General features: G+C 40.6%; 1 protein-coding gene across 3 annotated transcripts; it reads left to right on the top strand.

The window, feature by feature from the left end:
• Positions 1–16,171: 16,171 nt before the first annotated feature.
• LOC137941257 (uncharacterized) lies at positions 16,172–70,470 on the top strand. 3 transcript variants are annotated; one of them, XM_068786583.1, is made up of 18 exons: positions 16,176–16,588; positions 17,686–17,877; positions 18,126–18,281; positions 20,220–20,513; positions 20,845–21,062; positions 21,179–21,253; positions 29,082–29,148; positions 29,348–29,676; positions 30,170–30,403; positions 59,158–59,345; positions 67,197–67,338; positions 68,427–68,535; positions 68,665–68,767; positions 68,870–69,053; positions 69,175–69,273; positions 69,530–69,588; positions 69,709–69,814; positions 69,979–70,470. In XM_068786583.1, exons 1-18 carry the CDS (start codon positions 16,351–16,353, stop codon positions 70,141–70,143), a joined length of 2,958 nt encoding a protein of 985 aa, XP_068642684.1. In that variant the 5' UTR covers positions 16,176–16,350; the 3' UTR covers positions 70,144–70,470. The 3 variants fall into 3 exon arrangements, with proteins under 3 accessions (XP_068642685.1, XP_068642686.1, XP_068642684.1); XM_068786584.1 differs by lacking the exons at positions 69,530–69,588; positions 69,709–69,814; positions 69,979–70,470 and adding an exon at positions 69,383–69,461 and having other exon boundaries at positions 16,172–16,588; XM_068786585.1 differs by lacking the exons at positions 68,427–68,535; positions 68,665–68,767; positions 68,870–69,053 and having other exon boundaries at positions 16,175–16,588.
• Positions 70,471–72,089: the final 1,619 nt, after the last annotated feature.

The raw sequence follows: 72,089 nt of genomic DNA, 5'->3' as shown, positions 1-72,089 counted from the left end.
ATATTTACCAATATCATTATCTTCTCCAGAACTTACACATAATTCAATATCTTCAAGAAGGTCTAAGACATACTTCCTCTGAGATAATATTATTTCATACTTGAATTAAAGAACCTCTGTTACAATGTGGAACCCACCATGGTTGCATGAGCTGGTGGGATCCACCACCGGGACGTGAGAGGCCAAGATGAGTCAACACACAAGCTAGCATGAGTTGGACGATGAGCTCGAATAAGTTGGCAAAATTAAGATTTAGTGGGACCCACAAAGATACCACGAGTTGGCATCTTTGTTCCATGAGCTGGAAGATCTAATGGGACCCACAAGAATATAGCATGAGTTGGCATCCTCAGCCTAGCCAGCTTGTGAAGAAGGAATTGGGAAAGTTAGTTTTGGCTTAGTTAGAATTTGAGTAAGTTCTAAATTGAGTTGAATTATAGTTGAAAAGTGTGCATAAATTATATCACTCATCCACTATAAATAGAGGAGCTTGTATTCAAGAAAAATTAATCATAAACAAGGAGTTCTCTCCTCCTCCTCCTCCTCCTCCTCCTCCTCCTCCTCTCTCTCTCTCTCTCTCTCTCTCTCTCTCTCTCTCTCTCTCTCTCTCTCTCTCTCTCTCTCTCTCTCTCTCTCTCTCTCTCTCTCTCTCTCTCTCTCGTGTAGAAGTTCCTCTTCTTTCTCCTTCTTTTTTCTTCTTCTCCCCTCTCTACCCGAAAGTCCTCTCTCTCCTTCTTGGTTTTCTTCTCTCTCTCTCACCTTGCTCGAGATAGTATTAACGGGGTCCTAAATTCAACAACCTCAATGCCCAGAAAATACTTAAGAAGTCAATCTTTGGTTTTAAATTCATGAGATATTATGTTTTTTACTTATTGTATGTTATTCGCATAATTTCTAGTTAAGACAATATCATCAACATACACAACCAATAATACATTTCCTTTTGAGGTATCTTTAATAAATACTGAATGATCTACAGAGCACCAAGGAAATCCAAACCATAGTAGTGTTTGGTAAAATTTATCAAACCACGCTCGAGGAGACTGTTTAAGCCCATATAAGGACTTTTTAAGTGGCATACGGACTCCCCCTCAACCACATATCCAGGTGGTTGAATCATATAAATTTCCTCGTGTATATCACCATTCAAGAAAACATTTTTTACATCGAGTTGATAGACGGCCCATGAAAAGTTAGCGGTAATTGATAGCAAGATACGTATTGAATTTAACTTGGTAATAGGAGAAAAGGTCTCCTCATAAACCACTCCTTAACATTGATTGTACCCTTTAGCAATGAGGTGGGCCTTAAGGTGAGCAACAAACCCATCCAGATTATGTTTGATGGTAAAAACCCATTACCCACGGGTTTCTTACCTATCGGAAGAGGTGCTAAGGTCCATATCTGGTTTCATATAAGGCTTGCATTTCCTCATCTATATTCACCTTCCATCCTGAATGTTTTTGGGCCTCCTGGTAGGACTGTGGAATAGAAACGGAAGAAAGAGATGCAAGAAAATGATAACATGTAGAACACAACTAATAGTGAGACATAAAGTTGGAGATAGGGTGACAAGTAGTGTAAGTGCGAGGTTATTTTCTTAGAGCAATGGGCCGAGTATAAAACTATGGACCAAATGGAATAAGGGAAGAAGGACTTACCTTGGTAGTGTTATATCGGTCGATGCTTTGGGGGGTTAAGTAATATCGATATTAAAGGGCACAAATAAACGAAGAATGGCCAGAGGGAATAAAAGACCGAGAGGAGCATCATTCAAGGAATAGAATGAGGTGTCCTTAAAAAAAGTCACATCCATAGACCCAAGTAGCCATTGAAGAGTAGAATTGTAACAAATATAACCTTTATGGGTTCGAGGTACCCCAAGAAAATGCACTTCATAGAGTGAGGAGAAAGTTTACTTTTCTGAGGAGATGTGAGATGGACAAAATAAGTACACCCAAATTCCTTCATGGAAAGAGAAAATGGGTCTTCACTAGGAAATAATACGGAATAAGGATTCTTATGACCAAGTACAAATGAAGGTAACCTATTTATAAGAAAGCAAGCCATAAATATGGTATGACGCCAATACAAATAGGGTACCTTCATGGATTAGAGGAAGCCTCGAGCAACCTCAAGGAGATGGTGATTCTTTCTTTCGATAACACCATTCTGTTGAGGCATCTAGGAACATGATGTTTGATGCATAAGGTCATTATCTTGACAAAAGGACTGGAATTCACTAGAAAGGTACTCTTTAGCATAATAAGACCTAAGTACTTGAATTTTTTTCCAAACTGGGTTAATACCATAGCATGAAAGGCCTTGAATATAGAAAAAAATTCAGATCTATGAAGTCGTGGAGCCTAATTGGGGGGGGCCTCACTATTAAGGTTTTATGATCTTAATCCGAGGAGCATCTCGAGTTGCAGCCCGAGAGGTTATAGAGAAACACATGTAAGTGTGTGATTTCTCTTGTAAACTATTTCATCTTCATAGTGGATTACTGCAGCGGTGGAATACAGGACATAATCTCACCTTGAGGCAAAACTATATAAATCTTGTTGTGTTTTTTTGTGCTAGTTTTTTCATTCTTCTATGTTTATTATTATTGCTCTCAATAGTTTGGAATAAGGGCATCTAATTCCTAACAAGATCATTCTTTAAACAAATATAACCAAGTAACCCGAGTAAAATCATCAACAAATGTAACAAGATATTTAACTTGCGAAATGTTCGAGACACTCAAAGGTCCCCAAACATCAAAGTGTACTAACGAAAAGGGAACAACACTTTTATTGGTAGTGCGAGGAGAATATTTACTCCTCTGGTATTTCCTTAACTGACAAACTTCACAATTTAAAGTAGACAATGACTTTAAAGATGGAAATAAATGTCGAAGAGAAGATGTAGAAGGATGGCCAAGCCAGTTGTGCCATAATTGTGCCTCGGATGGAGAGGATGAAATTGTAGCTAAAGGAGGCAGGTCCAAGTAATACAAACCCCCTTGTTCACGGCCTCCACCAATCACTCACTTCGTTGTTAGATCCAAAAATACACAAGAAGAAGGTGAGATGGTGATAGAGCAATTGAGATTTTTCGTGAGCTAACTTACCCATAGTAAGTTTAAAGAGAATTGAGGAACAAATAGAACATCTTGAAGTGGGATAGAAGGTGTAAAAGAAGATGATCATTTTCCAAGTACTTTGGTTTGGGACCATTAGCTATCCTAACAAATTTATCAAGAATACATGGAGATAAATAACGTAACACATGTTTGTTACCTATGAGATGTTCGGATGCCCCAAAGTCTATTATCCAAGATGAAGAGGAGGAAGTGGAAGAAAACTTATCTGAAGCAATAGTGGTAGCAGTCGTAGGTGAAGATGTAAGGGAAGACCCCATTAATGATTTTATTTTTTGAAACATTTCATAATCTTTATGAATGAGAGTCATCCCCGGTTTGTGGTTCAACCTTTTCTTCCCATTTATCATCAGTAATAGAGGTTGGAGTAGTCGTGGCCCATTAAGGTTTGTCATGGAGCTTCCAACAAGTTTTCACAAGGTGGTTTTGACCACCACAATAAGTGCATACTCAAGGCTTTGTGCTAGAGGAACTAGAACTGGTTCTACCACCTCTTGTTTGGCCTCCTCTATAATTTCTACCACGACCTCGGTTGGAGGGTGATGTACTTCTATTACCTGAATACATAGCAGATGAAGTATCATTATTTGAGTTAGGAGAAGTATCGGGAATTTACACCAATGTGGTACTTATATCATCAAAGGATGGAAGTGCGGATGAGCAAAGAACTTGAGTCTTAGCAACTTCAAGGAATGGCTTGATATTTTTCAATCAAATAGTTGTGGAATTTTTTGCTATTGCCTTTCTTGAAGCCAAATATCGATGGAGTATGGTTGAGTGATCTTCCATTCTTGAATTAAACCTCGAAATCGAACAAAAAATTCATAAAGATTGTCTCCTTGCTTAGTATTGAGCATGTTTTGCAATACATCAAATAACTTTTGTAAAATCTCCATACTAGAATATAACTTTATACAAGTGTCCCAAATATGTTTGGCTGTTTCTAAGTGAACAACATTGTTGGCTACATATTCTTCTATACTATTTATAAGCCAACTAATTACCAAATTTTCATCCTTAATCCACTTTAAATAGGATTGACTTTCTTCACCAATCAGTGGAGAAGGCTGTTAAGTGACTGAGAAGGTTTTGAGTAATAACAAACCTTCTAACCGATTAAGACCAACTAAGATAATTGGACAAACCTCTTAAGGGAATAGTAGAATTTTGGAGTGTGTGACTTTTACTACTTATATTTCCTTTAGCCATCTTAAAACAAATGCTTAGCAAAGCACAAACAAAGAGACGATTTGATGAGGAATCAAACTGAAAATCCAATTAAACTTGGCACAATTTCTATAATCCAATATTGAAGAACTTATTTAGACTGAAGTAAGATCATTTTGTCAAGTTTGAGAAACAATTAAATCAATGGTATGCTGTCCAAAAAAAAGGGTAACCCAAGTGAGGTAACTTTCCTCACAATCCAAGCTTTAGCTAATGAAAGAACTTAATGAATTCAAAAACAATCTGAGCTTGAATTCAAAACTAAAAATCTGAACTCGGAAGGCTCATGCTTGCTGAAAACAGCCATAATTCAAATTTTAAAAAAATAATCCACTTAATCAAATTTGAACAACTTTCTCATCCAACAAGCCACTTTCAAATAAAGGTAACTCCTTATCTACCAAATCATCCACTAAATCAACTCCAAAGAAGCAAAAAGTCATGTCTTAAGTGAATCAGTTATCCCCTCATTCAATTCCAATTCAAAACCTTTTATAAATTTTCAAAAAAAAAAAAAACCTCAAGAACTAGTGGCTAAATCTTAAGCAAAATCGTGGCTTAATTTTCCTTTACAAGAGGTGTCAACTAATCACTTAAAAAGACACTTTTTCCTTACTTCCAAAAATCCTTTAGGCAATAGAATTGCTCATAAGTCTTAAAGGATTGGAGAAAGGATTAGCAACTTCAAAATATTCATACATCACCAAAACAAAACTGTTGTTTGAGCTCGGCTTATTGAGCTTTTTATTTTAAAATTTTGTCATTACTAGGCACAGTTGGTCTAAACCCACATAGAGATTTTTAGCACTACCTACTATTGATTTTTAGAACTCCATGGATTTAGCTCATGGAGAAAAAAAGAGACACCCATTGGGAGAAAACAGGAGGAAGAAGAGGGTATGGACTTATTGTCCTAACCCTCCCCCTAAAGCTCAATTTATAGATTAATGATCTTAAAATATTACAATAATGTCCCTGAAACTTTAACCTATTTACATCAATGTCATATCTATGAGATGACTATTTATTTACCATCCTACCATCATAGTATGGGCATGTGGGCCTTCTCCTTGGCCTATGGGCCTTGAGCCCATCTTCCACATCTCTTTGATGTGTGGGCCTTCTTTGGTCTTATGGGTTTGGGCCTATTTTTGTTGGAAGATGGGCTCAAGCCCGCGAGCTCAAGACAACAAGCCCACACGTCAAAGGAGTGGCATATGTGTAAAATATGGTACTTTCCATAAAGATGGCATAGAAGTGTAAATATGTGTTCCTTTTATGTCTTTTGTTTTATCAAGTTGTAGCCCTAAAGGCATTGTAAAACTATAAATAAAGGCATTGGCTAAGAAGTAGGGCATTGAAGCACTCTCCTCTCTTTCCACAAATTCGTCCAACCCTCATTTTTCTTTTTGATGCAACCCTCTTCTACCTTAATCCGAACTCTCTCCTTCCACGTTCTTCTTATTCTCTTCTCCTTCTCTCTTCTTCTTCTTCTTCTTCTTCTTCTTTCTTGTTGATCTAAAGTTCCTTTCATGAGATCCTAAATTCTACATGGTTTTAGAGCAAGGAGTTTAGGATCTCTTCATTGAGTTATTATGAAATTTATTCAAGAAGTTGTAAAAGGAGTTCAGTCATGAAGAAATAAGTTCATGCTCTTCTTATTTACGTTTTTTTTTGTTTCTTTTTCTTATTTACATACTCTTTTTTACTATTTTTCTTTACTTCTTGAATTTTGAGTCACATCAAGTCAAGATAAATTTTTATATGTTGTAATGATTTATTTTTATGACTAAATTGATGTTATAATCTTGACTCCTTGTAAATCAATTACAAGAGTGATCAAAATTATTTGTTATTTGCATCTTATTAAGATTGATGGGTGAAATTCAATTACCTTTATATAATTTGGATCCATCTCATTTGAGGTAGAATTCAAGCACATGTTGCTGTATCTTCTCCTACTTAAGGTTGCTCTTGGGTTTGTGTTATGTTATTGGATGCCCATTATATGTTTGATGAAATTCCAGTAGTCATTTACCCTTTGTAGTTCCGTTTTATTTAACTTCAACAATTGAATTTTTTTTTGCGTTGAAGTCTCCCAAGAGTTGAAGATAAATCTCTTCCAAGTGTCTTGGTTTGTCATTAAATCTTCTCTAATTTTTTGTCCATTACTCATTTGTGTTGGAGTTTGGATTAAGGCCTAATCGGTTGCATCTACTTTTTTCTCTTTGTTCTTATGAATACAAGAAAAGTTGAGTGATGGCTGGATGTTATTATTACTTTCTAAAAGCACAAATTTTTTGATAATTTGGTGCTTGCCCTTGTGAAAGAAATTGGTTCTTGTTCTCTTTTTTTGGTGATTGATTTGGTCTACGAGTTCTTCAAATTACATTGAGTAATTGTTCTTTGAAGAAGGCCTTTTCCCTTGACCTCCATATTTTACTTGCCTCATCATGGAGATTGGATACAATAGTAATAAGAGTGATATACTCCGTATTACTACAATTCCACTTAGAGGTCTCTCCAATTACATGAGCTGGTCACAATCGGTTCGAAGGGTTCTTATTACTTGTGACCTCTTGAGCCACGTTGTTAACTTTCCTCTTCCGATTGATGAAGAAGATGTGTCCTACCACAAGTGGGTGAAGGATGATAACATGATGATAAGTTGGTTCGTTAATAGCATCGAAGAACAGGTGGCCAACAATGTGTTCCACTTGGAAACCGCCAAGAACATATGGGACACTTGTGCCAAACTTTACTCAAGCACTGCTTCATTACCAAAAATATATGATGTCTTACAAAACATGTTGCATATGAAACATGGAGATAATATTCACGAATTTTTGGCACGATTTCGAGGTCTTTTTAAAGAATGGAAACTAGCTCAGCCATATTCCACTGATATTGTCATTCAAGAATGACAAAGAGAAGCTTTGGCAGCAACCATTTGCTTATCGATTATTAAACCATACCTTGAGGTGGCCAAAACTCAACTTCTAAGTTCTTCTGCTCTTCCATCATTCGATGATATTAGTGTTACATTACTTCGGATACCGGATCCATCCCCTCCTTCTCCTATTGATGCTCCATCGGTGATGTTCTTTGGCAATCGGGGAACATCTTCCTCATCTTAAGGACGGGGCAGAAATATGAAAGGGGGTTGAACTATGAGAGGGGCTGAAAATAAAGGTGGTAGAATGGGTCAGAATTCTTTCCGTACTGAGCCTCAACTTTGCACTTATTGTGGCCGTCAGAACCACCTTGTGGCATCATGCTGGAAACTTCATGGCAAACCTGATTAGGCCATAGCTAACCCAATCTCAGTTAACGTTGAGAAAAATGATGATAAGGCTAAATCATTATCCAGAAATATGACTCTTACGGCTGAGGACTATGCTGCATTTCAGAAAATGAAGTCCTTCATGGAATCATCTATTCCCTCATCATCTACTATTGTCACTACTATTGCCTCAGGTATGCTTTCTTCCTCTTCTTCCTCTTCCTCTTGGATCATCGACTCCGGGGCCTCCGAACATCTATCAGGTAACAAACACTTGTTGCAGTCCTTATCTCCTTGTTATCCTCATAAATTCATTACTATTGCTGATGGTACCCAAACCAAGGTCCTTGGCAAAGGTTCCTGCTCTCTTACTTCATCTATGATGTTTTGTATGTTCCTCAATTTCCTTTAAATATGCTATCGGTTAGCCAATTGACCAAACAATTAAATTGCTCTATCACCTTCTCACCGTCTTCTTGTGTGTTTTAGGTTTGCACTACGAAGCGGGTGATTGGTGGCGGCCATGAAAAGGGGGGTTTGTACTACTTCACTCTTCCACCATTAGCTGCATTATCGTCCACTACATCTGAGGCCCAACTTTGGCACAACCGACTTGGTCATTTGTCTACCCCTTCACTTCATTATTTGGTTCCATCTTTAAAAGGACTTTCTAATTTCAGTTGTGAGGTTTGTCAATTAAGTAAACATATCAGAAGTACATATTCTCCTCGTCTTACAACTACAGGTACTGCTCCATTTGAGCTAATACATTCTGATGTAATGAGCCCTTTATGTGTCTCAAATATTTCCCAAGTTAAATATTTTGTCATTTTTGTTTATGATTTTATTCGAGTGACTTAGTTATATCTATTTAAAGAGTGTTCCGAAATTCTTCCTTTGTTTAAAAATTTTCATGCTATGGTCTTGACACAATTTGGGAAGAAAATTCAAACCCTTAGATCTGATAATGCTAAGGAATACATGTCTCATGACTTGAAATCATTTTGTGAGAGTAATGGGCTTATTCATCAAACATCATGTGCATATACTCCTCAACAAAATGGTGTTGCTGAAAGAAATAATCGTCATCTTCTTGAAGTTGCTCGGGGCCTCCTCTACTCCATGAAGGTACCCTATTTCTATAGGCCTCATGCTATACTTACAACATGTTTTCTCATTAATAGGTTACCTTCATCAGTCATTCATCATAAAACTCCTTACTCTATGTTATTTAATGGTGAAGATCATTTTTCTCTTCATTTGAAAGTGTTTGGATGTACATGTTTTGTTCATGTTACATCTCCACATAAAAATAAACTTGATCATCGGTCTATGAAGTGCATTTTTTTGGGATACTCTCACACCCAAAAAGGTTATGTCTGTTACAATCCTACCCTTCGGAGGATGTTTATCTCTAGGGATGTGACTTTCTTTGAGGACACTCTCCTCTCCTCCTCCCATGATGCTCCTCCAGGATGGACTTGTCTTTCTACTACTCCTTGTTCGCTTGTGCCGTTCAATCTTGAAGTGGATCCAATCCCAAATGCACCGGCCGTACCTTCACTTGTGGAGTTGTCGGATCCACTTGAGGTAAGTCCTTCTCCTCCTATGTATGGGCCTAAATTTGATGTTTGGCCTATTGCTTTAAGAAAAGAACGTCGCTCTTGTACTACTTCGCATCCTACCTCAAATTTTATGTCTCACCATCGCTTGTCTTCCGAGTGTTTTTAGTTTCTTGCGTCCCTTTCTTCTACTTCCATTCCGCGGTCGTATCAGGAGGCCCTGAGACATCCAGGATGGAAAGCGGCTATGGACGATGCACGCCTTATACGAAAACCAAACCTGGTACTTAACATCACTCCCGAAAGGTAAAAGACTGGTTGGTTATCGATGGGTTTTTTCGGTGAAACATAATCCGAATGGATCGGTTGCTCGTCTTAAAGCTTGATTGGTTGCAAAGGGCTATACGCAATGTTATGGGATAGATTATGAGGAAACCTTCTCTCCTGCTGCAAAATTGAATTCGGTACGCATCATCTTATCTATTGCTGCTAACTCCTCATGGCCCGTCTATAAGTTGGATGTTAAAAATGTTTTTTTAAGTGGTGATATTAGTGAGGAAATTTATATGGTTCAACCACCTGGTTATGTGGTTGTGGGGGAGTCAGTATGCCAGTTAAAAAAATCTTTATATGGGTTTAAGCAGTCCCCTCGGGCTTGGTTTGATAAATTTAGTCAAACACTCCTATGGTTTGGTTTTCATCGATGCTCAGTTTATCATTCTATATATTATAAAGATACGGTCAAAGGGAAAATATTATTGGTCGTATACGTGGATGATATTATCTTAACCGGTGATGATGCTTTGAGCATACAAGAGGTGAAGCAGATGATATGTCAGGAATTCAAGACTAAAGACCTTGGTATGCTTAAATATTTTTTGGGTATAGAAGTTCTTCAATCCAAACATGGGATAATATTGTCTCAAAGGAAATAAGTCTTGGATCTCCTTGAAGAAACAGGAATGAAGGGATGTAGACCAGTTGACACACCTATGGATACAAATGTAAAATTATGTGCCACAAATGAAGAAGATATTGATATTGGCAAATATCAAAGACTCGTGGGAAAACTGATTTATCTCACGGTAACTAGGCTAGACATATCATATGTTGTAAGTGTGGTGAGTCAATTCATGCACAAACCACAAATTACCCACTGGCAGGCTTTAGAGAGAATATTACATTATCTAAAAGGAGCTCCAGGAAGAGGATTGCTGTATAATAAAACATAGGCACTTCAACATAGAAGGCTTCTCAGATGCAGATTAGGCAGGATCTCCTGATGATAGAAATTCTACATTAGGATATTGTACTCTGGTTGGGGGAAACTTGGTTACATGAAAAAGTAAGAAACAAAATGTGGTTGTAAGATCTAGCACCAAAGCAGAATATAGAGCTTTGGCCCATACCGTTAGTGAACTTTTATGGATCAGGACCCCTCTTACCGAACTAAGTTTTTATAAAAAGGGGTCCATGAATCTACATTGTGATAATCAAGCAGCCATTCATATCACTTCAAATCCAGTTTTTCATGAATGAACTAAACATATTGAGGCGGATTGTCATTTTATACGAGAGAAGTTTCAAGCAGGAATAATCTCTCTCAAACATGTGTCATCTCAAGAGCAAGTAGCTGATATTCTCACTAAACCCGTTACATCTAAAATCCTATCGTTTATATGTGGCAAGCTGGGTATTTATGATGTCTTTTCTCCTCCAGCTTGAGGGGGAGTGTTGGAAGATGGACTCAAGCCCACGAGCTCAAGATAAGAAGCCCACACGTCAAAAGAGTGGCATATGTGTAAAATATGGTACTTTCCATAAAGATGGCATAGAAGTGTAAATATATGTTCCTTTTATGTCTTTTATTTTATCAAGTTGTAGCCCTAAGGGCATTGTAAAACTATAAATAAAGGCATTGGCTAAGAGGTAGGGCATTGAAACACTCTTCTCTCTTTCCAAAAATTCGTCCAACCCTCATTTTTCTTTTTGACGCAACCCTCTTCTCCCTTAATCCAAACTCTCTCCTTCCACGTTCTTCTTCTTCTCTTCTCCTTCTCTCTTCTTCTTATTCTTCTTCTTTCTTGTTGATCTAAAGTTCCTTTCATGAGATCTTAAATTCTACAATTTTCTAACACTCCCCCTCAAACTGGGGGTGGGAGAACATCATGAACTCCCAACTTGCTGCAAATGGTGTATAGGATCTTCTCGTATAAAATAGCAGTCCTCCATATCTTACAACACCCCCCCTCACGCTGGTGGTCTCTTCCATGAGACCCAACTAGCATAAGATAAGTGAGAGTTAAATCACTGTAAGCCATTTAACATTACTCCATACTCTAGTCATAACTCATGTTGGATGTAGGGCACACTCCTATCTTCTGTAGGTAGTGGATCTATATGTAGTGCTCATAAGTGTAATAAAACACCTCCATCACCGTGTCCCTTCACAAGACTCCGAATCTCAAATGGTAGAAGCAATAAATAGCAATTAAGGGGAGTAACAGATAATTATCAAGAAGATAATACTCAGGGGCCACCTTGGCTTTCTAAGTCATCAAAATAGCCAATGCTAATAAAAATCAGTAATTGAGAAGTCCTTCTTCAATAATAATGTCTCATCCAAATAGACACAATAGCAATAGCTAAAATGGGCTTGGGCCCAATAATACGTACCAAATAATAAAAATCCTTATAAAAAGACCCATAAAATAATCCGATGTGAGTATCTGCACCAAGGAATATGTTGTCAATACTTGAAAATAATAATCTAGCCAAAGACAGAGAATCTAGTCGAGTCGAGTCAAATATCACCAATATAGTCGAGTCGCGGAAGAAATATGTATAGAAATCGAGACCTGAACCCATATAACTAATGCATAAAAAAATGGGCCGAGTTAGTTGACCCAAATTGAGTTGACTCAGTCCGAGTTGGCTCGCATATTGCTTAGTTCGAGTCGCTTGGATCCTTGGGTTGATTCGGCAAAGCAACGCCTAGTGATTAAAATCAAGTTTCCTAACTTGGTGAAATATTAATTTTGGCAAGTCGTCTTCCCCACTTTCGAACAGAGCGAGACCAGTTGGCGATGAAGATGAGTCAAAGAGTTTCCAAAAACCAGCAGAGGAGATATCTCCCGGAGAATCAAAATTAAATCTTCCCGACGAGCAGAAAATAGAAACACTGCAGATTTGTTGTCCTCTGAAACTGGCAATGAACTCATTATGGAAAGGCCAACAAAGAACAACGGTAATTCGGCGTCATCATCCTCCCGCAAAAACCATGCAGCATAAATTTTCTCTGAGTCTTAGGCTGGATGACAACGGTTTAGCCTAGTAACTTAAATAAATATTCATCACTTTGGTAATGTCACTCGGAGGATTAAATCAATAGAGAACAATCGTCTTCAACCCCTAGAAACGGAAACAAATCTGGCACAACACTGACTTCCAACAGAGCAACAATGTCTGTAACGTGGATAGATAACTCGAAAACCAGCATAGAAATTTTTTTAAATAAGAAATAGCACCAAAAATCAGCAATGTCGACAACTGGATAAACAAAAGAGTTCGTCCTCTTCCAGAAACAGAACCAGAGTCATCTTCTTCGGCGACGCAGATGGTGTGTCTTCTGTTGATCCAGTCGGAGGTTCTCCCTGCAACCAGAAACGCTTGATGGAGAAAAACACCCGCTTGCCAAATGATCTTGCGGGTTTCTTAACTAGCACTTCGTCATTCGAATTCCCGAAGGTTTGCCTCTCATGTCTTTAAACAGTGGCAACTCAAGTCCCTTGTTTTCTTCCTTCAGAACAATCACCGTCAAATTAATGGGTTCACTAGATTCTTCAGGAGATTGTTGTTTTTTTTGCCACCATCCTTGTTAGGGGAGTGCTTCATCTCGACAGATAAGATGAAGGAATGCAGACAGAGATTGCCCAGATAACATGATGTGAGGTTCCACTTTCGAATATAGGACTCAGTGGAAACACTTGAGATGGGTCAGACTTGATAATCTGATATGGGAAGGTCGGTACTGTGAGGGAGGCTCGACAACAGCAAAAGAGCAAGGGAAACTGGTGATGGACAGCCAAAAGTGCAGTTGGTATGATGTGTTCACCCGAGTTAACTCAGCTCAACTCGGATATAGGAAGAAGAAAAAAATAGCAGGAGAAAAATACCAAGAAAATAAAATAAAAATGAATTCAGCAACTATAAAAAAACATCAATATGATGAAAGAAAAATAATGGCTTTCTAGAATCCTGAAAACCATACTATGAGTCTTGAAAATCAATACTCTGATACCATGTTGATTTTCAAGACTCTATAGATTTAGCTCATGGAGAAAAAGAGAGAGACACCCATAGGGAGAAAACAAGAGGAAGAAGAGGTTATAGACTTTTTGTCCTAACCCTCCCCCTAAAGCCCAATTTATAGATTAATGATCCTAAAATATTATAATAATACCCCTAGAACTTTAACCTAATTATATTAATGCCATCTTTATGAGATGACTATTTATTTACCATCTTGCCATCATTGTATGGGCTTTTGGGCCTTCTCCTTGGTCTATGGGTCTTGAACCCATCTTTCACATCTTTTGGATGTGTGGGCTTTCCTTGGTCTTATGGGCTTGGGCCCATCTTCCAACAACTACCTACTCAAGGATTAAGGCACATGTAATAATAGCAATGCTTCTCAGCTTTTATCCTCAAGAATGCGACAACCAACTAAGCAATAGCTTAGATCAACAAGAGGATTTTATAGTAGTTAATTTTCAACATACATGCTTATTTCTTAATAAACGAGATGAGGGACAGTCTCACCTATACAAGGCATGACCTATGCTTGCAAGGTTTACTTGATTTTCAATACAACTATTTGCAAATGTCATTCAAATTGGCAGATTTCACAATTCAAGCACAATCAGAGAGGTACACTAATCCTAAGTGCACGAACCCTTTACACATGCATTGGTTAAGTTAAGACATCCACCCCAATCAAAGGGTATGGAAAAAGGCACCTTGTGCTAGTTTTGAGCCATGGAAACCTTATTTTTGAGACCAATAGATACCGCCCCTTTTATTACATAGACAAGTAATTAGTATGGGGGGGGGGGGGGGGGGGGGGGGGGGGGGGGGGGGGGGGGTGTTTAGTCAACAATGAAGTGGAATGAATCCCCCCCGCATTACATAGTTCATAAAAAAAATGACATTAGTGTAGAAAAAATTGAATTCAAGTGAGATTACACCATTTCATTCGCTCAGGCAAAAACAAGGAAAAGTTGATTCCTACCTATTTTGCAAATCATCAACTTTCCTCGTGCAACGCGTGTTGCTTCTTCCCCCCCAAAGGAAAAATTTCTCCTCATTCTCCTCTCCCTCTCCCTCGACCTTCGTCTCCCGACAATTTTTTTCGCCCCATCTTCTTCCTCCACCCCGACCTCCGTCACAGAGCACGGGAGGCCGAGCCTCTCGACCTCCCAACTTCTCTTCTCTCTCAGTCTCCCTCTCTTCCCCCCCATCGGCCTTCCTCCCTCCTCTCGGCCTCCCTCTCCTCTCCCTCTTGACCTCCGTCGCAGAGCATGGGAGGGCAACCTCTGTTGCAGAGCCTCTCAGCCTCTTAGCTTCTCTTCTCTCTCGGCCTCCCTTTTTTCTCCCTCTCTGTGTACCGTCAGAGTGTCGCCTTTGTTGCCGTTGCCCGCTGGCCCGTCGTTGAGGAAGACTACAAGCGGGAAGATGATGTTTAATTTTTTCTAAGTTAGGAAAAATTAAACCATCGTCATAATTGGTTTAATTATCTAATTAATTAAACCATTAGTTTTTTTTAAAAATATTATTAATTAATAATATGTAAAAAATATATTATGTTATTGATAAATTAATATTTATTTTTTATTTTTTTATTTTGTATTAAAATAATGAGTTTTAATTTTAAACTATATCTTATGTTATTAAAAAATAATTTATTTTTTATTATATTCACTTATGTTATTTTTAACTTTTTTATTTATTTTAAATTTATAATAATTTATAATAAACTGTAATCATTAATTGGTTTAATTATCCAATTTCTATAATTAAACCATTAGGTTTATTTATTATATTCTCTTATGTTATTTTTAAATTTTTTTATTAATTTTGTATAATTTATTCTAGTCACACATAATTATTGTTTTAATTTATAATAAACTATAATCATTAAGTAATATAATATAGTTTTTTTATTAATTAAGATATTAATATATTCTAATACTACACGTTAAATCACTTATAAGTGTAGTAACCATATTTATTTTAGTTTATTATATGTTTTGGTATATGTTCTATTTAAGTATATTATAAAAGGTTACTCATTCTCTTCTTTATATCATATTTTTCATTTGGGGGTACTGACACTGGAATCTGTTTTCGAGCCACTTGAACTCGTCTACACTAAGACCCAAATATAAGTTAAAGTTAAATCAATTCATTTCACTTCACTTCAATTCAAGTTCATTGTGGACTAACCCCCCCTATTAATTAAGTGGTATTGAAGCTTTAGAGATATAGTGTTTGAGAAATATCTCTGGGTTCAATATTTCCAAAACATTCTACAAATTGGGGAGGGATTTAATGCTTTGCAGCAACAATTTTTGAAAAATGAATTATGATCCTCATATTTCTAGTTTCCCTCGAATGAGATCTAATGGGCATTCTACCTGATGGATTCTAGTTGAGTTTGGATATATTGTTCCATGGAATGATAAAGGATAGTCACCTTCGAATAGAGCCTTGAATGAGACTTTTTCACATTAAGTAGGGATACTATCTAAAGTACTCATCAGATAGGCTAACTGTTTTTAACCAAAGATGAATAAGATCCACCATAAACATAATATCCTTATGTGATTGAAAGAAGCTGAACCTAGGATAGCAAATCCATAAACATTCGCATGTCCTCACCCACAGTCGGAAGTAAACCAGATTTCCATTATTAATGTTTGAAAAGCAGTCATAAACCTAGTTTTAACTCCAATCAACACTAGAAACATTTACAAGCAGCGCACAGCCCAAACTGAAGGGACTGCAGTGAATTCTGTAGCCTCTCAAAAATTTAAAACCAACGGCGCTGCGTTCGATTCTCTGTTCCGCCAACTATGCGAGGAGATGGGATCTTGGACAGCCTGCACGGCGACCAAATTAACGCCGCCGGCACCCACAAAAGAGACCGGTTGAAGAGTCGCGAACGGTGGCTTGTTGTTCTGGGTGTTGTTTTACACTCGGTCTACTTGCTGAGCATCTTTGACATCTACTTCAAGACGCCAATCGTGCACGGCATGGAGCCTGTGAAGCCTCGATTCGTTGCCCCTGCCAAACGTCTTGTTCTTCTCGTCGGTATGTAGAAATAGTTATTTGCACTTCGTTGCCATTATGTGGATTTTGATAACTGTCTACTTGAGTTGGTTCTATGATTTTCCAGTTCTCTTTTTTATTTCTTTTTGTTACTTGAGTTATGGAAGCAATGTGCGTGGGACCCAAATCTTCATAGGTGCATTTTGGCTTTTTTTTGGTGCTATAATATCTTAATCTCTAGCGTCGAGTTATTCGCATTTGTTGCTTGAATACGAGCTGTTACTTGATCCAGTATATGTACAACATGTTTACATAATATCTCATAATTCAGCTATTTGGCCACCTTCATGGCTGTTCAAGTCGACAAGAAAATTCTGTTGGTTGGCAGCTAATTAACAATGCTTACTTCCGCTCGTAAGTAGTTTTTCCTTGTTCAAGACAACTGCTCTTTGGAGCTGATTCGAAGTATCTGCTATTTTTCAGCATTTCTAAGTAATGGATCTGGCTCACTCAGGGCTATTGAGGTTTTTCTTAAAATGAATTTAAATAGTGACCGCTTCCCTTTTGGCCCATTGAATCATATAAGTAAATAACCATCAGTTATCTCACTGTTCCTATGAAAGTGTGTAGTGAATCTGAACGGAAAAACTCTTAAAACCTGGAGCAATGATCGAAAAGAATTGCAATACCTCTTTATCTAGTAAGCTTCGTCTGAGACTAAACTTATTAAATAATTTTTTTTATTTATGAACTATAGGAAGACATATTTTCTTTTTTGCAATGAACTCCATGTCCACTTTATTCACAAAAGTTTTCTTTCTCTATTTTCTATTTTATGCATATAGATTTTTATAAGATCTTCTTCATCATTATTCTCTTAAAAGTTCTTCACTTCAAATTTGTCTTCTTTTTTAATTTATTATTAATATTTATCTTTTGTATGATCATTGGGGCTTGCCATCTTTTAAGGATCAGGACAATTACACTGCCACTTCCTCTAGTTTCACAATTTTATGGAACATAGAATAGTTATGCCAATTCTACTGTCGCTGTAGATTCTGGCACAAGGTGGGATCAATATGCATTCACAAGTTTTACTCTTCAATTTTGTTAATATGTTGATTAAAAAATGATTTCAGCTGATGGGTTACGTGCGGACAAATTCTTTGAGCCGGATCTACAAGGGAAGTTCAGAGCACCTTTTCTCAGAAGCATAATGAAAACAAAAGGTCGTTGGGGAGTATCTCATGCTCGTCCTCCGACTGAATCAAGACCTGGTCATGTTTCTATAATTGCAGGCTTCTATGAGGATCCTAGTGCAGTTACTAAAGGTGATTCTTCTCTTCCTTCAGTATTTATCTCTTTCCTGAGGAACAGACTATTTCCATTTTGCTCTAGTCCTTGAAATAGTTGAAGAGAAAGTGATGGATTCATGATTATGGAAATAGGAAGCACTTTACTTGGTCATTCTTGGAACATTTCATACATTATATTGGTTCACCTTGTTGCAATATCTTGCTTTCTATTTGTAATATTGTATTTTTTCCCCTTTCCCATCATGAGAACTGTATAATTGCAGGGTGGAAAGCAAATCCTGTTGAATTTGATACAGTTTTCAACAGAAGCCAGCATACAATTTCGTTTGGTAGTCCAGATATTGTTCCAATCTTCTGCAGTGCTTTATCTCACAGTACCTGGAATACGTACCCACATGAATTTGAGGACTTTGCATCTGGTAGGCTATACATTTTCAGGATCTTTCTTTTCTCTTTTTCCTTTTTCTTCAGCAGTAGTTCTTAAAATGAACAACTATTAAACTTAAAAAAACATTGAACAACTCAAGAAATCATCAACTGGATGCACTAATGTCCAATCAAAAAACCCTCTTGAAGAAGAAATTAGTAAAGATGGAATGTCAAACCATCATTGATGCTCTGGATTCCACGAAGTGTCTATGGAAAGACATGTTTATCAATTGATCGGATAAGTGATCCTATATCTTACTAATCTTTACATAGGTAAAACATTAGCTTATCCTTTCTTCTAAGAATAGAAAAAGCATATTACTCAAATTTGATTTGCTCACAGGTTAAACTGCATGATTGTATCTGGTATGACTGGTATCCAAGTCCTGCATGGTTATTTTTGTCATCATATACTTTTTGCACTAGTTGCATTTGTTGAACTCTTTGACAACTTATGAAATTGAAAAATTATTGTCTTTACCTGAAACATCTTAGTTGGATTGGGACGATATTTTTCTCCCAATCTTTATCTGACGATTTCCAGCCTTTAGCTGTCACAAAAAGTCTGATATTTATAGCATGTTTTCTGACTTCTAAGATGGACGATTGGCCATGTTCTTCTATGTTATGAATGGGATCATTTTAATCTTCTTTTTTTTCTGCTTTTCTTTCTATTTCCTTCTAAAATAAAACAACTGTTCTCTGCAGTGATTTGGTAACACCTTGACTTTTTTTCTTTTTGACCTCACGCTAGAAACCAGCCATCGAGCCAGATACACAATCCAGCTTCAGATTTAATTTATATATTGCCATCAATCATCTTATCACTGTATCCTTTTCCTTACAACAATGGGGTGTTCTTCATTGATCGTCCTCTTCTTGATTTTCATCATTTCTACACCATTGCTAGTTGTCTTTTTGAAGTCTTTCCTCACGATCTGTATCTAAGTCAAAGTAGTGCCAGTCTCTCAATGTCATTTTGGAAAATCTTAGTTGTGCTGCACTGGTTGGCATCTTACCCTTTCGGATGATTTTCTTATATTTTTCCATCTATTTGATGCTACTCCTAAAGGTTCTGTAATCTGTTCATTTCCAATCTTGCTTCCTTGTTTTGCAGTATTTCTAATCTCTGTCATCCTGATCATCTGTATCAGTGTTTCTGCACTATCCTACACTCAGTTTCGTAAGCCAGGGGCTGGCCTAAGGCTGTCTTGATGATTTGCCATTCGACCTTTTCAGGATACGACTATCTTGTGTCCTCGATGCTAATAATCTCTCTCAGTCATGTAGCATTTATTCCATGTTTCTATCTTCTCAATGTCCTCTGATGTATCATCATTCTGGACTATAAGAGTTTATTTGGGTACAACTTCACCCTCAAAATACACTGGAGACACGTTCTCTTTGATTTGTCCACTATAACTGCAGCTGATATATTTAGTCTTGAATCAGGTAATTGTGAAACCCTTGGCCTTTAAGACCTGCCTCCTATTTCTAAGTTTGATTGCTAACTTTTAATTGATGAGTGAGTGTTTTTCCTTTTAAAACTTCTTGTTGATAGTCTCACTTGAAGCAAATGAAAATGTCATTTACCCAAAACTGCTGCATTCTCTTTTGTGTAGTACAATGGCTACTGCTGCTTTATTTGTTATGAGTCTACTTTTAACACCAGTAGATCATTGTAACAGTTTCATGTTGCTATAATGCTATAATCATTGTCTTAAGAAGATACCATGTAAGTTGGGGCAAAAACTTGATAAGAAACTTAACAAAAACTAAGTCGCTTTGTCGTTTTTCACTAGATACCTCTTATCCTTCTAGATTAATTTTCAATCATGTGTAATACTAATATCAAACCGATCACCATTGTGTGTAGGATATTTCTTTCTTCTTGCTTGTGTTGAATGCTTTATGGATTCCCAATGCAGATGCATCTTTCCTGGATCACTGGTCCTTTGATCAATTTCAAAGCCTTTTAAACAAATCCCACGAAGATCCCAGGTTGAAGGAGCTGCTTCTACAAGATAATCTGGTTGTCTTTTTACACTTGCTTGGTTGTGATACAAATGGTCATGCACACAAGCCATACTCCTCCATATATCTTAACAATGTTAAGGTTGTGGACCATATCACAAAAAGTGTGTATGATCTTGTTGAAGGTTACTTCAAGGATAACCGTACAGCTTATATTTTCACAGCTGACCATGGAATGAGTGACAAAGGTTTGTGAAATTCTGGATCCATCTTTTGATTAGAAGAGAGATTTGATTGGCGATTGTCCAAATCGCTCGATGGTGCAGGTGCTGGGTATGAACCCTAGTGTCATACTGGGTCCAATGAGTGATCTAATGGGCTAAGCATGCATGGAATCATGTTTTCCTGCATGCAGAGAGCCAATCCATGATATTACTTAAAAAAGTCTTAGTGCATTGGATTATGTTGAATCCTCTCATTTGGCGATATTTGCAGCTTGGCTTCTCTTGCTTAGTTGTTTGCATTTTCTAGGGTATCACTCCTTTTAAGTATCTGAAGTATTATCTATTTTACTGTTAGGAAGTCATGGAGATGGACATCCTACAAACACTGATACTCCACTTGTTGCATGGGGAGCTGGTATTCGCAATCCTAATTGGTTGTCTCATGCAAGCCAAGTTGATGATGGCTTCCGTTTTGTTGATGACCATGTGCATGACATGCCAACACCTGTACAGTGGGGGCTTGGTGGTTTAGAGAGGATTGATGTTAACCAGGCTGATATTGCACCCCTGATGGTTGTTGCACTTTATTTTGTCTCAAAAGAGCTTTTTTTTTTTCTACTTAGTTTGGTCTATTAGATTTTAGGGAGCTGACTTTATCTTTATTTTCATGGATGGCTTCAATCATGTAGGCAGCTGTTCTTGGTTTGCCTTGCCCTGTTAACTCGGTGGGAAGCTTACCTCTAGGCTACATTAATTTGAACAAGGTCAGTTTTCATAAGCATTTTGTTACCCAGGTCTCCCTCTCATTAAGAGGGTATGGTACCCTTGTTTCAACTTTTTCCAATGTCATACTTTGATTTGTGGCATTGATATGGTGGAGAAATACTTTCAGGGTTATTAGCTCTAACCCCCTGAAAATTGTAAATTTACACTTAACTTCCCCCTGGGAATATCAGTAATTACTCTTACCTAATTCATTCTGAAATTCCAATATACATCCTTTTTTCTTCTGGTTATAAAAAGACAAAATTAACTTGCATCATGTCCTATTTTCTCATGGTTTCATTAAAAGTTAATTTTTCAAAGACGGGTTGGGGGGAGGCAGGGATGGAAAGCAAGGAGCCCCTCCCTCTCTCTATTCTTCTTTCTGGTGTAAACCCAAATTAACCCCCAAAGAATCAAGAGAAGAAGGAAAGAAGAAAAAAAGAAGAAAAGAAGAAGAAAAAATAGAAAGTGATGCCACCAAGAAAATTAGAAAGTGGAGGTGGCATAGGGCATGAGGGCAAAAAAGTAAAATGCCCTCAAGGACCTGGTTAAAGACAAGTCATACTTGCTTCTTTTTGAAAAGATAGGATTTTTATTAAATTAGAAAAAATCTCTCTATAATTGATGTGATCTTTCAATTCCTAGAATCTCTCCTCGATTTTAGGGAATCCTAATTGATTGAGGAGTTTCCCAATTAATGCAATAGAAAATGTATAAATTTGGCTGAAGGCAGAAGTCAATCAAGCCTTTTCCAAATCCTCTTGCCTTACTCTCCCTCTCTCTCCCTCTCTCTCCCTTTTTCTCTCTCTCTTTCTCCTTTTGCCCCTTTAGGCTCTCTTACTTCCTTCCTCCAAGTTTCCCCATGCTGACTCCTTTTCCCCAAGAATCCCTTGAGTACTTACTAAATCCTTCCATTATTCTATCAAGCCTCTTCCACCAAAAACATCCTTCAAGCATATTTCAATTTTCACACCTCCAAATTTCAGCGTACTCCATAGCCATACAACCATAGTTTTCTTTCTTATAAGTTGAAAAAGATAAGAACTTGAACGGGTTTCTCTCACTTTCTGCATGAGAAAGGTGAATCAAGTGGTGAAGCTGATCCTCCCCATGATCTTCTTTCTTTATTGGCAAGGAAATGAAGGGGCTCTCTGATGAGCCCTTGATTCTCAAACACATTTTCAAATAATAAGAGTAAGGTTATAGCTAAAGGTTTTTTTTGTTTAGAAAAATGAAAGTTTGTGTGTTAAATGAAATTTCAAAATAAGGGGTTGAGTGTAATTCTAGATATTCTAGAGAATATAAGATAATTTCTCAAATTTTCAATGGATGAATGATATAAAATTTCCTCAATTTCTCTTAAGTGAGTAATTTTTTTTTTTTTTTTATGAAGTCTTAAGAGAGTAATAGTTTTTGAAATGTGCAAAAGCGTGCTCGTGCACGTCTGCGAGAGACCGAGTGCGAAGGGGAGGCCCCGGTAGACCCCCCCTTTAATTTTCCCACTCCCACAAGCTTTTCTGAGCCAGCACTCAATCCCTCTACCGAGCTTCCAAAAACCATCTGCCTACCCCCCAAACCTTCTTTGTGACGGGCGTCTTGAGCTGGCGCGCTCAATCATCATTCATACCACCTTTGAAATCGACAAATCCAGCATCCTCCAATGGTTGACTACTGAACTGAACCTCACATATACACCCGAAATTTCCTTGCTAGCCTCCCAAACCTGGCTCGTACATTTCTGCACTCAGTCAGAGACAATGGCGGCCCTCGCCCTCTCACCCCACCCCCCATCAGGCATCATGGGGATCTGGCTTCCCTCAACGCCATCCAGCCAGTTCGGGCAATGGGCGACTATAACTGGCTTACCAATGGAGTTATGGCAATCTTTGGTCTTCTCGAGCATCATTGACGAGTTCCGGTCCATCATTTCTTTGGACCCACTCACTGAGCATTGGCATCGACTCGATGAGGCCCGAATCCTCATCAACTCACTCCGCCCCTGTGAAGGGCTGCATTTCAGATGCATTATGGTAGACAACGCCCGGTTTTGGATCCGAATTGACATTGGTACTATGGCAGATTTCCGACATGTGGTGTATCCCGTTGTTGATGAGCCATTTGGAGATGCCCCCCCATAGCCTGGCAGCGCATTGAGAGTAGCACATTTTGACTCCACTCCTCCCCAAGAAGTGCGGTCCTTCCCTTGCAGCCCTGTAACGAGTTGTGTTGCTGCCCCCCCAGGCCCCAAGCATGCTTGTCCCCCTGCTCGTCATGCTCACCTCACTTATCCCCCACCCACAGGTAGCAAAAAACCCCTCGAAATTAACTCTGATTCCCAACAGATTCTTGTCAGCCCCCAGCTACCACCCACCGACCCTCACCCCGTCTTTACTTTGGAAAAAGCCACACTCCCACCATCCCCACATTTGGAGGCTGCCGCATGTCCCTTGGATAAACTACCACTCTAACTTTGAATTAGGGACAAGTGAGTAAGTGCCTCAAGGCCGCCGCCAGAACTACTCTCCACCCCCCATAGCCACTTACCAGCTAAGGAATAGAGGTTAGCCTCGACAATTGCTTCAGGGGGAGCCCTGTGCTCAAACCCGCTTCCCCCGAGATCTACAGGCGGGCCTATTCGTTTTCCGGAACTGGGTGAAAGATCCCAGCGTTTTGTGCAGGCGCTTTAGTCCAAGCAGCATAAGTTTGACCTGAAAACCTAGGATTGTGGAATTAGCCAAAGTGATGGGCATTGTCTTCACGGGGCCTCTTCCGGGTGACAATTATCCCTCTAAAAAGTCAAAGAAAAAAAGAAATGATCAATGATTGTGCTCTCGTGGAATTTTCGTGGAATTGGCTCGATGCGTCGTCGTGCGTCTATTTGAAGCCTCCTTGTCTCTACTAAATCAATCATTGCTGTGCTTCAAGAGACTAAGGTGGTTTCTTTGCCCCTTGGGTTTGTTCATGATATTTGGCCTCTAAAAGAGGCCGACTGGATCACTGTGGACACTGTTGGCTCGCCGAGATGCATTCTTCTTATCTGGGACACTGGCACTATTGAGGTGATTGATAGCTTTCGGGGAAGCTACTCTCTTGGAGTTAAGTTGCGGGACAAGTGGTTGGGAAACATTTGGTGTCTTGTGGGGGTCTATGGGCCTACTAGACATAGTGCGAGGCACCTCTTTTGGGACGACTTCCTATCAGTCTGTTAGAGATGGTATGATCCTTTGTTTCTTATTGGGGACTTCAATGTGACTCGGTTTTGCCATAAGAAGTCTCTGCCATCTAAGAGGATCACTACCTCCATGAGGCTCTTTGTCGACTTCATTTTTTTTTTATGAAATTTTGATGAAATTGCTTTATCCAACGGTAGGCAACCCACTGTTATGTCGAAGCTTGACAGATCCTTCGCCAACGAGGACTGGTTGCGGCTCTATAACAATGCAACCGACAAAGTCCTTGGCTGTGCAGTTTTAGATCACTGGCCGATCATGGTGGATACTCACTTCGGCAGTTGGGCCCCCCCGCCATTCCGATTTAACAATGCTTGGATTAATGACCTCGCTTTTGATTCTTCTGTCTAGTCCTTTTGGAAGAAGATTGTTTCTATCGGTCCGACTGGGTGGTCCCTCCCGGTGAAACTCAAGCTGCTCAAGCCCCTTTTGTGCTCTTGGGCCCTACAGTGCCAGTCCACCCATTCGGTGGAGAAAGCCTCTGCCCTTGCTCTGGTGGTTACCATTGACATTGATGAGGAGTCTAGAAGCCTGACCTCAACTGAAATGGCTCAGCTCTATGCCCTCCAAGGGCAATTGCAAGCCTTCGTTCATTGTGATTTTGTGCATTGGAAGCAGCGGGCTCGGTTCAAGTGGCTTTAAGAGGGAGATGCAAACACTAAATTTTTTCATGCCGTTGCCACTGCCAAGAGAAGGGCCAACCGTATTACCTCGCTTTGTGTCAATGGCGAGGTGACCTCGGACATATCCCTTATTTCTAACACTTTGGTGAGCTTTTTTGCATGTCTTTACATAGAATGCCAGTCAAATCGACCTTTCTTTCAAAGGGTCAATCTTATGGCTATCCCTACTGCAACCGCCAATCTTATTGAGCTCCCCTTCTCCAGTCGAGAAATATAGAAAGCCGCTATGGGGCTCCCTTTGGACAGAGCTCCAGGCCTGGACGACTTCAATGGAAAATTTTACCGTCACTGTTGGCCCTTCATTGGTGAAGACATAGCCCATATGGCGCACTCGTTCTACCATCGTGGCATAGCTTACAAGAGTATAGGGGCTTCTTTCATCGCCCTTATCCCCAAAAAAAAAGGTGGTGGAGCTTCCTTCGGGCTTTCGGCCTATTAGCCTCACCACCAGTACTTATAAGATGATTGCCCGTCTCCTTGCCAACCGTCTCCGACCGGTGCTTCCGGTTGCCATCCATCAGGGGCAGAGTGCTTTCATTGAAGGGTGGAATATTCTGGATTCAGCTATGGCTTTTCATGAGCTCCTTCACCACTTCAAGACTTTGAAGCTCCCCAGGTTTATTATCAGACTAGATTTTGAGCAGGCATTTGACAGAGTTAATCGGAAGCTTTTAGATATTCTTCTGGAAAGAATGTGATTTGGTGTCAAATGGAGGTTCTGGATTCAAAGTTGCATCTCCTTTGCCAGTTATTCGGTGCTTCTTAATGTAACAGTATGTGGCTATTTTAAAAGAACTCGGGGCATCCATCAGGGGGACCCCTATCCCCTTTACTTTTCAACGTGGTGGCGGAATATCTCTCCTCCTTGATTTATTCGGCCAAGGGTTTAGGGTGGCTCCTCCCCATGACGGATTTTGAGGCATTTGATATTCCGATTCTTCAGTTTGCGGATGACACTATTTGCTTCAGTGTGGGCACCATGGACCAGATCAAGAAGCTGAGAGTTGTTCTTGGTCTATTTCAATTGGCTTCGGGTCAGAATATAAACTGGAGGAAAACCACTCTTTTGGAATACTAAATTGATGGTGCAGTGCTTAGAGATAAGGTTGATTTCTTGGGGTGCACTTTGGAGAACACGCTAGCTACATACTTGGGCCTTCCTCTTTTTGATTCTCAGCCCACAACTGCACTTTGGTCCCCCCTTATTGAGAAGTTTGAGAAGAGACTTGCCACTTGGCGGGGCAAACTCCTATCCACAGTGGGTCAACTTACCCTATTAAAGTCATGCTTGGTTGGGTTGCCCAATTACTTCCTGTCTTTTATTCAGTGTCCGACCTCAGTTTGCTCAAAGATTGATGCTATCCGCCGTCGCTTTTATGGAGTGGTTTAGAAGACACATTCAAATATCACTTGGACATGAACATTGCCCTCCTTCTTAAGTGGATTTGGAATCTCATTGCTAATCATAACAATTTGTGGAGGAATATGGTGAGATAGTATCTTTAGATCCCTGGCCACTACCTATCCCCGATTTGGAAATTCGTTTACAAGCTGCTTCCAACCTTCAAAGCCGTGACCTCCTTCTATCTTGGGAATGGGAGGACTCCTCTTCTGGGTCGATGAGTGGTGCGGTTCTTGATCCCTTTTTGAGGAGTACCTGGGGCTTTCCATAATGGAGTAATCAATCTTGGAGTCTTCTCTTCCGTCAGGGTTTGAATGATAATGAAGCTATAGCCTTCTGCTGGCTTCTATCTAGTCTCAGTAGTACCACCATTCAGGATTGAGTGCAAGATAAATTGATTTGGAAGCCTTTTTTTTATTTTATAAAGATGTATTTATATTAACAAGAGAAATTACAAAAGAGAAGGGAGCAGATCCCTGACAACAAGCTATTGTAGGGTATCTCCTTGCTTGGCAAGCGAATTTGTTGTCGAATTTGCGGATCTCGGAATGTGAGACCAAATACAAGATAAAATTGATTTAGAAACTTAACATCAATGGTATCTTCTCTGTAGCCTCAGCCTATTCCCACATTAGGGAGGATGACCCCAGCCTGCCTGAGCACAAGGCGAATCTCGCCTAGAGACTCTTTGTGCCTAGCAAGATAAGATTCTTCATATGGATAGCCATCAGGGAGCAAATCCTCATTGCAGACACCTCCACATGTAGATTCTTTTGGAGAGTTTGGATGGCAATCTTCCAGTAAGTTGGAATTTAAGTGGGCCTCCATCAGGATCTATTCGGCACTTCCAAATGGTGTCTGTGACTCATTTGCCTAGAATTGGCAAGCTTCTTCTCTCTGTATGCCTTGCTCACATTCCGTAGTGTCTTTGGTTCGAGCGCAACAACCAAAGATTCAATTCCAAATTCAGCAACCTAGAAAGTACGGTCTCTTGCGTCGTGGTTATGATCTCTAGCTGGTTCCACACCAGGAAAGAATTTGCCCCCTAGGTTGGTATTTTCATTCGCCGGAATTGGTGTCTTCTGGCCCATATGGCGGGCCCTCAGAAGATTCCATCCATGGCAGAGTGGGAGCCTCCCCCTAGTGATTACATCTAGTTGAACTTCGACGTGAGTGCTTTGGGATGCACCGGGCCGGGGGGTGCAGGGGGACTCTTCAGGAATCATTGAGGCAAGACTGTTCTTTCCTATGCGGAGCCGGTTGGTATGCTGACTCCAACACTGCTGAGGTGACTACCCTTCATCTTGGGCTGAAGATTTTCAAGGACTGTCTTCACAGGAAGCTACTGATTGAAGAAGACTCCAAAGTTGTTATTAGTTGGTGCTCTAGTTCTACCTCCCCTCCTAGGTGGCATTGGCCAATTATTTCCTCTATTGGAGATATTGTAACATTAATTTCTTGTATATGGAATCATATTCCTAGATCAACCAATTCTTTGGCTGATAGGTTGGAACATTCCAGCAATCTCTCATTATTTGAGACAGTTCTCCCTCCTTGTAATCTTGCTCTTTTGAGTTTTTTAATATAACTCAGCATTATTCCTAAAAAAGAAAATTCTCAATTTCTCTTTTTATTCTCTATTAATTAATTATTTCATTAAAAAAAAAAACTGAGTGGTACTTGTTTGGGTTAACTAATTGTACAACTAAGAAAGCAATAAAACAAAAATAAATTAGGACTTCAGGACATGCGTTCCCCCTTGCCCATTCTTCTCTATTCAGGGATGCTAATTTAAATAATTTGAATAAAAGATAAACTCAATATCTGAGCCTAATGAAACTGGGATCTCTCTAAACGAGGAAACTATTAGGACTAATCAAACTAGGAAACTATTATGAAGCTACATGGAGAGCAACTTCCTACTTCAAAGAAACCTCCTACAACTAAGGAACTCATACTCTTCCTATTTTACCCTTCAAGTTTGACTAACATTAAAAATATATCCAAAGCTGAAGCTCCCTTTCTATTTTTCCTAATATACCATTCTACTTATAAAATTAATTATAATTATGCCCTTAATACTAGTGTGGTATCAGATAATCCTATAGTTATGTAGTCAACATATTGTCCTTATAATTGGGGGCTTTCTTCCCCTTGGTGTTTGAGTCTCTCTCCCCCCCTATCCCTGTTTAATGAATTATCTGCCATTTAAAAAAAAAAGATCACTAGGACCCTTCCACTAATATACATGTAGGAGATGTTGCTCAAAGTGTGATTAGTACCACTCTTAAGCGATATTTGTCAAACCATCTTAAATGATGTCATTGCCTAATCAGAACAAAGGCACGCACCCCATCTTCCCTTTTTGCTAATTTCTTGGTCTTGCCGAGTTTGTTTGCTGAGGGTATTGTGACTGCCTAATAAATTCAATACTGTTGGGTTCTTTCGAATTTCAGTTGTTTTTAAGATTGGACACTGACAGCTTAACAGGACTACGTCTTCTTTCTTTTAGGCTGAAGAAGTTGAAGCTGTGCTCGCTAATACGAAGCAGGTGCTCAACCAGTTTCTTCGGAAGTCACGTATCCTTTTCTCATATCTTTAACACTGTTATAGGACATTTTCTATCTCATGTTCAGTTGAATCTCTGTCTTGGTAATCGATCAATTACTGAATAGTATTAAATTATGAAAGTATTTTTTTTTGTCAAATATGCCTTTTCTTAATGCATTATCTATTTGTTTCTTAGAATCTGTGGTTTAGCCTTGACATATTCTGCAGAACTAAAACAGTCAAATTCATTACAATTTAAGCCTTTTAAACCACTGGCAAACTATTCATATATTCTAGTTCAAATTGAAGATCTTATGGCAAGTGGCAACTTTCAGCCTGCAATGGACCTCTCCCTGAATCTCAGAAGATTAGCCTTGGAGGGCCTTCACTACTTCCAAACTTATGATTGGTTAATGTTGATGACCACAGTTACTCTTGGATACATTGGATGGATGTTCAATCTTGTTCTCCATGTACTGAAATTTTATACTTCTCTGATAGACAATGCTCATAAAACAAGGAATACAGTGGTTTATTCGGGTCGCAGTACAAGAAAAGTAAGTCCTAAATTCTTCATTTTCTAAACATTAGGCCATCAACACTCAGTCATTTAAAATGCAGTAGTACTGGTTTCAAGTATATATATACTGATGGCCATCAGTATTTACAGTGCATGTTACAGTTTGATTATAATTTTAACAGTTAAAAAATGTAAGAGCATTCTTCTATGCTACAATTTATATCTTGTGGGAGAAATCTTAAGGATTTTGTAAGTGAAGTTGGTAGAATTATGGTTCCTAGCCTGTGATCTAGTAAATATGAACCCTGAGATGTCCTGAGACAGTCTCAGTAGGAGATGACTGTCAAGGCCATCATCTGTCTCATGCTGGGACACATCTCAGGAAACCCTGAGTGAAAGTGCGTCACTAACTGTGCTATTGCATCCTGATTTAAACTGCTAAAAGTCCAGTTATAATTGTCAGTATTTATGTTTCTTCTCTATTGGTTTTAACTCCTGAATTCTTCTTACTTATTTTCCTGTTTCTGTAGGTTGATCTATGTGGTTTTCTTGTGATGGGAATGCTCTCTGGTGTCCTGTTTTTTCAGAACTCTCCTTTTCTCTATCACATTTATGTTGCAATGACAGTATTCCTTTGGACACAAATATTGAAAGATACTGAGATCCTGAAAGTTATTTGGAGATACTTGTCCAGTTGCAAGTTTAGTTCCCATGTGAAGCTGTTTGCTATTTGCGTTTCAACAATTTTAATTCTTGAGTTCCTGGTAACTGATATATTTTTTTGTTCACTTTCTCATTGCTTTATGTATTATAATTGGTCTCATGATTTTTAAATGGATTACTTGTTTGTAGCTCGAAGAGTAGTTGTTGTTTGTTGGATTTAGGATTCCATGATAATAAAGTAACCGTGCAGTAGAATAGAGGTGGAAATTGAGGGGGAGAAAGAGAGAGAAAGGAGAAGAGTAGAAAGAGAGAGACGAGAGTTTGTAGAGAGTTTGAGAGAAAGAGAGGGAAGGAGGATTAGGGTTAAGTGTTGTACCTAATCCTCCCCTTCAATATGTATATATAACAATAAGTATCTCAATAATTACATAAATACCCTTCACCCTAAGAGGGGAGGAAAAGGGACAAAAATCAAAGATAATTTACATCATGCCACTACACTTCGAGCTTATCTTCCAACAGTCCCCCTCAAGGTGGGGGAGAGAAAACATCGTAGATACCTAGCTTGCCGCATATAGTGGTCTGGATCTTGGATGTGACTAGTCTTGTAAGTATATTTGCCACCTGTCCTTGAGATGAAAAATGTGTGAGAGATATAATATCGGTTTGAAATTTTCCTCGTATGAAGTGGCAATCTACCTCAATATGTTTTGTTCTCTCGTGGAAGACTGGAATTGAAGTAATATGGATGACTGTCTGGTTGTCACAATATAATTCCATAAGAGCTTCTTTGTGGAACCCTAATTCAGTAGAGAGGGATTTGATCCATAGAAGCTCACTGACTCCATGGGCCATAGCTCTGTATTCTGTTTTGGCACTAGATCTCACAACAACGTTCCGCTTTTTATTACTCCATGTAATCATGTTTCCTTCAACTAAATTACAATACCTGGAAGTGGACTTTCTGTCATCAGGTGATTTAGTCCAATCTGCATCCGTAAATCCTTCAATGTTGATGTGACCATAATTTTTATATAGAACTCCCTTCCATGGAGCTCTTTTTAAATACCTAAGGATCCTCTCCAGAGTTTGCCAATGGGTAAGTTGTGGTTTATCCATATATTGACTAACCACACTTGCATATGATATATCTGGTTTAATCACTGTGAGGTAAATAATTTTTCCCACAAGTCTCTGATATTTACCTATATCAACATCTTCACTAGAGCTTGCACAAAACTTTGTGTTAGCATTCATAGGAGTATCTGCTGGTTGACATCCCATCATCCATGTGTCCTCAAGTAAATAAAAAACATACTCCCTTTGAGATAAGACGATCCCATTTTTTGACTGGAAGACCTCAATACCCAAGAAATATTTTAGGAGTCCAAGATCTTTCATTTTGAATTCCTTGCATATCTTCTCTTTGATTTTTTTTATACTATCTACATAACTGCTAGTCAAGACAATATCATCCACATAAACTACCAGTAATACACTTCCCTTTAAGGTATTCTTGACAAAGACGGAACGATCCATTGAGCACCTGATGAATCCAAACCGCAACATTGCTTTGCTAAATTTGTCAAACCAAGTTCAAGGAGACTGTTGTAAGCCATATAAAGATTTCCTCAATTTGCATATCGACTCCCCCTCAACCACAAAGCCAGGTGGTTGATTCATATACATTTCTTCCTTAATATCACCATTTAAGAATGCATTCTTCACATCCAGTTGATATACTGGCCAAGAGGAATTTGTAGCGAGAGATAATAAGATTCTTACCTAATTTAACTTGGCCACCGGGGAAAATGTTTCTTTATAATCAACTCCATAGCACTGAGTATACCCCTTTGCAACTAGGCGGGCCTTGAGACGTGCCATGCAACCATCTGGATTGTGCTTAATAGTAAAAAACCCATTTACAACCCATGGGTTTCTTTCCGGGAGGAAGTGGAACCAAGGCCTGTGTCTAATTCTCATATAAAGTGTTGAATTTATGGAAAAGAGAAATACTTCATTGACTTATTATAATCAGAGAACATGCACGTTTATTTACAATAGAGTAGATTTCATGAGAAAGGAATTAAGCGAAGCTTTTCCAGATTCTTGCACTCATGTTTGCCCCTTCCAAGCCTCCAGTGATGAGAATGCGGCGACCCACCACCGGCGACAACGAAGACGACTTGGGCGGTGCCGCCGGTATTGAAGGAGCTTCTGCCGACGATCGGAAAAACCCTCAATTGAGGAGAAGACGATGAAGATGGAGAATGGTGCACAGCAAGAGGTCGGAAATTCGGGAAAAAAGGCACGAGAATGGAAGCAGAAGCAGTGTGGGTACGCGGAAACTCGAAAATCTCTTTGGTGCTCAAAGAAGGGAGATTCGGAAAGATGATTCGAATCACAGTGGAAAACGACAATAGACGTTCGTTTCTTTTCCGGTAGCCGCAGCTGTGGATTTCACTAACTGTTTTGTCGACGAGGAAGAGTCGAATGCCCCTCGTTTGCGGGAGATTAGAGTCGGAGAACTCTCCTTCTCTGTCTCGGCATTCCGAAAGAAAGGAATGAGAGAGTTGAAGATCGTCCAGTGCAGAGGATTGTTGATAATGGCTCGAATCTACATTCCGGAAAAAATTGGGGATTCATTTTGTTGGAAAGATTTGAGGGGAAAACTCCTAAATTTCACTCCACTGATCCCGTCCATAATTCCCCCACCCATTCCTCCCATCCCCCCCAAAAAAAGACGGTCTCAATCCCCCCCCCCCCCCCCTCCTTGCATCTCAAATCCCCAACCCATCCCTGTTGATACCTTTCGTCCAGGAACCTCCCCATCACAAAGTCCAAAATATTTCCATACATCTCCCCTCGGATCTGTTCTTGAATGGAAGCAAAGCTCTGCAATCGGCTTTGACGGTGATGACCAAATCTGATAACTAGACAAGCGAAAGCCTTGCTCACTAGTTTCGGAAGAAACTCCAAGCCGATCACCTTCCAAAAATCTCCCGTTTGAGTCCTTGGAAATGGCTAGTCTATTTCAATTCAAGGGAGGAGGCGAAGGCAGTTCTCACCGACAGCTTATGGGAGCTCGAAAATGAAATTTTAGTGTCGGAATGGGAGGAGACCACCAGAAATCTCCCCCTCGGACAGTGGATTATCGTAAAGGGACTTCCAATCGAACTATGGTCAGAGGAGGTCCTGCAACTTATTTTCTGCTCCTTCGGACGCATTATTCGTTGGGATGAAGACACATCCGGAAGACTGAAAATGGATGATGCAAGGGCGTTCGTCACCCCAAACTCGCGTTGGCCGGCAACATTATTCATGGAGCTAATTTTCGGCGAGGATTTCGTATGGATTGAGGTGGTTTTCGGCGCCATGGAGACTCTGAGGTCACCGGAGCTCTGTCGGACTCAAAAGGGACGATCGGAATCCATCTCTACCTCTAACCGAGTCAACTCGGTTTACAACCCGTCGGACTCAAGTGAATCAACTTCTCTGCCGAGTTCTGGATTTGACTCGGGTTCAAATTCAAACTCTTGGGGAAGTACCTCGAGACAAGACCCCGTCAGTACCCTGAATAATTTCAGGTCCTGGCGTACCACGCTACCAAAAGAAATTCAGATTCCCGAGGACTCCAACTTATCTAAGCCAAGTGACGAAGCTGGGTCTGGTCGTAAATATGCATCAAATGAGGGTCAGTCCTGAAAACTCTTACACGAGTACTCCAAATTTTAAAATTAGTGATACGTTGCCCGAGAGAGGTCTCCCCGAGGGTTCTGGCACGAGCACCCAGCTGCCGAAGCTAGTTCCAAATTTCGACCCAGCACCGGCTCAGCTTCACGAAGCCTCTTCAAAAGCTAAGGATAATGGGGTTCAATCGAAAAATTTTCGGCAGTTGTCTGGCTCAAAGCTTCGAGGAGAAAATGTTCGGCGTATGTCTGGCTCAAAGCTTCGAGAAGAAAATCCCTGAGCTGCTCCAACGTTACATCCAGGTACGATTCCCGAAAACCTAAGGACTATTTCGATTTCAAATGGGTATTCTACAAGCGATGTTGTCAGACCAAATACAACCTCGGTTTCAAATGACACCTTGATCAGCGGCGTAGGCAAAGAGTACACAGAAACAGAGACGGAAGACGGGTGCTCGCCAATATCAAGGCTGTCTTCAAACTTTTCATCAGAAAATTCAGAAAAAATCTCCGGAAACCCCCTCTTCTACTTTCCCAAATCCCCAAAACTCTACCTCTTACCAACATGCTTCTATCCCTCCAAACCCAGAAATAACGCAACCTCTTCTGTCCTCCTATTCGGCTACCTCCTTAGCTAACGTTTCAAACTCCCAGATCAATCACTCTCCAACTGGCGCAACCTCCCCTCCTCATAAACGTCCGCCTGATATCCCTTTCTCCACTTCCAACTGTCTCTGGAGTCCACTTTCTCGGGAATAGCAACAGCATAAGACTTATCTCGAGCTTGTAGTCATAAATTTTCAAACTAGCCCATCTTGTCACTTAATCACCCCAGAACCTCAAACAAAACTGTGCCAAACGGTACCTCCCAATCAAGGCCCATCTATGAGTACTGATAAAATTTCTGGCATCCCGGATTCCCACTGTTCAAGAATTTTTGAATCTTCTAATTTGCCCCCTCAACCTCCATGGTACCACAAAATTCTCACCATGAGCCTATTCCAACTAATGCACCACAATTTAATGCCCAAAATCAGGACAATCCAGAAAACTCCCAAACTCCCCTCTCCTGGTAGACCTGGCAAGGTGGTCAAGGCACTCCAAGTAGAAAGGCACAAATATGATGAAGAAACATGGCAACATATGATGGATTTGGCCCATCTTATGGGAGCAATTTTCAGAGGCCCGTTGCCTGGAGACAGGAATGCATCTGGAGTCATCAAGTACGGTACTAAATGATCGTCCTCTTCTGGAACGTTCGAGGAATTGGGGTTTTTCGGAAGAGGGGGTTGATTTCAAATTTCTTATCTCAATTCAAGCCATCCATTGTGAGTTTCCAAGAAACAAAGTGTCAAGAGATGTCCGAAGCTATTGTCAACGAGCTTTGGTCTAACTCTTCAATTAAGTGGGTGACTGTTAATGCTGAGGGTCTCTCGGGTGGTATTCTAGTCACTTGGGACTCGACTCTTTTGGATTCCTTGCAAGTGGCTGAAGGTCGCTTCTCTGTGGGTCTGCAGTTTAGAGACCTCTCCTCGGGCAAAATCTGGTGTATTGGGGGAATATATGGTCCGACCAAATATCGTGAGCGTGGACTTTTTTGGGAAGAGCTCAGCAATCTCTTTCAGTCTTGGAGTTTCCCATGGCTTTTCGCTGGTGATTTCAATGCAATTCGCTATTGCAGTGAGAAGAAACCGACGACAAATCACATTTCGGCTTCTATGCGCGGTTTCTCTGATTTTATTGGCGGATGCGGTCTGGATGAGGTCCCCCTCTCGGGGAAGAATTATACTTGGTCGAATAACCAACATCAGCCGATTTTATCCAAATTGGATCGGTTTTTGGCCTGCACTGAATGGCTGCAACTGTTTGGGAATGTCTCTGGTCGGGTCCTAAACAAGGTGGGATCAGATCACTGGCCAATCATGTTGACCACCTCTTTCGAGAAATGGGGCCCTTCTCCTTTCCGGTTCGAGAATTCATGGTTATCTGTCAAAAATTTTGAAGTTCGTGTAGACGAATGGTGGGCTGAGGGTCCATCTTTGGGCAGGCGAGAGTGGGCCTTTCCCCTAAAGCTTCGGTTCCTAAAACAGAAAATTAAGGAGTGGGCCACAGTGTATCGCACTTCTTTAGCTGTTGAGAAGTCTTCCATTATCTCCCAAATTGCGGACCTTGACTTGGCAGAGGAGCAAAGGTATTTATCTCCAGCGGAGTTCTCTACCCGTATTTCTCTAAACTCAAATCTAAATTTAATCCTCCATCAAGAGAAGGTCCGTTGGAAACAACGTGCCAGATTTAAATGGCTCAAGGAGGGAGACGCCAACACAAAATTTTTACACACAATGGCTTCGGCTAAGCGAAGGACCAACCGTATTACCTCATTATGTATCAATAATGAGGTAACATCGTGTAGGACTTCGATCACTAATGTGTTGCTCAAGTTTTTCACAGATTTATATACGGAGGAATGCCATTACAGACCAAAAATTCAAAATATTCATTTCTCTAGCCTCTCTCCAGCAGCTGCTTCATTTCTAGAGTTGCCATTTTCACTGGGAGAAGTCGAACGCGCTGTATTAGGCATGGATAGTGATAGGGCGCCAGACCCTGATGGCTTCAATGGGGATTTCCTTAAAAGATTTTGGCCGCGTCTCAAGGGGGATATCATAGCCATGGTTAATGGTTTTTTCAACAAAGGGATCACGTTCCATAGTATCGGTGCGTCCTTTATCACTTTGGTTCCGAAGAAAATCAGTGTGGAGAAACCATAGGATTTCAGGCCCATCAGCCTCGTTTCTAGTGCATACAAGATCATAGCCAGAATTTTGGCTCATCGTCTCAAAACTCTCCTCCCTACAGTAATTCACAAAGGGCAAGGCGCTTTCTTGAAAGGTAGAGAGATCCTAGATTCTACTATGGCTGCCCATGAACTAATTGAACATTTTCAGCGCAATAAGGACCCAAGAATTGCCCTAAAGTTGGACCTTGAAAAGGCTTTTGACAAGGTCAATTGCATTCTATTGGATGAGATCATGGAAAAGATGGGTTTTGGCAACAAATGGAGATTCTGGATCAGAAGTTGTGTGGGTTCAGCATCGTACTCCCTCCTCCTCAACGGCTCAGTATGTGGTTATTTTAAAGGAAGCAGAGGAATTAGACAGAGACACCCTCTCTCCCCGCTTCTATTCAATATGATTGGGGAATTTCTATCTGCAATGTTCTACTCGGCAGGAAATCTTGGTTGGCTCCCTCCCTACTAGTTCTAGTCCAGCTTTTAATACTCCCCTACTTCAGTATGCAGATGATACCATCATTTTTGGAGTCGGAGACATTGATTGTGCAATAAAGATTAAAGCTGTGTTGGGGCTTTTTGAGTTAGCCTCTGGTCAAAAAGTAAACTGGGAAAAGACCTCCCTAATGGGCTTCAATGTTAATCCTGAGGTTCTCACTGAGATGACAAGTATATTTGGATGCACATTAAGTCAATTACCCGTAACATATCTTGGTTTACCTCTCTTCAATGGGCGTATATGCAGGAGGCTATGGAATCCGGTGGTAGAAAAAATGGAATCCCGATTATCATCATGGAAGGGGCGTCTTCTTAGTAAAGCGGGGAGACTCCTTCTCCTAAAGTCATGCATAGCAGGTATCCCAAATTATGCTTTGTTTTTCTTGCCTTGCCCTATTGCTATTTGCAAGATCATGGATAAGTTGAAAAGAAGATTCTTATGGAGGGGATCGAGTGATGCTTTTAAGTACCACCTGGTTAGTTGGGATGATGTTTGCAAGCCAAAGAATATGGGGGGCCTGGGAATCCAGAAATCTAGAGACATGAATCAGGCTTTATTGTTAAAATGGCTATGGAAGTTTAACACTCACTCTTCAAATCTTTGGAAGGAAATGGTTCTCACAAAGCTGGGTAGTGAACCTCATTGGTGGATGTCTAGGGGGAACCGTAGAACCCTATCTCCTATATGGTGAGCGCTTTATCTTCTGCTCCCAAAATTTCAATCTGCAAGTAGATTCTATGCTGGAAATGGTAGATCGCTCAAGTTTTGGGACGACTTGTGGATAGGGCCGGAAACTCTGCAGACTGCTTTCAGAAGTCTTTTCCTTCTCACCACCCGCAGAGAAATATTAGTAGCTGAAGCTTTTGAGGGGGGAGGGATGAGCCTCCATCCTAGAAGGGGTCTCTCGGATAGTGAGGCATTGGAAGCTAGCCGATTACTGGATTTAGTCGCTTCGTTCAAAATTCGTCCTCGGGAGGCTGACAAGATCATTTGGTGGCCGGACAAAAAGGGGTTTTTCACGGTCTCATCGGCATACGGATTTTTAAACGGAAGTAATTCGGCATGGAGGGAGAATGGGATCAATTTCGTATGGCGTTTATGTGCCCCTCCAAAGGTAAAATTCTTCATGTGGAGTGCCTGTCAAGGTAAAATCCTCTCGGCTGATGTATTGCGAAGAAGAGGTCATCCCTCTGTTGATCCCTTATGTCCATTTTGTAACTCTGAGAACAAAACTATCAGACACATTCTCCTACACTGCATTTTCTCTTGGAAGGTGTGGATAAGCATCCTTGGTAAGTTTGGGCTTCAATTCTGCATGGCGGAGGACCTCCTCACTTTTAGTAACTCACTCTTGGGTACATCTATGCCGCGTCTTGGAAAGATGATGCTCTCTGCCTGTTCTAGTTTCATCCCGTGGGGGCTTTGGAACGAGCGGAATAAAAGACTATTTGATGCTAAAAGTGAATCTGTAGACCGGGTTGCGGACAGAGTGGTGGGTCACATATCTACTTGGCTTTTAACAAAAAAAGATTTTCTCCCTATCTGGGTTCCTCCATTCGTGAAAATTGGAGAAACTTGGCTTTGATACACATTGGAAAAAAACCTCCGGTCATGCAAGAATGGACTCCTCCAGCTCCTGGTTATCTCAAGCTAAATTTTGATGGTTCATCTCTTGGCAACCCTGGTATTTCCGGTTATGGTGGAATAATTTCAGATCACTCCGGTAATCAGCTCTTCACGTATGCGGGCCCCCTTGGAATTTCTGATTCTACGAATGCAGAGTTACAGGCTCTCCTCTCCGGTCTTCGTGTTTTCAAAGAAAGATGTAGTGGACCCCTCCAAGTTGAAGGGGATTCTAAAGTGGTGATTGGATGGTGTGAGAGAGTGTCTTCTCCTCCGTGGAGACATTGGGATACATTCAACAAAATTTTAGATATTACCTCGATTGTTTCTTGTTGTTGGACCCACATTCCGAGGTCCGCAAATTCAGCGGCAGATGTACTTGCTAGGGAGGGAGCTACCCTACAATCTCTGGTTGTAAGGGAAATGCTCCCTCAAACTTTGTAATTTTCTTCTGTTTTATTAATACATCCTTTTCAAAAAAAAAAAAAAAATTATAATAGAGTAAAGTTGTAGAGTCCAATTACAATTAAACTACCTTTGTCCTAATTACACCCAAATTCTAACACTTAAAGATAAGTCCTAGCATAATTAATAAATAGAAGGCTAACATGACTGAAACACCTTTAAACTGAAACTCTTTTGTGAGACCTCCTTCCATAATAATTGTGGCCCTGTAAGACTTCTTATTGTGTAAGACTCATAATGCCACCTCACGTGATCATGGTGGGTCCCACCAGCTTGTGATCATGGTGGGTATCTTATGGGCTTGGGCCCATCTTCCAACACACTTGGATATGTGGGCCTTCTTTGGTCGTGTTGGCTTGGGCCTATCTTCCAACATAAAACATTCATTTCCTCTTCCATTGTCGCCTTCCATCCTGGATGTCTCAGAGCCTCCCGATACGACTATAGGATAGATATAGTAGAGATAGATGCAAGGAATTAATAGCAAGAAGAAGACAAATGAAGGTGAGAAATAAAATTTGATATAAGATGAGAAGTAGAGGGGCCTAGTACAAGTCTTAGGTTCCTTTTGAAGAGCTAAGTGCATAGTATCAAATGGTGGACCAAATACAAGAGGGAAGATGGGCTTACCTCGGAAGGATCTGTCAACTCCACAAGTGTGATATCGGCCGATGCTTCAGGGGGCGGAATAGAGAGATCTGCATCAAGGGGCATAACAGGCTTCAGAGCCGCATGAACAGATGAAACACCCGGAGGAACATCCTTTAAGGAATAAAAGGACTTATCTTAAAAAAAGGTTATATCCCTGAAGACAATTAACTTCTATAAATTCTCGATGCTATAGTACAATTTGGCACAGGTGTCCCATATCTAGTTTGCGGTCTTAAGGTGGACAACATTGTTCGCCACATACTCCTTCATGTTGTTTTTTTAACCAACTAATGACCAAATTGTCATTCTTGAGCCATTTAATATAGGAACTATCTTCCTCATCAACTGGTGGAGTTGGTTTGGTTAAATGTTCTAAGAGGTCTCGAGTGATGAGAAACTTCTTAACCGATTGGGACCAGGTCAGATAGTTAGACAACCCCTCAGGGGTATAGTGGTAATCGTAAGAAGGTCACTTTTACTTCTCATGTAGTCTTCAGCCATCAAGTACCAAATAAACAATATACTTATATGCAATATATAAGTAGAGGGAGAGAATCTTCACCAACCGAGATTTAAGAGAATAAAAACCGAGGCTAAACAAACCTCAATCATGTACTAAATCAAGGAGTTAGGCCCACATCATTTAAATAAATCTTATATCTTTCTTAATCAAGAAAGCAAATCAAATAATGTTCAAAATCTTGCTTAAAATTAGCCTCTTTCAATAAAAGTAATCTTTCCTTTTGGATATAGGTGCCACTTATACAAAGTAATCACAATCTTTGACTTCCCTTCTTACCTTAATTATTTAAGGTAGGGAATATACAATAAAGTAAGTGAGATTATACCAAAATCTCAAGAGTTTTCAATCAACTTAGAGAATCTTCTAAAGAAGGAACTTTCTTTCTATAACCTTGGCGCCAACTACCATTCAATTCTAGCCTTTACTTTCCTTTTTCTTTCTTGAATCTCTAGGTAAGTAAATCTAGAAATCAATCTCAACGTGGAATACTTCCAATGTGAGAGAAAAACCAGCATGTATCTTCTTCAACAAAGATTTTTCTTGCGGCAATTCAAGGTGTCTTCATGAGTTCAAAAAATTGAACCATGACATCGGCAACAACAACATGAAGTCTACTTCAATCTTAAGGACTTTCAACGCATGCAAGTCTAGTTTTTTTTCCTTTTTGATTATAAAACCATGAAACCAGTAATGAAATAGCTCGGCCTCATCATTTCAAACAATAACCTATAACCAGAATTCCACAAGCAGCATCAATATGAACCTCTTGGCAATCAAATCTAATTTCCCACGAGCTCTTTAGAGAGCAAAAAAAAGAGCAGCATGCAACAGTCTTCAACAAACTCAAACTGATAGAATGATGAGCTTTAGATCATGATAATCAACCAATAATACAGCAAAGATGATAGAGCTCAATCTAGATATAGTTTATAAGCAAGGAAATCGAGTTTATATGCAAAGGGACTGCTGCTTAATTGATCTTGCATGAGATAGTTTAAACTGAAAATAACAATCCACTTCAAGGTATAAACAATCTTGCATGAGATGTAACACTTATTTTCTATCCAGAATGGATGAGAATAATCAACCAGTAAACATCTTGCCGAGATTAAAACATCATAAAAAACATCTCATGAAAGGTACATAAACAAAAAACTTATCTTTGCATTGCCGAACCTTTGCTTCACCAACAAGACCACGTGAAGCTTGATAAAACTTACTTAATCACTACATTAATGTTGGTATCTTAAATGCATCACTCTGATACCGTGTTGGATTTAGGATCCCATGATAAGAAAGTGTTGGAAGATATGATGTAATTAGGGTGACATTAATGTAATTAGTTTAAGTTTCTTGCCTCTTCTTTACTCTTATTAGGGTGAAGGGTATACTTGTAATATTGGTATTTCGGGAATCTATAAATAAAGCTTATGGGGGAGGGTGTGCAAAGAACTACCCTAATTATTCCTCCTTTTTTCTCAACGTGCTCTCTCTCTCTCTCTCCTTGGTCGTCTCTTTTCTTTTTCCCTTTACTTCTCTTTCTTTCTATCCGTTGCATAACAATGTGATCTATGGAATCCTGAAAATCAACATAAAGTAATCGTGTAGTAGAATAGAAGTGGAAACCGAGAAGGAGAAAAAGAGAAGAAGAATGAGAGAGAAAGGAGAAAGGAGAAAGAGAGAGACGAAGGCTTGGAAAGAGTTTGAGAGAAAGAGAGGGAAGGAGGATTAGGGTTAAGTGTCATACCTAATCCTCCCCCTCAATATGTATTTATAACAATAAGTATCTCAATAATTACATCAATACCCTTTACGCTAAGAAGGGAGGAAAAGGGACAAAAATCAAATATAATTTATATCATGCCACTACACTTTGAGCTTATCTTCCAACATTGTTGTGTCATCATCATCATTGTTGTTGTTATTGCTGCTGTTGTTGTTCTTGTTATTACTACTGTTATTGTTATTAATATGCATGGTTTGAACAAGATTAGGAATAGGAGTATCACTGCCTTCTTTTTTCAAATTGTAGCACTTATTAAATGTCAGGGGTTGTGGTGTTAGGTACCCAGATTCATGCAAGTGGACTGGGCCTTTGATTAGAGGGAGTGGACCTTTTAGATGTGTTGCATGTGGGTGATGCAAGGATTTTTACATGAGTTGGAGGTTGGGAATGGTTGATGCCTAATGTAGGAGTCAATTTAGAGGGCTCGGCTAGAGGAATGTGTGACAGAGAGAGACGAGAGAGGTTTGGTTTAGGAGGGGTAGATGGTAAGGCTAAGTGATGGTTACCTTGGGGAAGGCTGGCATGGAACAGGGAAGTGGGAGGATTCGAGAGTAGTCAGGGAAAAGGAGTTGCCTAGGTGCGGGTTCTCTAGATAGGAAAGTGAGAAGAGAGGGTTCTGGGAGAAACGAGCTAGAGTCCAAGTGAACTAGGGTGCATGTGTGAGAGGGAAAAGAGAGTCCTAAATGAATTAGAATAGTGTTGTCTTGAGATGTAAGATGGAGGGGAGAGACATAGGGCAGCTAGGGCTGTGTTGGGGAATATCTAAGGTGGAATAGCAGAGTTGGAGTGGAAGAATGACTTGGCGTCCTAATGGAACTAGTTCATTCTAGGAGCAAGTGGAAGAGTTCTAGGAGAGTTAGGATTCCAAGATAGTGGGTAGAGGTAGTTATAGAGATGGCATTCAGCTGAGCTGGCTTGTGAACCATTAGAGCTTGGCTGGAATCAGTTTTTTATTGAGTTCGAGCCGAGCTTGTTGGCCAGAACAAGTCAAGCTTGGCTCTTTAGACTTACTCTTCATTTGCACAGCCAATTAAGAATGAGAGAACTCACCAACATGTCTTGAACACAATTAGGTAATCTTAATTGAATAAGTAATAGGCAAGTTGGTGTTAAACTGTAGGCATTTTAGAAATTAAGAAACTAGGAGATTCGAGAGGTGCCAATAATTGTTTAAATTTCAGGTGCGTGTACCAAGAATAATAAATACTCTGTGACAAACCATGAATACTTTGATTCCAGTACATATCTATTTATTATTTACAAACTATAAATACTTGATTCCAGTACATCTCTATTTATTAATTTTTATCTATGCATAGACAGCAGTAGAGTATGCAAAACAGATTCTACTAAGAGTTGTCTCCTCTTGAATATCTGATGGAAGAGCATACGAGACAGATTATACTAAGAGTTGTCTCCTCTCAAATATCTGATGGAAGAGCATGCGAGACAGATTATACTAAGAGTTGTCTGCTCTAGAATATCTGATGGATGTTCAACTGAGAATTTTTTTTGTTTTTCCTTCTTGTTTTTCTTTATTGTAATCAGTTTCTTTAGTGCAATAAAGCTTTCACGACATTCAAAACAAAAAGGACACCATCGACAAAGGGTACATCATTTGTTGCCCTTGACGCGGGCCTGCGATGCCTTCCTCCTCTTACCTCAGTATACTAATTCATGCTGTTTGCCTCAGAATACTATCTTCTTTCTCCTTGCTTCCATTATCTAATCTCCTTGGTTTATTCTATACTGGTTTCATTCAGTCATTCATTCTTTTTCTAGGCGAGTTCATTAGCCACCCCTCAGTACTACTGTTTTGGATACCCTTCTACAAACTCCTTCACCTAAGGATCACCAGTGAGGATGCTGAGACTGTCATTTCAGTCATTCTAAAGCTGTTCCTTCTTATTTGGTGGAACCCTAGACTTGGAGACAGCTATTGTGCTGCATCTATTGGCCAAAAGGCTCTCTAGATCATGCTAACACCAGGTGCACTCTTCTTCTTTGTTTTTCTTTCAACTTTCCTTCTTCATCTATTTTTCATTTTCTTCTTTCTAGGCAGCACCAGATATCTTTCCCTGTCGAGCCAAGCTTGAGCTACAAGAATATTACTTGAATCGAGCTCATGTGTAGGCTTGAGTCACGTTTGAGCTCTAGTGGTTGTAGTTCAAGCCAAGCTTGAGGCTACTCGAGTTCAAACTCGGCTCATTGCCTCCCCTAGGGAGATATATGGGTTAAGTTGAGGAGTGTCCTAGTTAGAATAGGACTAGAGGATGTCTAAGGGAAGAGTACCCTAATGGAAATAGGAGACTGGTTGTAAGGGTTGTTGTGGTGAGAAGACGAAAATTCTTGGTGATCGTTGAACTTGTAGGAACATGGCAGGGGGCCTCTTAGAGGAAATTGGATTCTTGGGATGCCTACGAGATAGATGAGTTATGGCTGTGCAGCTCATGAGATGAAGGAAGGCGGAGTCTTTTTGAGGGAGGTAAAAAGTGGTGAACTTGTGAGGTGGATAGAGTAGCATGTGGAAGCAAAGAAAGTTTGTGGGAAGATGTTGGTAGAAAGAAGGTGGTTAGCTGCTTCTTGACCAATCATCAATGGTTAGTTGCTTCAGATGGCCTAAGCTTGAAATGTATTTCATTGAACTTTATGCAAAGGGCTTTGAGAGCTTATAATTGGTAAAACTAGCTAGCAAACTCTTATTAGGACTCCTTGATGGATGTCCTCCATTAGACTCCAAGGACTAATGAACTTCTACTCTAAACTCTGATATGATACCATGTCAAACGTGTTGTTAGAGAGTGCAGCAAAGATCACCACCAATGGCTGATGGAACAGCCATTCTAAGAGTCTCGTTCTTGGCTGTTCCATCAGTCATTGGTGGTGATCTTTGCTGCACTCTCTATCAACACATTTGACATGATAGACCCGTGATAACTCAGGTTTATACAAGAAGGGGTAAGATGGGAATCAATGGCCCAAAAAAGATCATGGGAAAGGCCTCAGGTCCCACAAATGGGGGACCACTGGACTCCAGCACCACTGTCCTTCCAAGGACAGTTCGTTCAGTATGGTAGCAGCAGCAACAGAATAAGGAGAGGGGGAGGAAAGGAAGAGGAGACAAGAGAATTCTGGAATTGGGAGGACCTAGACCCTCAAAGTCTAGCAGGTGCGTTTCTTCTCTCAGTTGGGTTCCATCATCTGGTATTAGAGCTGGTCGAACCCGTGCAAGGTGAAGTTGAAAATGGATGGGAGAATGGAATTGGTGGAGAAGGAGGTCTTGGGACTAAAAAATGGGATGGAAGAGGTGAAATCAGATATTGGAGCCATACGGGAGTTCCTATTAGAATTCCGAACGGAGAAGATGGGGAATGAGAAAGGGAAGTTGCCGATTGGAGAATTGTTAGCCAACAGAGTTGTTGACGACATTTGGGCTGAAGCTCCGAGGTTGGAAAATGCAGAAAGAAGAATCAGGAAACTGGTCTTATTGGTGTTCACTTGAGAAGATCCATACGGTTGCCTTCATCGGGCAGAGTGGTACTTTTTCGTCAACAACGTCAGAGAGGAGGAGCGGATCTTGGTGGCGGTCATCTGCTTGGAGGGTCGAGCCCTAAACTAGTTCTAAATGATGGAACACACAACTCCCATGGCAAGCTGGGAGTAGTTCAAGACGGCCGTCCTCCACCGGTTCAAGTTGCCGCAGTCGGGGACGTTGTATGAGTCCCTTTTGGAGCTCCGAAAAGAAGGAATGATGGCAGAGCTCCGAGAGCGCTTCGAGCTACTCTCGGCGTCGCTAGTGGAAGCCTTCGACAAGGTATGGAGGGAAGCATTTGTTACAGGCTTAAGAGCTGAAAATCGAGTTGAGTTGCAAGTCAACCCACTGAGTTTGCTCGTTGAGCTCATGAAGCTGGCGCAACGGATTGATGAGCGCAACTCGGGCAAGAGAGGGTAAGTGGGGTGGGCCCAAGTGGGTGGGGTTGGGTTGCAACATCGAGATGATCATCCCAGTGTCGTACCGTATCATCCCTATGGGCGAAAGAGGAAGGACCTTGCTTGCTACGGCAATCGTGACAACACCTCTACAGCTAGTTCAGCCACCGACCTTCACTCTGCCACCTCCACCGTGACAATCTCCTGCCCTTCGCCGGCTCTCAGAGGCAAAAGCGCAGGAGAGGCGCGATTGTGACCTCTACTTCAGGTGTGTTAAGAAGTTTCACCCAAGCCATCAGTGTCGACTGTGCCAGCTGAACGTGATGCTGGTTGCTGGAGAAGGTGACAACGACAACACGATGGAAGAATCAGAGGGGCTAGTTGAGAGTGAAGAAAACCTAACTGATCAGCGACTTGTCACCCTGTCCCTACATCCCCTCAAGGGCGGCGTGACCTTCAGCATCACATTGAAGCTGTGCAGAATGATCGGCGACAGGGAGGTGGTGGTCTTTATTGATAGTGGCGCCTCTCACAACTTCGTCAGCACTACCCTAGTTCAAGAGTTGGGGTTGCTGGTGATCTAGGGCTGTCCGTACCTTTGTTGTGACTGTGGCGGATGACTACAGTATTAGTGGTGACGACATTTGTCCTGACCTCAAATAGAACATCCAAGGAGTGAGGATCTGACAACATTTCTACCTCTTCACCTTGGAAGGTGCCGAGGTCGTCTAAGGCATGGCATGGTTCCAGCTGCTGGGAGATGTTTGTTTAAATTGGTGAAATCTCTTTATGAAGAGGTTAATAGCCACAAGGTAAAATTGCAAGGGTAGCCATCATTGTCCACGGTCGAAGTCTCTCTGAAGGTAATGACCAAAATCATAGTCCAAGAAGGGCAAGGTTGTTTGCTGGAGTATAGCGGCGGCCCTCAGCTGGATATGAATCTGGCCACCGACACGCCAGCAACACTATCAGACCTCGCGGAGTTTCCCCAGGTCTTCCGACCCCCCATGCGGTTGCCACTAGCTCGACCATGTGACCACTCGATTCCTCTGCAACAGCACAAGCAGCCCACGTGCATCCGATCTTACAAGTATCCATTCTATAAAAAAACTGAAATAGAGCGGATTGTGAAAGAGATGCTTGCAACCGGAATCATACAGCCAAGCACCAGCCCGTATATCAGTCCAGTCTTTCTGTTTAAAAAAAAGATAGGGGATGACGCTTTTGTGTTGACTACCAGGCTCTCAACAAAATCAATATTCCCAACAAGTTCCCCATCCCCACCATTAAATAACTGCTGAATGAGTTGGGAGGAGCCAAAGTATTTACCAAGTTGGATCTTAGTCAGGATACCATCAAATTAGGGTATGGATGGAGGATATTCCCAAAACGGCATTTTGGACACATGAAGGACATTATGAATTCCTCGTGATGCCATTTGGACTCACCAATGCACCTTCAACCTTCCAAGCCCTAATGAATCAAATCTTCCAGCTGTATCTCCGTAAGTTCATCCTTGTCTTCTTCGATGATATTCTTGTCTATAGTATGGACCTTGTTGATCACGTAGTCCATTTGAGGAAGACTCTCCAGGTATTAGTGGACAATCACATAATACCCAACCACAAGAAGTGCTCCTTCAGCAAGCCACAACTGGATTAATTGGGACATTGGATTTCGGGCAACAGAGTGTCAGTTGACCCTTCTAAGGTGGAGGGGATGCTCCAGAGGGAAGTACCTCTAGATTTGAAGAGTTTACGGGGATTCCTCGGTCTCATAGGATATTACTGCAGATTTGTGATGGACTACGGGAAAATTGCAGCAACCCTCACTCGTCTACTCAAGGACTCCTTCTCATGGGATTAAGAAGCACAGTCAAGAACTCCTTCTCATGGGATCAAGAAGCACAGTCCGCCTTTGAACAATTAAAAACCACCATGACTGTGGTGTCCGTGCTTGCCATGCCAAATTTCTCCAAGACATTTGTCCTCGATATCAACACCTCAGGAAAGGGAGTTGGGGCAGTTCTCATGCAAGAAGGGCAGCCCTACCTCATGGGACGATGTTTTATAATCCAGACTGATCAGAGCAGCCTTCGTTTCTTATGGGACATGTGGGTGGTGTTTGGAGAGCAACAGAAGTGGGTTGCCAAACTCATGGGTTTGAGTCGCTGATGCCTTGTCCGGAAAGAATGAGTCCTTCACACTAGCAGCTATCTCAATTGCATGCTTCACTGGATTTGAGGACTTAGAGCATGAATATATGGTCATTCCCCCCCCAGTCACCCCTATATGGCCAACAAGTTGCTGCCCTTTTCGCCAAGGAGGTTATTTGTTTACATGGTTTTCCACTATCCATAGTGTCCGACAAAGATAATGTCTTCACCAGCCATTTTTGGAAGGAACTCGTTTCTCTCTCTAGCACGGAACTCCGTATGAGCTTGGCATACCACCCACAGATGGATGGCCAAACAGAGGTGGTCAACCAATGCTTAGAAAATTTCCTTCGATGTTTTGTGGGAGATCAACCGAAGTCTTGACCCAAACGGGTCCCATGGGCAAAATCCTGGTATAATACCACATACATTCGGGCTGCCGGGATGATACCTTTTAAGGCCCTCTACGGGAGGGATTCCCCATCCCTTCTCAAGCTCCCATCCACTTCCTCACCAGCAGCTGTATGAATGTGATGCCATTCTACAGGAACTTAAAGACAACCTCTCCAAGGCTCAAAACAGAACGAAATTGGATGCGGACCGTCCGTCTTGAGATCCACTTTCAGGAAGGCAATTTCGTTTACCTGAAATTACCGTCGTATCACCTCAAATCCTTGGCATCTAAGCCCAATGAGAAGCTCTGTCCACGTTACTATGGTCCCTACCAGGTGTTGGAAAAAGTAGGTCCTGTTGCCTACAAATTAGACCTCCCCACCCATGCCAAAATCCACCCGGTGTTCCATGTCAGCCAACTCAAGAAATCCACCCTCCTCTCACATAAATCTCAGCTGTTACATCTGCCTCACTGATGATCTCACCCTTTCAGTCCACCTAGCCAAGGTACTCGACACCCACCATCTTCCTGGGTATCCACCCGAGGTGCTGATCTTATGGCAAGACCTCCCCAAACCTTGAGGACATGGTGGCTCTCAAGGGGGGGGTGTGGGGGTAGGGGGGACGAGAATTCTGGAATTGGAAGGACCTAGACCCTCGAAGTCTAGCAGGTGCATTTCTTCTCTTGGTTGGGTTCCATCAAACTCCTACTGCAACTCTACTTGAGCTAAGCCTATGCCTGGGCAAACTACCTAAGTATGCCCATGTGTGGGGAAATCTCCAAGTCAGCTACCCATCGCACGTGGCCAACATGGCCTGACCCTGGACACAATCTTACAAAGTAATCATGGATATTATCACTTTGCTTTGTCATATACATCTACTGAAAAGTATCATAAATCTTTTGAAGACTGTCAGGAGTGGAATACAATTTAAAACAGGACTCCCAAATAACCCCGGTTGTATCTAGTTGCAAAAATTTATTTGCAACTAATTCTTCCATACTGTTTATCAACCAACTCATAACGAAAGTGTCTTCCTTCAGACTCTTGTAATAGGAAGAGTTATCTTCAGTAATAGGTGACTGAGTTAACTGTTCAACCGAGTCTCTTGTAATCAGAAAGTGTTAAACTGATTGTGACCAAGATGAATAATTGCTCAGGCCTTTGAGTGGAATAGTAGTAATTCTCAAAGGATCATGTTTGCTGCAGCATATGATGAGGAATATAAAGATGTATTTGAACTTTCAGCCATCTTAAGCTGACAAAGAAAGACTACTTTTTAATACTTGAGACAATGTTGAATAAAAAACCAACTTATGAAGACAAGGAGCAAGGATCAGCACTAGATTAATAGCTAGTAATCAAGTACTGAAAAATTACTCTTGTAGATAACTTATACAACCAGTTTTTTTCATAACCAAGCATGAATTAGGGTGGATTAACAAGAGACTTAATAGCAGTTGAATAGAGTAGATATAGCTGGAAAATCCAAGAAAATAATGACTTGAATAAGGGTTGAAAAACAACTTAAAACAAGGAACTTTGCTTCAACAATTTTCAGCAACCCTAACTTAGGGTTTTATGAACTTTAAGAGTCAATTAAACTTTCAAATAAAAGATTCTTGATCCAGCACTCTAGAGGAGTTATGAATTTCATTTGAGGGAATTTTTGGCATCAATTTAAGGGCTTAATGAAAGAGATTTCAATAACCCCTAAATTAGATAAATATCCAGCCCCTTTTTTTTTTACAAAAAGGCACGATTTTTTGGGGAAAAAATTCCGTTGCTTTGGACGCCCAATTAAGAGACTTAAAGCTGTTACAAAAACACACACAAAAGACTAGGGATGAATAGACCTTAATTGATTGAGAGTTTTGCTGGAATGTTTTTCAGTAACTTCATCCTCCTAAGGTTGAACTTAGACATCCTCTAACAAGCTTAACTTGACTTAGAGCAACTTGCTTTGAAACCCTAGAACACTTGCTCTGATACCTTGTTAGATTCTAGGGTTTCATGCTTGAGAAGTTTAGGGTTGAAGAGGAGAAGAGGTAAGGAGAAGTAGAATAGAGAAGATCAGAAGAAGAAGAGAGGGAAGAGAAGATTTCTTGTGGAAGAAAGGAGTTGTTTAGGAACATTTTTTAAAAATAAGGAGTTGTTTATGTCAAAACAGAGGAACTCAAGTGATGAGATCGACCTCTCTAGGGCCCATGATAAAGATAAAAAACACAAAAAAAACTCCTAGTAATTAAAAGATGTGCCACTTAACCCCATAATTACAAGATATGCCATTAGCTTCTGTAACACTTCCCATTCAATTTGATTGAAGTAATCTGCATTGAATGAGAATCCTTACCTTCAAAACTTCCAAAAGAGTTAGCTGGAATAATAACCTCTCCAGAATTAGTCATCTTAACGCAGTCAAGCAAGAATACTAACCAATATTAATCACTACAAAGGCACAACAAGAGCAGCACAAATTTGTCTTAATCAGCTTGAGCAGATGCAAGTGGGTTCAACCCACATAAAAAAATGAATTAGGGCAAATTCGAGTACATCAAATCAGCACATCTAACGTCATTCAACATCGATTAGGCACCAATTCTAAGCCAAGCCTTCACTTTATGCAACTGCGCATACAAGGTGTAGACTGTGCTAGTCTGCGTAAGTATAGGCTTGACCCAGACTCAGATCAAGGTAGGAATAAACTATCTTGGGGCACAAACAAGCAAGGAACTGCTCAAATAGCAGCACAAGCCATCAATCAAGTGGTTATGGCACAAACGAAGAGGAAAAATTGAATTTTTACTCACTCAAGTAGCCGAAATTGATGAAATCTCCAAAATAGGGGTTACATGCCTCTACAGAGGAGGAAAAAGATTGAATAATACTCCTTAAGTTGCACTTCATTGCTACGATACCATGAAAAATCTCAAAGTAGTAGAGAAATAGAAGAAGGAAGAAGGAGAAATTCTCTCATTGTTTGGGAAGACTTCCCCCCCTTGTAATCTGCTCGTTTAAGCTTTTGTTTTAATAAAATTCAACATCATTTCAACATCATTTCAAGAAAAAATTAAAAAAAAGGAAGGAGAAAAGAAGAAAAGTCAAGAGTGAGAGAAGAGTGGGTTGAAGCAACACTCATTAGGGCTGAAAAAGTTGAGCTCTTTCTATTATATATCTCACTTAAGTGAAAAAGAGAAAGTACTATAATGCCCCTTATTATATAAAAACTCAATAATTCCCTAAATACTTATCAGAGTAATTTGAAACTTGAAACATAAATTCCTATCATGATGACAAACTTACAACAACACTTAGAGGGACACACACAAATAAAAAAATAACCAAAATACCCTTATACATGTATTTTAACATTTAGAAACGAAGAATGGTAGTCCTACAATGTCATTCTCCTCTCCCGTACAACTCTTATGTCTTCTTCTCTACTCTCTCAGTTTTCTATTTTATTCTTAGACTTCTTTTCTCATTTGTCTGTTTCTAACCGTCTCTTGAATTTTTTTTTTTTTGAAGTCTCTTCAATTATTGTTTTTTGTTTTTGTTTTCTGAAATGTTGATAATTTTATTTCAATGAAAAATAAGATACATCAAGGGAGACCTCCCCTAACAACAGGGGGGCTAATTTAGCTCAAAAATCAGTAGCCGAATTGGCTAATCTAAGTACATGAGACCAAGTACAAGAAATGGTGGATACAATATCCAAAATATCAAGAAAAATCTGCCAATGACGCCATGGGGGGAAAGATGAGGTGGAGCACCATCTGATGACAATCTTGGAGTCTCCATCCACGATAAGGGGACCACTAAAGTGGTCCTAAAAAATTCGCAAGCCTTGAAGGAGACCGGAGAGCTCAGCAGTGGTCGAGTGAGCAATTCCGAGAGGGCCAGAGTAAGAGAGGATGGCAATGGCCCTTGGATAAAAACTCACCCCACCAAACCCAACCAAGCCTGGGTTCCCAAAGAAGCTACCATCAAAGTTTAGTTTATAATATCCGGAGGGAGGAGGCTCCCAAACAGCAACTTGGCGGGGGACAGTGGGGACAGACATTTGAGCGATAATCTTCCAATTGGTGTGGACTGGGGCACAAGAGAGGCAGGCAAACTCTTTTTGGGTGCGAATCCAGGTAGATATGAGCTCTGTGGTAGTGAAGGACCTTTCCTTCCAGAGGCACCAAGGAACGAAAGCAATGCAGGCAGCCAACAGAAGCTTGCTCAGGTTGGGTAGGCGGGTTCCATAAGATAAACAACACATGGTGCTCAGGTCAAGCGGTATGCAGAAGCTGAATCCCATGTTGTCAATCATGTAGGTCTAGACCTTCGAGGCGAAGTCATAGTGGAGGAGGTGATTCACAGTTTCAGCCACCGTCCCGTACAAAGGGCAGAGAGGATCGGGAGTGGTGTTGCCACGCCTAATAAGGTTGTCTGCAGTAAGGATCTTATTGTGGCAGGCACTCCAAAGGATAAACTTCACCTTTGGCGGGGCCAAGAGGCGCCAGGCAAGAGTAGTTGGATGTGGGGCGGGAGGCTGGGTCCATACCATAAGATGACGGTAGGCCGAGGAGACCGAGAATTGACCGCTGTCATCAGGGAGCTAAATCATTCGGTCAACCATTTGAGGGTGAACCATAACATTGCTGAGACTATCAATCAAGTCACAAACAAAAATGGCTTCCTCATCAGTAAGGCCGCTTCTAAGGCAGAGATTTCATGAGCCATTTCGTGAAGCATCAGATATAGATAAGTCACGACTGGTGGTAAGCTGAAGTAGTGGTGGATAAAGACGAGGCAAGAGAGCCATCACCCGACCACCAATCCGTCCAGAAACGCATACTGGAGCCATCTCCGCCAAAGAACCGAATGGCAGTGCGGAAAGAGGACAACAAATGAAACATGGTCTTCCAGATGGAGGAGAGACGACGACAGTTGCCACCAGTGATCCATTTATCACCAAGACACCGAAGCTTCAAGATAACCATTGGCTTCCACAAAGCCTCGAGGAAGAGTTGAACTTTCAAAACCACTTGAGCAATAATGCATGTCTCATTTCCTTGGTGTGCTTGATCTTGAGCCCACCCAAAGATTTTGGCTTACACACTTCATCCCAACTGACAAGGTGATAGTGAAACTCATTTCCAGTGCCACGCCACAGAAAAAAGGCTCTTGATCATGTCAATGCGCCTGCTAATAGAGGTGGGGCAAGCCAGGAAAGAGAGGAAGTAGATGGGAATACCCGCGAGGCATGATTTTAAGAGGATCAATCTACCAGCCTTGGAGAGCATCCTAACCTTCCAAGAGGAGAGGTATCGCTCAAGCCGCTCAATCACAAGAGCCCAGAGACCCATTCGGGGTCTACTATTAGTAAGAGGAGAGGTATCGCTCAAGCCGCTCAATCACAAGAGCCCAGAGACCCATTCGGGGTCTACTATCAGTAAGAGGAAGACCGAGGTAGTATGTGGGAGCAATCGCAATGGGACATCTTAGAGTCTCTGCAATAATCTGAAGCAAGGGGGGATCGATGTGATATCCCATGATGGTTGACTTTCGTTAACTTTCTGACCAGAAGTGATCTCAAAAAGGCCGAGAAGGGCCTTAATGTTGCGGACCTGGTCAAGTGTGCCGACGCCGAAGCAAATGGTGTCATCCACGAATTGGAGTAGAGGGATGTCAAAGCAACTCTGTTTGGAGACGGCCTCTGACCAACCAATGCTGCGGGTAGAGCAGAACATAAAAGATAAGTATTCATCAATGATGTAGAAGAGTAGTGGGGAGAGGGGGTCTCCTTGACGGATGCCTCGAGTGCCCCGAAAGTAGCCACAAACCGTGGCATTGAGGAACAAGGAGTAAGAGGCTGAAGAGATACAACTGCGGATCCAAAATTTCCATTTGTCTCCGAAGCCCATACACTGTATAATGTCGTCCAGGAGGGACCAACTAACTCGGTCAAAAGCTTTCTCAAGGTCCAACTTAAGGACAAACCATGGCCGACTCATCTTGGCAAAATGATCCACAATTTCATGCGTGGCCATAGCTAAATCAAGTATATCATGGCCTTTGATAAACGCACTTTGGCCCCGGTGGATGATGGTAGGTAGAACAACTTTGAGACGACGAGCCAGGATGCGGGCGATGATCTTGTAGGGACTTGAAACGAGACTGATTGGCCGATAATTCTGAGGGTTCTCCGCACTAGTTTTCTTGGGGACCAGAGCAATAAGAGAAGCACCCACGCTCTTAAAGGTGATTCCACAATCATAGAAGTTTCAGGCCATGGAAATGATGTCCGACCTCACAGTGGCCAGCAAGCCTTGTAGAATTCCCCATTGAATCTGTCAGGCCCTGGGGCCTTATTCCGGGGGAGTCCTAGTACAACATCGTCAATCTCCATGTCAGAGAAAGGAAACTCAATGAAACTCGTTAGAATTGGGGAAATCGCGGAGAAGTAAAGGCTGGAGAGCCTGGGCCGATGGTGGTGCTCCTCTCTATAAAGATATGCAAAGAAATTGAGAAAAACATCAGTAATGGAGGTCCAATCCAAGGTAACCTCCTTGTCAATAGACAAGGAGGTGAACCGGTTAGTCCTCCTGCAGGCCGATGTGATGGCATGGAAGAACTTTGTGTTAGCATCCCCCTCGGCCAACCACTTGAAGAGGGTTTTTTGCTTCCATTGAACCCTTTCGGAGTGCAGAATAGATTAAAATTGCATTGAAGAGAGATGCGGTTAGAAAACTCAGCATGAGTAAGACATGTTTGCTCCTCAACCATATCAAAAGCAGCAATCTGAGATTGGAGAGGATTTCTGAGAGGAGGTAGCAAGGCGACGCTTCAAGGACCATGATTTGAGCTTTACTTTGAGACGCTTCAACTTGCGGGGGAGAGACCAACCATCATAGTTAGGGTCCCCAAAGGTTTCCCACCATGAGGCGACACGTTGCCGGCGAAGTGCTTATCCAACAACCAAGAATTATCAAACCTGAAAGGGGCAAGCCCCCATTTATCAAGTTTCGTATCAATTTGAATAGGCCAGTGGTTGGAGCCAGCACGACTCAAAACCGATCCACAGGTGCTGCTGTAAAGTCTGAGCCAGTCACCAGTGGCAAGGAACGGATCAAGCTTGGAAAGGATGGGAGGCCTCTGACCATTGGGCCAAGTAAACGTCTTGCCAGAGGTTGATTTCTTCCAGCTCAAAACTGCTGATAAAGTCAACAAATTGCCTCATGGTTGAGGTAGTCTGGGAGGTAGGGGGAGACTTCTCATACAAAAACGGGTTGCATTGAAATCCCCGACAAGGAGTCGAGGAATGGGCCAAAGAGGTAGAAGGCCAAAAATCTTATCCCAAAAAGAGCGACGATCCTGGTATTTGGTAGGGCCATAAATGCCGGCAAGCCCCCAAGTGAAACCAGTGCTTCTGCCACGCAACTTAACTCCAATAGAGAAAGAGCCAGTCACATGATCTAAGACTTCAACTGCAGAGGAGTTCCAGAGGAGTAAGAGGCCACCAGAAAACCCAGTAGCATTGATGGCAAGCCATTCCAAATTATTACAACCCTAGAGGTCATAATGGAATTGCAAGGGTTCTGACATTTAGATTCTTGGAGGATTACAATAGATGGGTTACTTCTGGAAAGAAGATTTTGAACAGTAGCACCCATTCTTGAGGATCCAATCTCACGAATATTCCAAGAAAGAATAATCATTTTTTGACTTCTCTGCAAACTCCTGATGTGGTCTTGCCACCCGAAATGTTATCACTGTAAACCACTCCATTCTTCGAGCCAACTAGGAGATACGACCCCAAGTTTCATCATCAAACTCGTGGTGCTCATTCTACAAAGCCAAGTAGAGCTACCGGTTTATGTCATGCAATGGGGGAAAGCTAAGGTCTCCATGAATCATTTCCCCTGACTGGTGGGGAGGGCCACTGGGCTCCCTAGAAGGGGGGGCTTGGCCACAAGTGGGGCGATGACGCTGGTAGGTCGCCAAATGGGTAGGTGATCTAGTAACAGGTCGCTTGGGCTGACTGATCCCAAACGAGGAGGAAGATGAGGACTCACTACCAGAAAGGAGGGGGGAGGTGGGTCTGGGAGGGGCCTGGCTCGTCGGTGAGAGGTTGTTGCTGCTAGTGCCAGTGAGATAAACTATCTCCCGCAAGTCCTCCAAATGTGATACCAAGCCAGTGGTGGGACTGATTAGTGTCAAAATGCAGGAAAGTTGTCCCAGGGTGAACGTGGCTGGGGCTAATGAAGAGCTTGGCTCCGTCAAGTCACCGACGTTCAGCCGTGCTACTGTCTAGTCTGATTAAAGTACCAAAGCGACTGGCAATGAGACTGAATACTCCGCTCTCCCAGAGTTCAGGTGGAAGGCCTATAATCTGAATCCATTGACCGAGGCCACGGTGATGCAAGGAGGGGCTCCAGGCACGGACTGAAGCAATGGGGGTAGAGATTGCAAGCCGAGTTGTCATCCAGCGGTCATCAATTGAGCGGAAGGTGACTATCCACTCATTCGGGTAGAGATATGATGCCAGGGGGCTTGAGTCCAGGCGCAGGTGGCATTGGAACCAGTCTGATATGAACTGGCCCTCAGAGGAGGCGGTCAAAACCATGGCGCATCAGGTTTGGAGGGATTGAAATGGTATCATGGTTCAGGGGGAAGGGTTTGAGCTTTGTGGAGCTGGGGATGAAGGGAGGGGAGTACGAATCAGAACTAATTTCTAGGCCAGAGGGTTTGCTGGGTCAGGAGCGGGGCAAGTGGGAGCAATTTTTTGGATTGTCAGGTTTGGGAGCAAAGGGGGCAAAGGGGGGTAGTTTGGTCGGGGAAAGTCGGTGATGGGGGTGGCAGAAAGTGGCGGATGGCACGGGCTAGCTGACTCTAGCCGAAGCCGGAGTTGGTTGTTTCTAGGATAGTGACACGAGCCATGGTTGTGGTGCCCCTGTGCTGCGAAATTTTGCATTCAGCGTGGTTCCCACGGCGGATCGTACGAAAATAATATTGCTAGGACCCAGACCAGAGTTCCTTGGTTCTGGATGACGTCCTCAAATCCTCAATGGTTGTTGCTGAGAAGGCAGTGAGGAAAGAGGCATCGACCGACAGAGGAACAATGATGAAGACACAGCGTTCCCCTATTTTTATAGTAATACGAACATTTTTGGGCACTCCGGAGGGTCACGTAAGTGATTGTGACTGTTTTAGGACAAAAAACGAAGTGAAAAGGTGGTTCTCGGGGTTGTCTTCTCCGCCTCCGGCAGTGGACAGTAGTCCAGCTGGTGGCGCTGCCGTCATCACAGGTCGCACGACCATTGTTCAAGCTCTCCTCACTGCTGTTGCTCTCGGAACCACCAGAGAAGTGATATTGAGTGTCGAACAACATTTGGAAGTCATCGGGCGTCACCTGAGGAAGTTGCAGGTCTTTGTTGTCGTCGAGGGGGGGGGGGGGGGGGGGAATTTCTCCCCCTACATCGCCTTCGGAGGTGGGGGTCCAGATTGGAAGGAGTTTCCGATCGGGAACGACGAGTATCTTTCAGCTTCTATCTCCCTGAAAAATCACGACCAGATTTGGTTCGACAAGCAGCTGGACTGCTCGTAGATTTGTCGCGAGGACTCGTCATCCGTCGTCGCGACGGTTTGTTGGCACGTCAGGCTGCTGGTCCTCGAGCCCTGTCGTCTTCCCATCGAATCTCCCTCCGATCTGGTCTCTCCCTTCTCTCTCGTCGCGACATTCTTAGGCGCACATTGTTACGACAAGGAGAGGAGAGTATTGTACTCTTCTCTTCAATTATTGTTAATTGAAAAGTCTCTTCAATTATTATTAGTCGAAAGTTTCTTTAATTATTATTAATCTGACTTTCATAAAATTTAAAATATTATTATTTTGGTAAAAGTATATACACTCAAGTCCAAGCAAGCTAGCTGCAGCTTCTTTGTTTTCCAGTTTAGCAATTGATCATATCTAATAGCTTGTTTTCATGTTCTCCTCTCTGACACGTTTCTATTCCTCCATCCATCATGCTCGGCATTTTATTTTTCAATGTTTTAAATGATAAAGTGTAGATAAAATGTATTTGATATAATGGAAGAGATGGCAATTTGTAAATTACTACTTTTAAAGCAGTGAAATTTTTGCTGCAACTCTGTTGGTTAGACATAATCTGTACTTTGTGCTTGCTATTACTACTATGACTACTGCTACTGCTACTTTTTACTGCTTTATCAATGCTGATAGAACTGGCTGATTTGTGTAAGATCTGCTGATTTCTGTTTGATCGAGCAGTAGCTGCCAGAATCAATGGCTTTGAATCCAATAATCTGTGGCTACTTAGATTTTTATCTTTTATCGTAGGTTATGAGCTTCTCTGACAGGAGACTATACACCTGGTGTTTCCTTCTTGTGGGGGTGGCAGCGGCTCTTTTTGCTTCTAATAACATTCCAGGGTCCTCAGTCCTACCCATCTTCACATTGGTGACATGTTGGTTTTTATCCATTTTTACTTTGATGCCAGCTGAAATTCCTGATAGCACTCAATTAGTGTAAGTCTCTTTGCTCAAGTCCTTTCTTCAATGTTGTTATTTTTATTCTATATTTCTATCTTGGATTTGAACATCGAGATGTGCATTTACTCTCTGATATAGGCACTTAAGTGTCTAAATCAACTACATCTTTTTTTTTTTTTTTTTTTGAATATTGTTTAGACTTGAACACACTGCCTTACTGCATGGTGAGACTAGAATTCAAGACCTTACAGTTGAAATCCCCATGTAAGCGTTGAGCCATAGGCCCCTGCCGTGCCCCCTCTTTTTTTTATTACACTTGTTCTTTTGTTAAATTGAAATTACAGGACGTTTTTTTCATGTTCTGGTAAAATTCCTTTGTGTATCATATAGGATAGCCTTGCTGCAATTGAAGAAATAATTCATTCATTTTTTTTTTTGATAAAGTATAATTCATTCAGTGCTAACTCTAATAATTGGAATTAATTGCCCGTCTCAAGCCAGCAAAGAGTTAATGTCCAGCTTAAAAGCTCACTGTTAGACATTATGAACATGAATCCAAATCCACCATTGTCAGAAGACCCTAGATCCTTAACGTAGCAAATAGATGAGTTGAATGGAGGACAAATGTAGCCAACCTGTGCATATTTTAACAAGTGTTTTATGATGATTTGTCTTGCTGCAAATTTAAGATGTGTTTTGATTTTAAAAAAATTGTATTCGTTGCTTTATACATCCTATTAAAACATATTATGAAGGTTTCTTGCTAGTGCTAGCCTTTTAAAAATGAAGGCACAAATCAAAGAATGGGACAGAGACACTTGCTGTACTGAATATCAACATTGCAAGAAGGCAATTGAACTAGAAAACATAACCCAGTGTTACAGATTTGATACCTATCCTTGATGTATCATCTAGTAAGACTTAGGTTGCAAGGTGACTTCAGCATTTTCTATGGGGCAAAAATAATACAGATGCTGAAGTCACCTAGCAACCAAAATCTTATACTTAAGTCTTTTCTCAGCATTCCAAAAATTATTCTATTGATTAATATCAATAGGTCATTATGATAACAAAAAAAGAGTAAAAAAGTAAACCCAGATCAATAGGATAGGAAACTCTCAATAAGATGTGGCAGGGCAACCTTTGTTCTAGCTAAAGAATTTACTGTCCTGTTGGTGCTTCTGATAGTTTGAGACCAGGCCAAATGATGATCACCACAAAGTGAAATCACCTTTCCATAAAGTGGCCAAAACCTTCACGGAGGAGGTATCGTTACCAAGAAGGAGATCCAGCCGAATTACTTCATTATGCATTGATAATGAGGTAATCTCGTGTCGAACCTCGATCAATAATGTGTTGATTCAGTTTTTCACAGATTTATATTCGAAGGAGTGCTCAAATCAGCCAAAAGTTCAACACATCAGTTTTTCCCGTCTTTCTCAGTAGCTGCCTCCCTATTAGAGTCCCCTTTTTCTGCTGGAGAAATCGATCTTGCGTTATTAGGTATGGAGAGTGATAGGGCCCCGGGCCCAGATGACTTCATTGGGAACTTTTTCAAAAAAGTTTTGGCCAAGCCTCAAGGAGGATATCACTGCAATGATACATGGTTTCTTCAAGAATGACATCACCTTTCACAGCATCAGGGCTTCCTTCATCACTTTGGTTCCGAAGAAGTCCAGTGTTGAGAAACTTGAAGATTTTCGGCCTATTAGCCTTGTTACAAGTGCATACAAAATCATTGCTAGAATTATGGCTCATCGGCTAAAGGCTTTTCTCCCGACCATCATTCACCGCAGGCAAGGCACTTTCCTCAAGGAGAGAAATTCTAGACTCCACAATGGCAGCTCACGAGTTTATTGATCACTTTAGCCACATTAAGGATCCGAAAATTGCCTTCAAGCTTAATTTGGAAAAAGCGTTCGACAAAGTGAATTGGATACTTCTAGACGAGTTAATGAGGCAAATGAGTTTTGATGCAAAATGGAGATTTTGGAACAGAAGTTGTGTTGGCTTGGCTTCATACTCATTCATTCTCAATGGCTCGGTTTGCAGGTATTTCAAAGGAACCAGTGGGATTAGACAGGGTGACCCGCTCTCCTTTTTAACATTGTGGCGGAGTTCCTCTTGTCTATGTTCTACTCGGTTATTGACCTTGGGTGGTTGTCCCCTACTAGTCACCTGCAGGCTTTTATTATCCCCATTCTCCAGTATGCGGATGATACCATCATTTTTGGGATCAGAAATATGGAATGAGCTAGAAGGATCAAAGCGGTCTTGGGGCTCTTTGAATTTGCTTAAGGACAAAAGGTTAAGTGGGGAAGAACATCCCTCATGGGTTTCAACGTTAGCCCCGAGCTCCTAGTTGATATGGCGATTTTTTTTGGATGTACCAGATCTAACATCCCGACCAATTACCTTGGTCTCTCCCTCTTCAACGGTCGCATAAATCAAAGTCTTTGGAAACATGTGGTGGAAAAGATTGAGACTCGCCTTGCCACCTGGAAGGGCCTTTTTCTCAACAAGGCAGGAAGGCTCATTCTCCTAAAGTCTTGTATTGCAGGCATCCCAAACTACGCCTTGTCTTTTATGCCTTGCCCTACATCCGTTTGTAAAGCCATGGATAAGATTAAAAGAAGATTTCTCTGGAGGGGATCGAGTGGTGCCTTGAAATATAATTTGGTCAGATGGGAGGAGGTATGTTTGCCAAAGCGGATGGGAGGATTGGGGATTCGAAAATCGAAGGAAATGAACTAAGCTCTGCTCTTAAAATGGATTTGGAAGTTCAATAGCATTTTCTCCAATCTTTGGAAGGAAATTGTAATTGATAAGCTAGGTTGTCCTTCTCCATGGTGGACTTTAGGAGGTAACAGAAGATGTCTATCGCCAATCTGGTGATCACCATATCTACTTCTTCCTAATTTTACCTCGGCCATCAGATTCTATGTTGGAAACGATAGATCCTTAAAATTCTGGGAGGATTGGTGGGCGGGACAAGAACCTTTACAGACCTTGTTCAGGAATCTTTTTCTCCTCTCTTTACGAAGAGAGAGATTGGTAGCCGATGCTTTCGAGGGGTATGGTTTGAGCCTGCACCCTCGAAGAGGTCTTTCTGATACTGATACTGAGGCATTGGAGGCAAGTCGGTTGATGAAATCTTTGCAATCCTTTAGACTGAGACCCTCAACGACGGATAAACTCATTTGGTGGCCTGAAAAAAGCGGTATCTTCTCTGTGACCTACGCTTACGGATACATCAATGGCTGGCATTGAACTCAAAGGGAGCATGAGATATACTTTGCATGGCGCCTTTGTGCCCCACCAAAGGTAAAATTCTTCATGTGGAGCGCCTACCAAAGTAAGATCCTCACGGCAGATGTGCTTAGACGGAGAGGCCACCCTTCTATTGATCCCCTTTGTCCTTTTTGCAATAGAGAAGTCAAAACCCCTAGCCATATCTTGCTCCAGTGTTCTTTCGCGTGGATAGTGTGGACTTCCATCATTTGTAAGATAAGGTTGCAATTCTGTATGTCAGCGGATCTGATCACCTTCAGCAAATCGCTCATTGGTATTCCCCTTCCTGGGCTTGGAAAGCTGATGATCTCTTGTTGTTAGGGTTTAGCTCCCTTGACTGTTGTATTTTCTTTCTTTGTTATTATATACATCCTTTTTTTTAAAAAAAGAAGACTATTGCAATAATTTCAGACATAACAGAGAATCATGCTGGAAGTTACATGGCAAACCGCCCAACTGGAAGAACAAAGATAGTAAAGGTATGTAGGCAACTACACAAAGTCAGGGAGCAGTTCATACCAGTAGTTTTGAGACACCTTTATTTAGTAAGGAACAATTAGAGCATCAATATGGACTATTAAATCAGTCCAAATCTAATCCTAATACCTTTGCTACTAGTTCACTTGATAAAAAGGTAGTTCTCCTGTCGCCTTAACTCTTCTTTTGATCACACACTTTGTATAGTTGATGTCGGTGTTGGTGATCATATGACTAGTCTCGATAGATGCGTCTTTACCTCCAGTTGTATGCGTCTTTACCTCCAGTTGTAGGGCAAAGTTCTATTGTTCTTTCTAAAAATTCAACGCTGCAATCTGTCTTACATGTTCCTAACTTATCTGTAATCTTTTGTCCATCAGCAAACTCACTAAAGATTCGAATTGTGTTGCTTATTTCACTCAATCTTGATGTGAATATCAGGATATGTGCCTGGGGAACATGATTGGTAGTGCTAGAGAGGTTGATCAACTCTCCTACTTTGATGGAAGTGCACCCTTAGTTAGACAAGCTCAAATTTCAGGTTGTTTATTTTCTCTTTCTGTTAAAGTTGAAATAATGTTATGGCACTATAGAGGAGGCCATCCAAATTTCTTGTGTTTGAGTAAGCTATTTTTCATTTTTCAAGAATAGAAATATTTCTCTTTTTCAATGTAAAATCTGTCATCTTACCAAACATCACCGTACCACCTTTCCTTCTCAACCTTACAAACAATTCCAACATTTTTCTCTCATACATAGTGACATTTGGGGGTCATCGAGAGTGAAAAATATAAAGGACACGGTTGTTCATTACATTTATAGATGATCATACTTGGGATGAGATAATTAAGAATGTGGAGAGGGTTCCTACTATTTCTGCCTTCCGGATGATTTTTTCTAACCTCTTTGAGCTTTTCAAAAAATAGATGATCATACTCGGGTTTGTTGGGTGGATCTTTTGAAAGAAAAATCTGCGGGTATCATGGTGTTTCAAAACTTTTATACTATGATTGAAATCCAATTCCATACCAAAATTCAAATCCTAAGAACGGATAATGGCAAAGAATACTTACAGTTCCATTCTTGGCTAATTTCTCATAAAAAAAGGGTATTGTAAACCCAACAACTTGTGTCAACACACCTCAACGAAATGGTGTTGTTGAATGCAAGAATCAACACCTTTTAGAGGTAGCTCGGGCAATTATGTTTACCATTGGGTTTTGTTAAATTGGGTTGAAGGCCCTATCCCGAAATGACTAGCCACTTAGGAAACCTCTTCTTTCACTAATAAATGCAAGATTTTTGTACTCACTAATGTATGTGAGACTATCCTTAACAGGTTCCTTTGGAGAAGTTGTTCTTACTGCATCTTACCTCATCAATCGAATGCCATCCCAGGTCTGTCAATTTTGAAAACCTCTCAACATTATGTTGGAGACCTACCCTCAGGTACGATTCTTCAATGATCTATCTCCCAAGGTGTTTGGTTGTATTATGTTTGTTCATATTTACAGTCATACCGTAGTAAACTTGACCCAAGGGCTTGTAAAAATGTTTTTGTTGGATACTCACCAACTCAAAAGGGATTATAAGTTTTTTGACTCCTACTAGGGTGCAGGCCAATTGAAACACCCATGGATGCAAATTGCAAGCTTAGTGCAAATGTCGATGTTGAGGTTGATAAGAGACAATATCAACGATTTGTTGGAAAATTGATTTACTTATCTCATACTCGACCTTTGCTTTTGCAATGAGTGTTGTGAGTCAATTCATGCACTCCCCTCGTGAGGAACACTTAAAATGTAGTTTATAGGATTCTCAGATATCTTAAACGGACTCTAGGAAAGGGATTATTGTTCAAGAAGAGTGACAATGTATGTGTTGAAGCATTCACTAATGCTAACTGGGCTGGAAGTATAGATGATAGGAGGTCTACATCTGAACATTGCACCATTGTAGGAGGAAACTAGTGACTTGGGGAAGCAAAAAGCAAAATGTGGTGGCTAGAAGCAGTGCTGAAGTTGAATTCTGGGCTATTGCACAAGGGATATGTGAGCTTCTGTGGATAAAATGGCTTCTAAGTGAGTTGAAGATTGTGTTCAATGTGCTTTGTATTTTATCAAAGAGAAGGTAGATGAAAGGGAACTGTATATTCCATTTATTCTACCACACAATAGGTTGCAGATTTCTTCATGAAGGGTCTTCAATCCCCACAAATAGACTTTCTAATTGCAAGTTGGAATCCTCAATATTTATAAACCAGCTTGAGGGGGAGTGTTGAGATTTATTGTTGAAATATGTCCAGATTAAATCTCTTATTGTCTTGCTGAAATCTTTCCTATGTTAGAGGCTACATTAGCTCTAGGAATTAATCAACTTTCCTTTTATTTATCATCCTATGTTGTATATATTGTAGCCATTATAATTGTGATTTAAGAAATTTTATAATGTGTTTTTTTTTTTCATTTTCTTCAAGTCTGGAAGGTTTGCGCAGACACACCATAGGGATAGAGAACCCAAACAACCTTCTAGGGGTACAGAAAACTCATAAGCTTAGGGGGTAGGCATCAAGTCGAGTTTCATGGGAAAACCGACCCGACCTGAAACCCGGGGTTCGGGTTTCGGCTTTCACCCCACAGGTCAAGATGCTGAGTTTTGGGTTAGGGACGGGTTTTCCCTGTTAAGGAATAGTTCTACATGGATTAGTGAGTACAAAGATCTTGAGTTTATTAGCTGAGAAAGAAGTTTCCTAAGTTGGCTAGTCATTTTGGGATGGGCCTTGGACCCAACTTCACATGGTAGCAAAACAGGTACTCATATGTGGGCCTACACCTAAACTATCTACTTTTGGAGCCACAAAAGAGGGCATACACCTAAACTATCCACTTGCAGAGCCACAAAAGAGGGCCTACACCTAAACTATCTACTTGTCGAGCCACAAAAAGGGCATACTCCTAAATTATCCACCTGTAGAGCCACAAAAAAGGGCCTACACGTGAGGGAGAGTGTTAAGGAATAGTTCCACATGGATTAGTGAGTACAAAGATTTTGAGTTTATTAGCTGGGAAAGAGGTTTCCTAAGTTGGCTAGTCATGTTAGGATGGGCATTGGACCCAACTTCACATTCCCAAACCCAACATGCGGGGATGAGACAGAGATATAAAATAGGGTAGATACGGGTTAGATTTATGGGGATGGGTCGGGTTAACGAGGTCAAGGCTGTGATGGGTCGGGTTTAAGTTGGGTTTATGGGGACAAGGCAGGGACGGTGATCGGGTCGTGGTCAAGTTTGATGTTTTGGGTTATTTTTGGGCTTGGGTTTCAAGGTTGAGGTTGGGGTCGGGGTCGGGTTTTTGACCTACTCCATAATAAAGCTGTTCAATTGACAACACAAGCTTTATTATACATCTTCATTAATTTTTTTTTGACAACACAAGCCATCAACCCTAGGGTTATGTTACAAGAAAAAGGAAAAAAATCTAACCTTTACCTTTAATCAACAATAATTTTGTGAACTCTTTCTGGTGAATTTGTAGACTTGAGAATGAAAAGATTCTTACTAAAATCCCACAACAATCAGATCGATTGCTCTAATGTCATGGAAAGAATTGAGAAAAATTGAGAAAACAGAGGAGAAAGAGAAGAAAAAAAAAAGAGAAGTAATTTCTAAAGAATTGCAGTGTTCAACACACTTCTTTGAGGTCAAAATTCGACATCCCTCTTTATTTAATAGGTCACTTGAGTGAAAATTTAGTACAATGACATAAATGCCACTTTATACTTAATTACTTGTATCTTCTAGTGTATACGTCATATAAACTGAAAATTGATGCCAATGTACTTCATAATTAAAAGAATATTTTCATAACCCTAGAGGGGGAAAACGAAGTATGTAAAATACCCCTGACGCTTATAACTTTTATAATATTTATTTATCTGTAGCTTATTCTGCAATATTATTTTCTTGATGCACTCCTGGAGTAGGAAGTTACCCTGATTATATGTTATTTCATACTCATTTTATGGATATGATAAGCAATACAAGTAGTATATTATTTTCAAATGGTAAAGAGAGAAGTTATCATGTACTATATATTAAATTCATATTTTCCTGCACAGGCTTGCAAGTGGAGCTACAATTATTGTAGTTGGGATGGCTGGAAGGTGGTTTGATTTTAGAAGTAGGGGCTCCAAATGTTGGTTTCCTATTCTCAATCATGACATAAAAGCGCCCCAACTGTCAAAGCTATTTCTTTTTCAGGTATGTCAAAGTTTCTGTATCTTGTTCAAGTTTCTGAAGTGAACTTATCTGTGAATAATGCTGATGCATAACCTTATCAAAATTAATGTAAGGAATACTGCAGCAAGATTCTGGAGTAAAAAAGGAGGCGTCCAAAAGATTTTAGAAATTTACTTGTGTGTGAGCTGACTCTAAATGTTGCATTTGAAGGGTCTGGAATTAGTAGGTAGATGATTGGCTGTGATTGACAATGTTTAAGTAGGAAATTGAAGAAGGGAGATGATTCCCTGGAGGGTCATGTTGGAGTTGGACTATCTAGAGCAGGAGCATCTCCAAGCCACAGAGAAAAACTCAATTTTCAGTTAGTGGTTAATTTTGGAAATACTCTCATAGCTTCTATGTATATGAAAATAAACCTGAAATCTAACTTAAAATTAATAAACTTCATCAATGACCAGATTACCTAGTTCTATTCACTTGTTAATTGTCCAAACCTAAAAAAATATTGACATAAAAAACATAGAATGCGGAGCAAACTCGTCAAAAAGTTTTTATGCATTTCAGAAATTTCTTTTGGTATGCCTGTCACTCGGTTCGAAAAGAATATATTGAATAGGCATGGTCTGCAGATTTAGCTCTCTTCTCATTCTAGGATTTTCAGATGGCAGTTCTCGTTGTTATTCTGTTTATTATGACTACTGGCTTTATGTCTTAAAAGGAAAAGGAACCAGAGAGAAGGAAGTTAACTGACAGAGAGGTTAGATTATTAAAATTTCACTTTAAAAAAGAAAGATTATTAGAGTTTCAAATGGCAAGAGAAGAAGACGAGATGGAGAAGAGTGGAAAAAGAACAAGAGAAGTTAGAAGAAGAGAGCCAAGAGCATAAAGAAAGGGAGAGGAATCTCTCGACATGCATGATTGAACATTATGAGTTGTTGTGTATAAGATTGCTTTAATAAAAATAATTAAATATAGTAAAACGATAAAACATTAAAGAACTTGGGTATAACATAAATGCAAAGAATTAGAAGAAATACATAATTCTAAACACTGATGAGTATTCCATTAACCCTCTTCAATAAATGCCTCTAAGCATTTTCCAAATTCAGGTCCTTTTGGTTGGTCTCTCATCCGGCATGGTGTGGCTATGTACTTCTCACCGGACTCAAAAACAAGAACTTCTCACTCTGCACCAGCTAATAAACTGGTTTCTAGTTGGTATTTTGACCTTGCAGTTATTTTCCGTTATATTGTTTACAGGCATTAAGTTTTGCTCTTGGTTTCAGTGTTTTACTTTAATTTCTGCCATCTTTCATCCATAATTTAGTTTGTTTTGTACAATCTCAGGTGTTTCAGTGGTTCTTCCTTTTTTTTCACCAACTAGTCTCATGTCACGGCTCTTATCTATCTTCCTTGGTTTTGCACCACCTTTCCTTCTTTTGTCTATTGGGTATTATTCTCTCTCAGAAGCCAAAAATTTGAAAATGGGAAAAGCATCTTTAAGGAAAAATGCCTACAAAATGGATGATATGTTGTGTATGTTTCTGTGTAGATATGAGGCCCTTTTCTATAGTGCATTTTCTCTCACACTTACGGCATGGCTATTTTTGGAATGTGCACTTCTCAATTTGAACAACGTTCAGAGCTTCACTATGAACGATGCTGACACTAAAGGCATGCTTAACTATGGGGAAAGATACTTGCAGCTGTTTGACCTAAGAGTCCCATTGATATTTGTAAGCTATTAGTTGCGTTTTTAATGCCATTGTTTGGAGTATCTTTTTTCTTTGTTCATTTATTTTGGAAGGGGAACACGGTGCTTTACTATCTGGAGTCTAACCTTGACATGCTTTGCAGATTGTCTTATTTAATGTTGCCTTTTTTGGAACTGGTAACTTTGCTAGTATTGCAAGCTTTGAAATTTCATCTGTCTACCGCTTCATTACAGTTTTCAGCGTAAGCAAAGGGTTTTATTATATGTTTTTGGTGTGACTGAAAGTATTAAGCATGGTTTGCCATACCTGGTTATATCATACTCTGTATCAGCTAATACATACCATTTCAGTTCTTTGTATCAGATGTATCAGCTGAGACATATCAGGCGTAACCCAATGCTGTACCAGATACAGATATGGCAAACCATGGTGGTTAAGTTGTATTATTTTTTATTTGATTCTTGTACTAATGCTGATTGATTTGCTTTGCGTTGCAGCCATTTCTGATGGCAACCTTACTAATCGTCAAATTGTTAATACCATTCCTGCTTGTCATGTGAGTTGGAAATTTGATTGCACATGTAAATTGAAAGAAATTTTGAAGTGTTGTTATATTCATCTTGGATTTTTGGGTTTGAGTAATTTACATATTTTACTTTAATGGACATGAACGCAGATGTGTTTTCAGTGCAATTACCAAATTAATACACATTCCCCGGCTTGGGTGTTACTTCCTTGTGATACTATTTTCAGACATCATGACTGTGCACTTCTTTTTCCTGGTACTGTTATTAACTTTAAATGCCATTTCCCTTTCTGTTTATTTATGTTTATCTTATTCTGGATTTGATTAAAACCAGTCATTTCATGAGTAGAGGAGATGAGATAGGTTTGGCACTTGAGAGTGAGAACATATTTTAAGGATTTTGCTATGAAATTGGTGCAGGTCCAAAACACTGGCAGTTGGATGGAAATTGGCAACAGCATCAGCCATTTTGGAATCATGAGTGCCCAAGTTGTATTTGTACTGCTACTCTTTGCCCTCACAAATATATACACAAAAGATATCAAAGTCGGATCACCTCAGTTACAATTTAGAAAATCAAGATAGCTAAGTTTGTTAGAATTTCTGTATTGAAGATGGCACATCCAATTGTGGTTCTTCTGTTTAATTTATTGAGTATTTTAAATTATTATAATATGTTTGTGCATCTTTGTTGCCCAAGTGGTTTTGGCCCAGGACAGCATGGGTCAAATTTGCTTGTCCTTTGGTTACTGTTAGTCTGTCGGGCATACAATGACCAAAACAATATGCAGCTTTGCTGGAAACTCGACTTGCCAGGAAGAATTGGAAGGGTTCACATCTAGTGCAAAATGCTTCACTCTTAAGAGGGCGACGAAGAGCAAAGAAGGTACACCTGATACCCATATGGGCAACCCTAGATAAACAATTCCAGTTGCTAAACCCTAAACCCTTGTTTCTTTGGACTAGGATAGATCTGATTTTTTTTTTTTTTTAAATTTATTAAGTAAAAACTTTATTAAGAATGTTTGTGGATAGGGGCAGCTTAGGAAAACTTTCTCAGTTAGATTGATGCATTGCACTTTGCACTATAAATTTCATAAGTTTCAGAATGTTTGTCATATAAATAATTGAGGATTTAGATCTCAAGGTCTTCAATTCACGTAATTTTTATGATAACAAATAATTGAGACTGATTGTGTGCTTGGAGAAAGCTTTGAACAGATTTTCAAATCAACTTTACACTTCAGTGACACTAACTACGAGTGTTTAAACAATTTAGTTGACAAAATGAAAAACATGAGTATTTTGGAGGTTGGATTTTTTGAATAATGTGTCAACCGTTCAAACAGTCTATAAATAGAAAGATTGAAGTGGTCAAACCATTTGAACAATGTGGACCCAGAAAGTAGCAGAAGTGGATTTTGAACTTTGATTTTATTATAGTGGGTTTGACCTATCGTTGTGTTCAATGGCTCAAACTGATCAATTTTGCATATTTATTTGCAATTCTTTGTCAAGAAAATCTTAGTGTTTGAAAAAAGGACAAAGTGCTCTTTTTAAAACCAATGACTCTATTTTTGAACATCAGAATTCTTTTAGCTGAAAGCTTAGCCCCATATTTGAATTAAGAATAATTGCTATAATCTGAAAGCTCTTCTAAGAACTCTTTTACTCTCGAATCATCTGTGAAGAACAAATTTGTGGGAAAAGTTCGAAAAAGCTGAGTACATCTCTTGCATTTTTAGATACTTCTTGTACTTGATGAGTTCAAAATAATCTTGTGCAAATTGATTTTCAAATCATCTCAGCCATCATTTGTGAGCTCATATTTTAAATTTATTCCTCCATTGAGTTGATTTTAAATCATCATCTAAGTTTCAAAAGATCTTTATATTTTAAATCAAGTTGATTTTCATTTCTTGATCTACTCTTCACTCTTGGAAAGCAAACATAGGACTAGTGTAATTATTTTGAGCTTCATTGTTATATTTGCTAGTTAGGCTCTTAGTGTGCTAACTATGTAAAGCAAGTAAGCTGAGATTCAGTTGTTGGAGCTCTAGAGAATTTGTTGCCTTGTAGAGCTTTTGTAGCTTGGTGGTGTCCAATATATGGTTGTAATTAATTTTTGTTGTCATAATGTTATGAACCCCAGTTGTACCATTAGACAAGCTTTATGTGAGCAAGTCCAAAAGCCTCAACTCACACTATTTGTAAAGCTTGTAAGCTGAGATTCAGTTGTTGGAGCTCTAGAGAATTTGTTGCCTTGTAGAGCCTTTGTAGCTTGGTGGTGTCCAATATATGGTTGTAATTAATTTTTGTTGTCATAATGTTATGAACCCCAGTTGTGCCATGGGTTAGGTCATGTTGGCGGAAAGGGATCAGTTAAAAGAATATGAATGAAATCCCCCTAGCTGAGCCCAGTTGTAAAATCAAGTCTAATTAGGTCCAGTCATAGTTTAGAGTCTAGTTAGAGTTTGTATGAATCAAGTAGTCGAGTCCAAGCTGGAGTGGAAGACCAATAAAGAAGGCAC

The sequence above is a fragment of the Aristolochia californica genome, unplaced genomic scaffold (assembly GCF_029961685.1).
Source record: "Aristolochia californica isolate CCGP_79_NKW_82.1479 unplaced genomic scaffold, dmAriCali1.0.hap1 SCAF_9, whole genome shotgun sequence".
Classification (NCBI taxonomy): Eukaryota; Viridiplantae; Streptophyta; class Magnoliopsida; order Piperales; family Aristolochiaceae; genus Aristolochia; species Aristolochia californica.
This window is presented reverse-complemented; position numbering and strand designations above follow the sequence as displayed.

What these genes read in the sequence shown, in the direction of transcription:
- LOC137941257 (XM_068786583.1), top strand. Translation starts at nt 16,351, where the DNA reads ATGCGAGGAGATGGGATCTTGGACAGCCTGCACGGCGACCAAATTAAC. An exon ending in CCTGATAGCACTCAATTAGT is followed by an intron (nt 59,346 to 67,196) that starts GTAAGTCTCTTT and finishes TTTCCTGCACAG; the next exon opens with GCTTGCAAGTGGAGCTACAA. An exon ending in GCTTCATTACAGTTTTCAGC is followed by an intron (nt 69,274 to 69,529) that starts GTAAGCAAAGGG and finishes TTTGCGTTGCAG; the next exon opens with CCATTTCTGATGGCAACCTT.